General features: G+C 33.2%; 10 protein-coding genes across 14 annotated transcripts in view; 6 read left to right on the top strand and 4 right to left on the bottom strand.

The window, feature by feature from the left end:
- LOC132702010 (uncharacterized) overlaps positions 1-5,170 on the top strand; it is a 22,633-nt gene extending 17,463 nt beyond the window's left edge. The window contains exons 4-7 of one of the 2 annotated variants that reach the window (XM_060670415.1): positions 2,726-2,932; positions 3,074-3,388; positions 3,439-3,630; positions 3,704-5,170. In XM_060670415.1, coding sequence (XP_060526398.1) covers positions 2,726-2,932; positions 3,074-3,388; positions 3,439-3,630; positions 3,704-5,070 — 2,081 coding nt within the window. In that variant the 3' untranslated portion in view covers positions 5,071-5,170. Of the gene's footprint in view, positions 1-2,725; positions 2,933-3,073; positions 3,389-3,438; positions 3,646-3,703 lie in introns of both variants that reach the window. The other variant, XM_060670407.1, reaches the window with a different exon arrangement.
- Positions 5,171-12,001: 6,831 nt separating this feature from the next.
- Positions 12,002-16,717, bottom strand: LOC132701104 (uncharacterized). Its single transcript, XM_060668829.1, has 5 exons — positions 16,439-16,717; positions 15,669-15,717; positions 15,202-15,594; positions 14,016-14,215; positions 12,002-12,136 (listed from the first exon to the last, which is right to left on the bottom strand). The coding sequence occupies exons 1-5, from the start codon at positions 16,622-16,624 to the stop codon at positions 12,002-12,004; spliced, it is 963 nt and encodes a 320-aa protein (XP_060524812.1). The 5' UTR covers positions 16,625-16,717.
- Positions 16,718-19,955: 3,238 nt separating this feature from the next.
- Positions 19,956-22,512, top strand: LOC132703970 (nuclear transcription factor Y subunit gamma). Of its 2 annotated transcripts, none has more exons than XM_060673556.1 (9): positions 19,956-20,180; positions 20,226-20,405; positions 20,459-20,585; positions 20,813-20,998; positions 21,204-21,329; positions 21,510-21,662; positions 21,794-21,937; positions 22,021-22,143; positions 22,309-22,512. In XM_060673556.1, exons 2-9 carry the CDS (start codon positions 20,377-20,379, stop codon positions 22,378-22,380), a joined length of 960 nt encoding a protein of 319 aa, XP_060529539.1. In that variant the 5' UTR covers positions 19,956-20,180; positions 20,226-20,376; the 3' UTR covers positions 22,381-22,512. The 2 variants fall into 2 exon arrangements, with proteins under 2 accessions (XP_060529539.1, XP_060529530.1); XM_060673547.1 differs by having other exon boundaries at positions 19,956-20,185; positions 20,236-20,405.
- A 111-nt stretch (positions 22,513-22,623) lies between these two features.
- LOC132703958 (XK-related protein 7-like) lies at positions 22,624-27,777 on the bottom strand. Its single transcript, XM_060673538.1, has 5 exons — positions 27,189-27,777; positions 26,613-26,938; positions 26,348-26,509; positions 25,660-25,939; positions 22,624-25,527 (listed from the first exon to the last, which is right to left on the bottom strand). Exons 1-5 carry the CDS (start codon positions 27,476-27,478, stop codon positions 25,302-25,304), a joined length of 1,284 nt encoding a protein of 427 aa, XP_060529521.1. The 5' UTR covers positions 27,479-27,777; the 3' UTR covers positions 22,624-25,301.
- Positions 27,778-27,884: 107 nt separating this feature from the next.
- LOC132703285 (transmembrane protein 179) lies at positions 27,885-29,241 on the top strand. The gene is made up of 4 exons (XM_060672443.1): positions 27,885-28,379; positions 28,432-28,575; positions 28,627-28,788; positions 28,841-29,241. The coding sequence occupies exons 1-4, from the start codon at positions 28,270-28,272 to the stop codon at positions 29,127-29,129; spliced, it is 705 nt and encodes a 234-aa protein (XP_060528426.1). The 5' UTR covers positions 27,885-28,269; the 3' UTR covers positions 29,130-29,241.
- Positions 29,242-29,370: 129 nt separating this feature from the next.
- Positions 29,371-30,675, bottom strand: LOC132700753 (replication factor C subunit 3). Its single transcript, XM_060668279.1, has one exon. It carries the CDS (start codon positions 30,494-30,496, stop codon positions 29,426-29,428), a length of 1,071 nt encoding a protein of 356 aa, XP_060524262.1. The 5' UTR covers positions 30,497-30,675; the 3' UTR covers positions 29,371-29,425.
- Positions 30,676-30,909: 234 nt separating this feature from the next.
- LOC132700734 (zinc finger protein 260-like) lies at positions 30,910-39,044 on the top strand. Of its 3 annotated transcripts, XM_060668267.1 has the most exons (3): positions 30,935-31,693; positions 36,208-37,402; positions 37,801-37,931. In XM_060668267.1, the coding sequence occupies exons 1-3, from the start codon at positions 31,305-31,307 to the stop codon at positions 37,804-37,806; spliced, it is 1,590 nt and encodes a 529-aa protein (XP_060524250.1). In that variant the 5' UTR covers positions 30,935-31,304; the 3' UTR covers positions 37,807-37,931. The 3 variants fall into 3 exon arrangements, with proteins under 3 accessions (XP_060524234.1, XP_060524250.1, XP_060524242.1); XM_060668251.1 differs by lacking the exon at positions 36,208-37,402 and having other exon boundaries at positions 30,910-31,693; positions 37,801-39,044; XM_060668259.1 differs by lacking the exon at positions 37,801-37,931 and having other exon boundaries at positions 36,208-37,613.
- Positions 39,045-41,892: 2,848 nt separating this feature from the next.
- Positions 41,893-45,159, top strand: LOC132701032 (peritrophin-48-like). The gene is made up of 3 exons (XM_060668706.1): positions 41,893-41,993; positions 42,381-42,563; positions 44,684-45,159. The coding sequence occupies exons 1-3, from the start codon at positions 41,930-41,932 to the stop codon at positions 45,157-45,159; spliced, it is 723 nt and encodes a 240-aa protein (XP_060524689.1). The 5' UTR covers positions 41,893-41,929.
- Positions 45,160-49,913: 4,754 nt separating this feature from the next.
- Positions 49,914-51,152, top strand: LOC132700764 (uncharacterized). Its single transcript, XM_060668290.1, has 4 exons — positions 49,914-50,023; positions 50,459-50,512; positions 50,574-50,906; positions 51,010-51,152. The coding sequence occupies exons 1-4, from the start codon at positions 49,966-49,968 to the stop codon at positions 51,066-51,068; spliced, it is 504 nt and encodes a 167-aa protein (XP_060524273.1). The 5' UTR covers positions 49,914-49,965; the 3' UTR covers positions 51,069-51,152.
- Positions 51,153-64,269: 13,117 nt separating this feature from the next.
- LOC132706104 (microsomal glutathione S-transferase 1) lies at positions 64,270-66,308 on the bottom strand. Its single transcript, XM_060677215.1, has 3 exons — positions 66,033-66,308; positions 65,260-65,339; positions 64,270-64,573 (listed from the first exon to the last, which is right to left on the bottom strand). Exons 1-3 carry the CDS (start codon positions 66,156-66,158, stop codon positions 64,330-64,332), a joined length of 450 nt encoding a protein of 149 aa, XP_060533198.1. The 5' UTR covers positions 66,159-66,308; the 3' UTR covers positions 64,270-64,329.
- Between the last annotated feature and the right edge of the window lie 4,610 nt (positions 66,309-70,918).

Genomic DNA, 70,918 nt, shown 5'->3' with positions numbered 1-70,918 from the left:
AAAATCAAATTTTCTGGTGTTTTCCAGCCATTCAATTTGAAGTGAATCATTAAAGTGGTCGAAAAATGTTAATGTTTAATATCACGTGCATATGCCCAGACAATGTATATAGTTCATTTTTTTGTAATCGTCAAGCGATTCAATAGGTTTATTGTAAGTACCGATTATTCATGCCATTGAAGCTACGGTTCGCAATGGGTATTTACGATAACTAATGCCGCGTTCATCTCACTTCAGTTGTTGACATCGCCTCTTTAAAGGCATCCTTTTGTATAATCCGATAATAAATCTATTAGCGGGTAACTATAATCGTATATTTTATATGCCGACGTTTTTATGGTGAATTTCGAATGAATGACCAAGACTTTAATCGTTCAAAATTTCTTTGAACACTGCATATGTATAAATACGATTTAGTTGTAAGAATCTAACGGAATTTGATAGGTCCAAATTTTCCTTTTTTTTACTTAACACGACCGTGCGACACACAAAACCATTATTAGTAGGTGTATAAATTTTCTACTTTTCAACTGATACAGATGAGGTAACATCGGACCTTCTAATTTTCTTTGAACACTCCATATGTATCAATACGATGTAGTTATATAACTAACAGATAATACATAATATGTCATCATCTTCCTAAATAATGATTTCCACACACTTAACTCGTTTTTCCAGAACATTTAATGTAATCTAGGCATATTTTAAGAAAATACGTAAAATGCCGCATCTAAAAGATCCGTCAGCAGCCATGTTGGTTGTTGAAACCCGGAAGGTAATTGATAAAAACGAAATTTGAAATCTCGCTCATGCGCATTGGCATTGATATTGATATTAAAGGGGGGCGCCCTCGCGGGCGTCCAAGCACTTAGGCCACCAGATAGGCCCGTTGTGCTCCGAGGCCGCTCTAGAGGGCGTCCAGAATGAGCCCAATACCGTGCACTGAGTCCGGATCGATCAGGGCCGTTCCGAAGACTCCTAATCTTGCCCATGTCAAGGCAGGGCACTCGGTGAGCAGATGATACGGGGTCTCCTCCCCTTCCATGCACCATCTACACTCCGGGTCGTCTCCAATGCCTAGCAAGCAAAGATGCCTCCTAAGCCTGCAATGTCTTGTGTAGGCCCCTGTTAGTGCTCTACACTCCCTTCTGGTCGGTCTAAGCAGCTCCGAGGAAAGGCGGGCCCATCCATCATAAGCCTCGCCTGCCTCATTCCCGGAGCAACTCTCCAGCCCACCTCGGCCCGGTCTCTCGCCCAGGCTTCGAGAGCTCCGCGCCTCACACACGGGGCGATCCCTTAGCGGGGCTCTGGCCCTATATGCCTATGCGAGGAGCCGTCTCTGGCTAAGGCGTCCGCTGCCTCATTGCCCCGGACACCGGTGTGACCCGGGACCCAGACCAACGTGACCTTCCTCTCCTCAGTACCCCTTTGCACTCCTTTATCAACAAGGAGCGCGTACGCACTGACTTCAGCGCCATAAATGCAGCCCTACTATCCGAGCAGAAGAAGACCCTCCTGCTTCCGTGGTTGAGTCGAAGCACCTCTCTGGCCGCCATCAATAAAGCGATAATTTCCGCCTGAAACACAGTGCAGTACTGACCCAGAGGGACAAACTCGATCCCGTTGTCTCGCAGTACGTTCCAGCTCCGGCCAGATCTCCCATTCTGGACCGGTCCGTGTACCAGACAAGTCCATCCCAGGAGCCGACTCTGCCCTCTCTCCACTCTTCCCTTGATGGGAAGAGAAAGGTCACTTTGTCAAAGAAGGTCGTTTAGGGGATCATGACGTCACTCGGCATGCCCATGACCCCGCGATCCCCGCGCCAGCAGTCTAAAATGTCGTACGGACCCCGATTGAAGGTTCCCTCCCTCCAGAGCCCGCAACTCGCCAGCCTCACAGCTGTCCTGGCCGCCTCCACCTGCACCCGATCCGCCAGAGAGGGAAACCCCACCAAAGCTCTAGGGCCCTCGTTGGCGCCGTTCTCATGGCACCCGTTATGCAGAGGCAAGCCAATCTCTACAGTTTGTCAAGAACTAGCTTTGCTCCCGCTCTTTTGCTCCCCGGCCACCATGCCATGCGTGCCCCATGCGTGAGCATAGGCACCACCATGGTACCGTAGATCCACTGCATGATCTTCGGCCCCAGGCCCCAAGTGCCCCCTACCGCTCTCCGGCACGCCCACAGAGCTCCAAAGGCCGACCTGGTCCTTGATCATGCTCATGCGCATGTATTATTGTATTATATTTATATTTATTTAAAAGAATCTTACGGAATACCATGCGGCACGTAACATAACGATAACCAAATATAAGTTAAATTTAATATTTAGCAAGTGCATAAGTTTTCTACTTTCCAACTGATACAAATGAGATAACATCTGAGGGGACTTAAGCGACACCATTATAGTTTTTAACCTAAACCATCCAAATCATGTAAATTTTAAACCATCTCTCATGTAATTTATTTAAATATGACACGTCGATAAAGTGACCTAAACGATGTGTCTAAGTCTATGAATTTTTACCACTTATATATATTATAGTATATAATTATTACATTCCTTTTTAAGTTTTGCATCTTGTTCATGACTCCTACGACTAAATGTTTTGTGTTATTCTGAAAAAGACTTTTGTATCTTTTTTTGCTTAATTCAACGACAATCATAAAAATCAATAACAAACTGTTGAATACACCATACACTCTAACTGTCATATCCATGCAGTACGTCAGGGAACGCTTAGGGAATACCTACCGCCCGCCAGGACAGAGAAACCACGCCCTTTTCAACCTGGATACCCAGAAGCAGGCATAACTCCGCAACCACCGTTTAACTTTTTCACAAATCCTGCGACGGGCGGAATAACTGCACCGGACAACGAAATACTACCTCCAGAAACTCCCAGAGAACCACAGCCCTCAGTACCTACAGGTAGGTAAACGTCACTAACAAATCCTTAGTGAACACAGGTCATGTTTTAAATTAAATCTTTACTTTCTCAATAAGTATTTTTTGCAAACAACTTTAAAACATACTTGTTTTAAAATAACGTTTTGCCATTGACCTGCGCAGGACCTTTTGCAACATTTCCACCAATACAGAGTACTCCTGTGGGGCCGGGCGAGTTTCCTTCAGAGACACCAATCAATGGAATACCTCATTTTCCCACACACCCTTCGATACATCCCGATAGGACAACTGTAGTACCAGGTACAGATCTAGTGACGAGCGAACCTGGGGCACCGTCCGTAGTAACTGGAGCTCCAGAAGGTGAACCTCCGTTGGAGACTAGCCAACCGGGAGGAGTACCACCAAGCGTGCCATCAATTCCTCAACCCACTATTGGTGGAGGAGATCAAGGAGAAGTACTCACGCATCCCACAGACGGTAACTTGAAATTGAATTTCGGTGCAAAAAAACTAGCCGAACGTTTCTAGGTATTCCGGCCCAACCTGAAGTTACAAAGCCACCTGTGGAAATAAGTACTGGATACGGTGTTCCAAGTCAGCCTCCTCGACCCGGCTTCCCTACTACTAGACCAGAAAGCCCTACAAGACAACCAGATGTGTCTACCGTATCACCAGTTACTACTACAAGACCCGACGGTACTCCAGCTCCAGAAATACCTGGCGAACTTCCAATAGGTATTATATTTATTTCCGTACCTGTTTCTTTAGTAGCAGAACTTATACGTTATTTCAGGCTCCACTTTTCTACCAGGCAGAGCTACTCCAGAAGCGCCAAGTGTAACTACTGAATCGAGCTTAGGCGTAACCCCACAACAACCCGGAATACCTACCACAATAGGAGTTATACCGTCTGGCGACACTCTTCCCACAAACGCAGTGCCTCAAGGAACCAGAGGACCACCATCAGAAACGGAATCTCCCGCAGAACCACCAGGGTCGGCACCTACAAAAGGCGCCGAAGGCGAAACTACCTTATCTCCCGAAAGCAACACCATTCCAACTGGAAAAACCGTGGAGACTTTCGGGCCGGATGACGACGAGGAGCTTAAACATCCCCCTCACATCCACGCGATAGACGTGCAGTGCGGCAAAGAAATGATGACGATCAATATAGAATTCAGTAGAGAATTTAACGGAATCATATACTCCAAAGGCTACTATAATATGCCCGAGTGTAGATACGTGCAAGAAAACTCGGGCCAAACAAAATACACGTTCACCGTAAACTTGAACATGTGCGGAACAGAATTCGTCAATGCATTCGACACCGAAGGCAAATCTTATTTGGAAAACATTTTGGTACTACAGAACGAGGCCGGAATTCAAGAGGTGTGGGACACCATCAGATCCGTCAGATGTTTGTGGGAAGGCAATCTGCAGGATACATTAAGCGTTGCTTTCAGCATAGGCATGCTTAGCCAGGAGATTGTTACGTTCAGTGGTGACACGGCGATGGCAAAACTGGACGTTTTGATGGGCAGGGGACCGTTCGGTCAACCGGCGAATGGGTTAGTAAAAATCGGGGAACACATGACCTTAATAGTGTCCGTTACCGGTGATCCCGGCTTCGATCTTCAAGTTAAAGATTGTAAAGCTATAGATTCGACAAGCGCGAACTCTGTACAACTAACGGACGAGAGCGGATGCGTGCTGAAACCGAAACTGTTTGGTGCTTTCCAGAAAACTAGAGATACCGGTAATTCGGGTGCTTCGATTATAGCGTACTCGTACTTTAACGCGTTTAAATTCCCGGACGTGATGGACTTGATGATCGAGTGCAACATTGAACTGTGCAAAACGGATTGCGACATGTGCTCGAAGGATAATCAACCGTTGGAACCGACGCTGAGACGAAAACGAGAAGTTTCTGGCAACGATACGTTAGCGGACGGAGTAACTATGGGAAAACATCTGAGAGTGGTGCTACCGGAAGACTTAAACGAGGGTATCCCTTTGAAACTGCAAGTTACAGACGACGTATGCATGTCTCTTCGAAGTTTTATGTTCTCTGCGGGAGTGCTGATATCACTCTTAACCGTTACCAGCGTTACGACCACGTGCCTGTGGGTGAGAAAGGGTAACCCAAAATACTTAAACTAGCATTTTTTTAGTAGTGTTACGTATTTGCAAAAAATGTCCTGCCAATAATTTTAAATGCTAACGTGTAAATTATTTATGCAAAATACTGTTACTTTTAAGTCCCGTAAGAAAACTGTAAATAAATATGTTTAAGAATCTTACGCAAGTACTCTTATTTCTTTTGTTATTTGGCCTTATTAGTAAATTTTATTAGACATTTAAATTCTATACAACCTGACAGACGTTTTAGCATTGAATTAGAAACTGATAATAACCTCCCATTCTTAGATATTCTTATTAATAGAAAATCAGACCTAACAACCTAACATCGGGTCATTGTGTTTACAGAAAACCTACGCACACAGACTGATACCTTAATGCACATTACCACCCGGCCCAAAAATTATCGGTTACCTCTCTCTAATAATTTCCAGATTAAAAGTATTAAGCGTTCCATCACAAAATAAGCTTCACCACAACCTTCCAATAGCAATGAGCCCCAAAAGGAATCCCACACTTGCCTTCCTTACATTCGAAACATCACTGACCACATAGAAGCATGACGTCAAAACCAGATTTACCACTTGTCCAAAAATCTCTCAACATTTTCGTTCCGTCAAAGACAAAATTCCATTTGAGATGCCAGGAGTTTATAGCATTCCATGCATATGCGGCAAGGAATACATTGGAGAGACCAGACGAAAAATATCAAGTAGGCTCAAAGAACATTAAGATTAAGATAAATAAACTCATCAGCGCAACACATTCACGAAATCGGACATCAAATTTTGTGATCCATTCTTCGAAAAATCTAAGAATCTATAGAAATCTATAAGCAACCATACAATGTTAACCAAACCAATACGGGAATCGGTCATCCGAGACGATGTTCACGCACGTCCTTTAGCTTCGCCCCCTCAAACCATATATAAGCAGCTACAGAATAAAATGCGAGTCAGTTTCAGTTAAGCTCTAAAGAAGTCAACAGGATGATTGGAGAAACGTTCGATTCAGAAACAACTCACGCAAGAAGAATCCAGAAGTTTTGTAAAGAGTACCTTTATTTCAATTTCTTCAGAACTTATAATTAATGTACTTAATTAAATTAAACGCAACATTACAAAACGAAAGAACAAAGCACTGAAATTACTTGAATAAACCCTTGGAACCAAAAGAAAATCCAAAGGTGGTCATTGGTCGGGCGTCGAACGGAGCCATGTCGATAGTTTCTCCATCCTCGTCGAATTCATATTCAGGGCTCCGGTAAGCATCGCTTGCGACTAAAAATTATTGGCTACAGCGTAGACCTTATTTCATGCCAATTCGGATATTATTATTAAAAAAATTGTTTGATTTTTTTTTAAATCATTTCTTATTAATTAGACGTTAAAAGAATTGAACTATAATATTTCACAAAACGTCGTGCCCAACGAATATATTGAGTCCGAAAACAAACATATTTGACAAAAATATGCAAAGGAAACTAAGCAACCAAACGAAATCGCAAATTTTAAATTATTTTATTATTAAAAAAGCTTGAAGCAACATTATTTTAATTATTAATTAATTAAATGGAAAACTTTTTAATCTAATTAGTTAAGAGAAACTGGGATAATTTCAATAAATTTAGTGTCTATGTTACGGTTAAAATGTAAATTCGGCAAGTTATAAACCGGCTGGATGGAATACAAACTATTCAAACGTCTGGCTATTTAGATGTAAAATCATCAGTTATACAAAATATACAAATTAAACGATGTTTTTGACTAGTTTACAAACTGTCCAGACTAGCTGACTGATAGAATGTAAACCTAAAATCTTCCCTGTGGCTATGTAGTTTGTTATTTTGATTATTATTGCAACAGAAAAAGGGATATTTTTGTTTATATTTGGATTTATAGGCACTAGCAACTAGCAATACGCTGCATACGCTAATTTAACATTGGAACAAAGCCACAGTCGAATAAGAATTTGCAGCTAACATTTCAGTGATGACAGCTTTGCAAATGAGCTCGAAATCGCCTTCAGAAATTTGCAATTCCTTCTTTGAAATTAGGTGCCAGGTTTACTGATCGACTGGTACATTTATGTAATAAATATATGCAAGTTAGAAAAGACAACCAAAATAAATCTTATATTAAGGAAGATGTATGAATTTAAAATTAACACGGCAAGCGTCGGATGCCAGTCAAAATGTTCAAATTAAATAGATAGCTATAGTTGTTCATTTGTTTATCGAAAATCGAACATTTCGTACGTACTTGCGAATTATTGACATGGGCTTTCTTTTAGGGACACCTATTATGTCAATTACGATTTTAACTGGTACTTATTTCATATGACGGAAGTTTGTCAATAATTTTATATAAATATAATATAAAACAAATATAATTAGAATAAGAACAGAGCCTCAAATGTTTGACAATAGAAATTTCCTATTACTAACATTAAATTAATGGTTCAATTTTACGTTCAGCTTTTTTAATGGTTGAATTTTTCGTTCAACTTTTTGAAAAGAGTAATTAAACTTTGCGGTAGAGCATGATTACATTAAGTCTCTGTAAATATATTTAATATTTTATATATATTATTTATATATATAATATTTTATATATATATAAATATTCAATAATGGTTTTTTGTTTGTTTAAACATTTTCATTTTGAACTATGTAAAAATAAAAATACCTTCATTAAGTGCGTCATATTATTTATTTATAAATATATCATATTTTTGGAAACCCCCGCGTAAATAGATATGCGGAACATCAGAGATCCCTCGTAACTTGCCCGAACGACTGTACGTCGTGGAGAAGCGACCGCGACTCGCTTAAATCTCAACACATTAAAAGCCACATCAAAAGTCCGACAGAAAGTGCGGCAACTTATATTTTAATTCTGGTATAGGCAGGTTGATGTAACAACCGCTGAGGTGCCAATTAAATTACATTGTTTGGCAAATAAATTTATAAGCAGTCCACAGATTTCTAGTTCTAAATTAACCAATTCCCTTGACGTTATATTTACTGTTTCGTGTTGTTATTGTTTACTGTTATTGTTGTTACTTTTTGTGTCAATTTGAAAGTCTGGAAATTACGAGCAAAGGTCGCAACATTCGTAAGTTATAAAGAAAATACGCGAAACTGGTAGTTATAAGAGTTATTGTTATGTGATAAATACGTAGGATTTACGGAGAATCAAATCATCTTATGTAATATTACAAGAAAGACTTGCATCTTAATTAATTTTATGATGTCATTAAAACTGCCCCGTTTGTTGTTTTTTATTTAAATTATATTTAAGTAGTAATAGCAATGTCATGTTATCAGTTATCCAAATTCTGTGGCTGGTTTCTTAAAAAGTTGAAAACCCTTGTTAATTTGAATACTGGTTGTTAGTAAATTGTGTATATACAAATACTATTATATATAGGTATAAATTGTACAATATTGTACCCTATTTAGTATAGTATACAAACTAACCAATATAAGGAAGGAAGGAACTCCGATATAAAACCCTAGTCCTCCAGGTCCCACGGCTTTCCAGGGGGGGGGGGGGTACTCATAAAAATCATAAAAGGTTAAAAATTTCGATAAATCGTCTCGGAATAAGGACAGATCAAAATGGATACGAAAACTGCAACGAAAAAGAGTAATGAGAATGACAACATGGAACGTACAGGGACTAAGGATAAAGCAATCAGAAGTCTTTCGGGAGCTTAAAAAGATGAACATTGATAGTTGCGTATTGACGTAAGTCAAGAAAAAAGGAAAAGGGAATGAAAACATTGGAGAATACGTACACTTCTACAGCGGGGTGCGACAGGATGCTAAAGAAAAGAGAGGAGTGTCGATAGCGGTACATAAAGATATGCAGAAATGCATCAAGAGTTGGGAACAAATAGATGAACACATAATGAGAATGACATAGAGATAGAAAAAAACAGCCGGCATATTGTAGTTATTGGAATCTATGCTACTAGCGATGACGCATTGTCGCAAGTTAAAGATGAATTTTTTGACAAGCTTGTACAGGTAGTGTCGAACATTAAAAGAGATAAGGAGATAGTCATCTTAGCAGCTTTAAAGGCAAGAACAGGGACCGAAAAAAACAGTAAAAAAATAGGTGAACCGGTTGTAAATGACAACGGAATGCGGCTAAGGGAGATGTGTGAAATCACAACAATGAAATTAATGGAAGGGTTTTTCTCCATAAGAATATTCATAAGTTTAGTTGAGGTCAATAATAGTCCATATAATTACACCAACAGTACTGTCAATTAAAGATTACAGATATCAGAGTGCTCCGCGGACTAGAATGCGGGTCAGACCACTATGTAGTAATGGCAAAGGTAATAGTAAACTATAGGAGAAAAGAACAGAAAATAAAATCACAAGACCAACAAGACAAAATAATCGAATTAAAATACAACCTTGAAAGTTTGAACCCTGAATCAACCCAATTCCTGTATAAATTAAGACTAGCTACCAAGCTACAGAACCTGGAACCAAAAAATATGAATGCAGAACACTCATATGAACATATAAAAAAATATATACAGGAAGCGGCAAAAAAGCGCTGGGATACCAAGACACCAAGAACACTAAAAAACCAGAATGGTACTCAGAAGAAATAAACGACCTAGTACACAAGAAAAAAAAAGCATATAATATGTACCTAAACTCACATAAAGCAGAAGACAGAAAAAAATATATGTATTGGAATAGAAAAGTAAAAAAATAAATCATAAAAAGTAATATTATATATGCGAAATGCGAAGAGATTGATAGGTATATGGGAGGAACGAAGGTGGCAATGGCTTGAAAAACTATAAGAAATATGAGAAATGAAGAAAATCAACAAAATAAGTTCAATTTAATAGACAAAAACGAATGGGAAAAGCACTACAAAGAATTATTAACGAAAAAGAGATCACAATTCAAGTTACAATAAAAGGAGATTCAAATTAAAAATCAAGAAATAGACGAGATAATAATAGACGAAATTCGAAAAGCTTTACAAGATTCAAAAAATGGAAAAGCATCAGGGCCTGGAAACAACATTCCTATTGAACTAGTGAAAAATGGGCCAGTGATCCTACACTAAACAATAACCATCCTATTTAATGAATGCTTAATAAATGGGGTCACAATCCCAGAAAATTGAAATATGACATATATTTTACCGATATACAAAAAAGGGGATAAGAAAAACTGTAATAATTATCGTGGCATTAGTGTAACTAGCGCAATGGGAAGGTTGTATGGCAAAATAATAAAAAATAGAATCTAAAAAAATATAATAGAAATAGAACAGAACAGATTTCGCGCAGGTCGAAGATAGAAAAAATAGACTGCAACAAGGAAAAAAAGCTACAAGAATTTTAAATTCATTGCTTTGGTCAGAAAGAAATAGGTTAAATACAAAATTGTCAATCTACAAAGTTATAGTGTGGATGTGAGTGCTGGCAATTGACGGACAGGCACGAAAAACAAATTGATGCTATTGAAATGGACTACCTGCAGGATATCTAGAACACAACATATACGAAATGAAAACATACGACGAAGAACAGGGCGAGTAAACACGACTGCAGAGAGAATACAGAGAAAACAGTTACTGGCTATGTATATATTATATATATATATATATATATATATATATATATATATATATATATATATATATATATATATATATATATATATATATATATATATATATATATATATATATATATATATATATATATATATATATATATATATATATATATATATATATATATATATATATATATATATATATATATATATATATATATATATATATATATATATATATATATATATGTATATATATATATATATATATATATATATATATATATATATATATATATATATATATATATATATATATATATATATATATATATGTATATATATATATATATATATATATATATATATATATATATATATATATATATATATATATATATATATATATATATATATATATATATATATATATATATATATATATATATATATATATATATATATGTACATATATACAATTAGCGTTTCTATCTGTTTTAGTTAAAAAAAGTAACCAGACCTTTATATATAGTCTATACACTTTCCAACTAATCTCTAAACTAGGCGAGTTAACATTTTAATCGTAACATATGCAAAATAAAAAGTCGATCATATTAAATAAATTCTTTTTCTTGCCATTTCCAGCCAGTAAACCAATAAAAAGGAATTTCCACATATATTTTTAAAAAAAGGGTAAAAAAAACAAAAAGTCTAAAATTTTGTCTACTCAAAAACTATACAAAAAGTGAACAGTTTATATAAATTTGATCGTACAGAGTAGACTCGGAGCTGAAAAATTAAAAATGTCAAAAAGTAGCAAGTATAGCAAATATAGAAAACAAGATTTATCAAATCGATAATCCTATTCATTGGTAAAAGTAAAACCCATATTTTTAGTTAAAATTACCAAACCCATTAACTTCAATAGCTGTGGTAAGCACAAACCCTACTATTGCGAAATTTTTCACTTTTACCGGTAATCTTAAATAGTTAATAATTTTTAAACGATTTTGATAGAAATTCTATTTTTAACGCTTTAAAGAAGTGCAATAAAAATCACCAAATAAGCCATATAATAAGAATAATTTAAATAGCCGTTGAATTTCATAGGTTTAATATGCTAAAGCAAAAAGTCATCATGATACCTTACCTGAGAGTCGAGTACAATTTCCGAAAACGGAGGAAGAATCAAAAATGCTCGCGTCTGGCGGCTCGTTCTGATCCTGATTCTAGCAAAACAATGATTGAATTACGCAGTAACAATACCAACACAAAACGACACTTACGTTTGTTCCTTCCAAGTGCTGCGGAATGGAAGGCTTCTTGAAAAATGAACTAAACGTTCCCGTATCAAACAAAGAAAGGCCTCCTTTTGGTTTCTTTCGTCGAGTTTAATGGTTTATCCAAATTAAATCTAACTGATTTTTGCGGCTCGTTTGCGGGTGTGTTTGCGGTATTTTTAGAACTTGCCAGAACTTGCGCGTCCTGTAAATTATTTCATGCGGCCTATCCGTTTATGCTATACAAGGTGATTCACGTTGAGTGAAAGTAACAATGACGAATATAGTATACGCCACGTAGGTAAAATATAAAGGATAACCAACGGCAACTTTTGAATTTTAATTCAAGTCACTATATTTGAATACAATTGAACATTTAATTTGAAGTTTTAAATAAAAGAAATTACTTTTTAAGGACATCGCCACATAAACAATGTTGAATAGGGATTTACGTCAACGAGTGACTCAGAAATCCCATCTCATCAGAAGCTCCACATGTTACAATACCAATTTATTGTGGTTCAAAAATGGCAGCGTCGCGATGGCGCTCCTTTTGACAGTTTTTTATTTATTATATTGCACTCTAACTATCTTCGATCGCATCTTTTTTTATATAAATATCGTGGTTATTATTTTCTTTATATTTCTAAGTATCAAACAATATTTACCAAATAAAAAACATTATAGTTGGCGTTGGATGCTCTGTGAATCTATTACTAAATATTGTTTAGGTTTTTATTGTTATCGTGGGCACAATCTAATGAAGTTAAGGATGGAATAAAAAAAATTGGTCTTGGTACCATTTAAATAAAGGATACCATCTATTTACTGACAACTTCTATACCAGTATAGAGTTACCTAAGTCAATTTTCGAGAAAGGAACATACATAACTGGCACTATAGGGCGCAACAGAAAGCTTATACCCAAGGAAGCAACAACAGTTGGCGAGGCTAAATATTTAGTATTGGAAATGTAACAGTAAAAAAGAAACGTGGAAATTGTGAAACAGAAAAATCGAGCCAGCTATGATACGTGTCTGCAATGGGTGGTGTGGATGAATCTGATGTGTGGATGATCACACTTAGATGAAAGGACAGTAAAGTTTTGTTTAATATTTTTGAAAGAAACGGCTCTAAGCTCATGTATAATTTATCAGCAATACTCCGATAGTGAGAAAATGACCAGGCTGAAATTTACTTCCAGTGTTATAAGTGCACTAGAGAAAAAATAAAGCTGAATCACATACGTTTGTAAATATATCTTGTTAATTTTCCACATAATTTCTGTAATTTTCTCATCAATGAATATGTAGTACCCAATTTCAGTGTTTTTATTATCATAATATAAAATCTTCTGAAAAGAATATTGAAAAAATTATGAATAATGGTGTAATGTAATGGTGAATATGTGTATTGTGCATAAAAATTATCTTATTATCTTATCTTTTTTTCACTGGAATTTTTAGTATATATTCGCAAAACATGTGTGGCACTAAAAGGTGTCTTCCTGTGTATGACCACTTCCATTTTTGTGAGTTCATTCACAGCCTTTTCCCACAAATAAGGTAAAAAATTCAGCAGCCGAAAAGTTTACCTTCAACCAAGCATGCCATATGTGTTTTTTTTTAAGATCTCTTGAAGGTATTTTGGAGACTTGGTTCTTAAGAGATCCTCAAATAAAAACAAACCAAAACGGGTTAAGCGTGACGATTATGGTGGCCATATTATAGTCCCTACCGAGAAAAAGTAAACTTTTCGGCAACATATTTAAAAAAATAAAGGTCGACGATATACAACATTATATACAGAAAAAAAAACCTTATCCAATGTCGTTTAAACCCCAGCAACCAATTTTGCGTTGTATTAGTATAGGCGCAGTGCGAGAAGTTTGAATCATTCGGTACATACAGGGTGTCCCAAAAATGCATTTTTCGCGAAATACAATTATGGAAATAGCGAACACAACAACCTAATTAATTCCTAAATTTCAATTGGAAATATGGAAAAGTCTTCTTATTGTTACTTTGCGGAACTTTTGATAGAATCAACGCGAATCGTCTTGAATAAAGTTTAGTCATAATAACCTCAGTGACTGGTTCAACATGTCCATTTGGCACATCAAATGTGACGTTCTCAGAATTGGTCCCCACTTCTTCAACTTGGACGATATCTCTACGTTGATAAGCATCCTTGCTGGAGTTCTCAACTCCGCTTTCATTCAAAAGCAGAGGGTGATCGTCCGCGGAGACCTCTCTAAATTTGCTTGATGCCTCAGCTTGTTCATCTTTGCAAAGAGAACGCGAAATGTAAAACAAGATCAAGGACATATTTTTAAAAAAATTACTATTATTAATTTATTAATTTCAAATTAACTAAAACTAACCGAAACTAAGCAATACGCTATACACAGCTACTTATCTATACCTATCCCGACCATACTTCAACACAAGAAAATGTTAAGTAGAGCGTTCAACTTTATTATTTATTAATTCCTAAGCTCGATTTCTGGCTGACTGTAGCATTTTTTCGGTGATATTTTGTCACAATATGCCCAGATCCCATTCAAATTTTGGAGAAAGCGAATTAAGTTTGTTGCTGTTAAAAAAAATTATATTGTCATCGTCATCAACCTTTAACAAATACAAAGCTCGTATCCAAAATACAAAAACATAAAAATGGCGTTCGACAGTTGTTTTAGAACTAGAATTATTATTAAAAAAATAAACTCTCTGTTTTGTGGTAAAAAAAAGTAAAGAGGACAGCAACAAAAATTGAAAAGCTAATGTTTATGAGGACTTTACGGTTATTTATTATTATATTATTATTTTTATATTATATTGATGACAGGCGGTTTTACCTGCGGAAAGTTACAACCTACAGATTTTCTCTCACAGTTCCACCTGGCAGTTTTAACTTGGTGTGTTGCTATTATCTAATGTAGGTATAAGTATGAAATAAAAAAACTCAAAATACAACGCTGTCAAAGATTTTCATTTTTTGAATATATCAATAATTAAAATATAATTAACAATTAATTTACAAATTATCTCAAAAGTACGAAAACTGTCATGGTGGTATTTGTTGTTTGGAATGGAATGGACTCCTCTGTCTGTCAGAAAAATTTAGACTAAAATGCGTCATTAAAACGCAAAAGTTATTTTGCTAAAAGACGACAAGTTGAATTTTAAAGGAAATTGGATCCAAAATTTCCTACACATATCTCTAAAAACGCATAAATTACGACAAAAACGATTGCGTCAATAGATTTACCTTTGCGAGAATGGCAATCGTCCAGTTTCTCTTGCGATCTCGGACTTAGCTGAGATACCTGAGATAACGACTTTTGACTACTTTCCGATTTCTGGCTCTGTTGGGATGGTTGACTGCGTCTATCGGACTGTTGAGACGAAAAACTGCTATTCATTTTTTTCCATGTGGCATAGACATCCACTACAGGCCTCTTCCTCTTCACGGGAGCAAATGAAGGTGTTACTGGCAAAGGAGGCAATATTTGCTCGTCCGTTATAACAATTTTGGGATTTATATGTACGTCCGACGGTACCGGTAAACTATGAGTAACGTTTTGGGATGTAGCAAAAAGTTTATCCAATTCGTCGAAATGGGAATCAATCTTTTTCGATGCTTCACTCGAAACTTTGGATTCTGAAAAGATATTAGGTAACGTTTGAACCTCTCGAAAACGACCCAAAATGAAATATATGAATTTTATGACGTACCACTTCCAATTTTTAAAGGCTGTGGTGTAGGAGTCTTCCCATCCGCAATCTATAATAATAACATTTTACATAAACGTGCCGAATAACCTATTTGCCGCAAAGCAAGCAGTCACTCAAAAAAGGCATGTATTGCCAAAGCAGGACATACTACATTCAGTGGTTTCCGCACCAGATGAGCTAAGTAAGTATGAGATATGTTTGGAGTTGCACGACCATCCTAATATTTTTCGAAAAAAAAATCTTTTTAGAAAATAATTTTAGAAAGCTAAAATTGGTGTCATAGAGTCACATATTTCAAGGATGATTTAAGAGATTCAAATGTAAGAAGTCAAATAGATAAGTGATGAAAAAGTATGTTAGAAAAGTTGTGTTTTTAAGGCAAAAGGTTCTTATAAATATACGAAAGCTTATTAAAATCTGACAATGGCAGTCAAGCTATCCAATATTTTGAACGCTGCTGACTTTTTTCCAGTTTTTATGTTTTTATTAAGCTAACCCAAACTATAATTACAACGCTGTTAAGAAGGTATAGTCTCTCCCGTCAGAAAAAAATTAAAAAATTTGAAAATTCGTTTCTAATGTAATTTATTTTTATTTTTGCATTCAAATTTCCTCCAAAAAATAAAGGCAAATAATTGTGTCCTTTATCTTAGCTTAAGTTTGTTGGTTTTGAAATTGCGGTTTCGGTTGGAGAATTACAATAAAAAAAAACGGCTACAGGATTTGTGGTTTTCAAAAACACTCTGCATATTCAAAACTCAAAAAAATACCTTTTGTATGCTATGGTAAGATATGCCTATTTTCTTTTTCATCTTCAATTGCTCCTGCAACTCGTGCAACTTCATAATCTCTTTGGTTTTGTCGTGTTTCAGTACATCCAACTTAATCTCTGCTTGAGCAATAAAATAACTTTCTGCCAATTTAACACAATCTGCATAAAACAATTTCTTCTGCATATCGATTTTCTCGCTGTTAATTTTTTTCCTTTGGCGAATATTCCGTTCCAATATTTTGATTGCGATTTTGTTTTTTAAACATTCAGTTTTCTTGACTTGAAGTTGAAGGTAGAGCGGGTTACGCTCTTTTAATTGGCTTTCGATGCCAGCGCAATTTTTTGCAAGCTCTTGAAGAAGGCAGCTCCGTTTATTTTCTTGTTCTTCTATTTTGTACTTCAAATTTTTTTCCATAATTTGTTGATTTAATAAGGCTTGCATTATTACTTTTTGACTTTTCTCGATACTAGAAGCAAATATATTTTCTTTGTTTTTAAGAGACGACATGAGGATAATTTCAATTGATCAATCTATAAATTATAAATTTATTTCGTTACTTCACATATTACTAAATTACATTGTAAATTCAATTCAATTTCCCCCATAATGTTCGTTATATATAAAAAGAATTATTTAATATTGGTAATGTGACGGATGGCAACATATATGTTTAGGTTAATTAATATGCAGGAACGATAGCACATGAAAAAAATTCACATCTCTTACAAATCTTTTTTTTTTCTATATCTGGCGAAGATATAAAGGACATTACGTTTGAAGGTCGTCTCACGGTCGATGCAACATTTTTGGGAAAATATTTTCAGTGTCACAGTGTTGCCGCTTGTATTAAAAAGTACTAACAACATTGATTTTTTATATATCTATTGTTCCTTTTTTCTATCACTTTCTGATCATTATTATAAAATATTTCGCTATATTTTTCGATTGAAATAGACCCCAATTTAAATTCTTATTACTGGGATACTTGCCTATTTAGAAAGCTAGAAATTTGCTGACAGCCTGGGCACTAGCCACCACACAGCAATGCCTTCTGTTATATAAGGTGTGTTTAAGGAATCATATTTTTTCCGCCTTATTCAAAATTGGCAAAAAGTCAAAGATTTTCGATTGATTTATCATGTTTCTATACCTAAATGGTAATGTTTTCGAAGTATAAGTAATGTTTGTATAGCTATAAAATAAAAATTTCTTTTTATTAATCACTAGTCAAAAAGTGAAGAAAAATAATGGAATAATGGACAATGCAAGCAATTATTCAAATTGAGTTCCGAGGAACTTTCTTATTAGTTGTATAGAGTGTAGCCGACTTAAAATGCAGAAAGTTCAACGAGGTGTATCCTAACTTGCCACCCATGAATCTGAGAAAGTAAATACAAATTGACAATAATTACATTAATTATGGGTCGAAGCTCATCACTTGACAGGAAAACAATAAGGCTTTTTTTACGCTTAGCTACAAGTTTCCATACGATATGCAGAAAGGGCTTAACTCATGCTTCTATTCAAATAATTCTTAAGGACAATTGCATAGATTAATAAAAGGACTAAATTTTTAAAGAAAGTTATTTAGACTGATGAAGCTAGGTTATCACGAGAATACATCTTCAATCGAAGAACATTTTTGGGCACACCAAAATCAAAAAGTTACAATAGGAATGAGAAATTTAATTTTAACGACAAATTTACAATTTACAACGAAACGTGAAATTCGTAAAAATATCTCCAAATTCTAAGCACAACTATGAGTGATTTTTTGGACAACGTTCAATAGGAAGGATACCAGAACTCTTGGTATCAGGTTGATAAAGCACCATCTTACTATTCTGAGAATGTAACAGAAAATTTTGATTTTTCGCCAATTTTGTATAAGGCTGTAAAAATATGATTGTTTTAAAGACCCTGTAAGCCGCAGACGGCATTACCCTATAGATAAAGAGTGCCCAGGAAGTTGGTGAGCTGCAGCCGTAATTTCAGCTTTCTAAATAAATAGTCAATCGACAGGGATACACTCGGTATACATATGACTGATTTTTTACCCTTTTCGAAATCAAAAATAATTTCCGTAATTGTTAAGAAACTTAAATCGTTTAACAATCTTTCATTTAACACCGAAAACCGTATTTTTGGCGTTAAATTTTAGATTTATTTTTATTTTACGACAAAACTATGCTTAAGTTTTCCCATATGCAAAGCTTTCTGATGGATTGACAGTCTTTACCGCTGATATCACATAAAAATTATATAAATACTTTTTTTATGTCATAGAAAATATTTTATTATAAATTTCCCAGGATAAAAATTTCCATTTTACTGTCTCGAATGGATGCAAACAAAAAAATAACTAATAGATTCACTTTAATCTTTAAAAATTAAAAAATCCCATTAAAAAAACAAAAGTATTTCGATAGCTGCTTTTATGGAGTTTTAACGATGTTTTCAAATTTAGCAGTACCACTTGTATCCAAAGCGATTGTTATTCATGTAGATCTACATAAACTATAAAACTGTTTTGCTTGAAAAACTACAACTATTATGACCTATAAACAAGGGAAAGAAAATCTGAATAAAGTCAGAATCTTAATTTAAACAATAGTGGTACTGGACCCAAATCAATCAAAATATAGGTGTTAGAACAGATATGCTCTTTCTTACCTACGGGAGTAGGTATAACTTAGAATAAATAAAACCGTTGGTCCATTCATCGAATACGTTATTTCTAATGTCCACCATATGCCCTCTGAGATAAAAGTAGTTTTAGTACGTATAAAATAGTAACTAATAAAATAATATTTTATATTTAACTACCGATTTACTTACCATTCTTTTATAGCCACGATTTGTTGAATTTGCACTGAAATAAGTTTTTGATCTTCACAGATGTCATTTTTGGATTTTTCCAACTGTTTAAAATCATGTTTTAAATTTTCTAATGAATTGGTATAATCTAATAAAAAACATAGTGGTTTTACAACTTGACAATTTTAACTTTAGAGTCTTACATTGTATTCTAGCATCTCTTTCGGTGATTAACGTATCCCTCTCTTCTACAGTTTCTCCAATTTTTCGTGCCTTTTCTGACACAAAATTGCAATCTGCTTCTGAGTTCATTTAACACGATGAAATTTAAATATATATTAATAAAACAAAACAATTTCAAGGTATTTGAGGATATTTTTCAGTTTAGCAAGAAATAAATTGTTCTGTAAAATGGCGTTTAAGCATATCTTTCATGGATATAGTGATTATGTTCATAGAAAACAATATAGAAAAAATGGTGATTATCTACAAAGATTTGTTCATAGAACAATATTTTAAAATGTTGATTATTACAATTGTCAATGTATATAATTCGCATTTATATAATATACATTAAAGTACATATATAAATAATATAAGGTGTGGGATTCGCCACGGGAGATAGATATCAATGTTAGATACCTGGCATAGTACTCTGCAATAAACTCATTTGTACTCTGTGGCACAGAAAAACTGATGCTTTTTTTGTATATTTTTTGGATCTAGTTGTGTTGTCATGTTAGATTCCAAATTTATGCTTTTCGGACATGAGTATAAAATTTAAGCTTTGCCAAGACAAAAATGTTGTAGAAGACATTCACATGGAAGCTTTTGATGTACAAAATATAACTGAATATCGAAAAAACTTAAAAAGTCTTCAACAAAACGTTAATAACATTTTAACTGAACTCGTAAAGAACGAGTTAGGTTAGTAGTTTGTGTACAATACAATTTGGCCGTCAAGTAGTTGTTTGTAGAAAATTCGCGAGAAAATATTTCGGGTACCGATTCTGAAGAAGAAAGAAGTCCAAAACGGAACACCAGTGTAGAGAGAAATCCACAGAAAAACAAACTTAAAAAGATATAAATTGTCAAAACTCATTTGCATTATTTTTGCAATGTCTGCCTCAGTGTTTTTTGTAAATGCGTAAGTTGTCCTAGTTGCAATTACTTATTATCATGCAATATCATATATTTTAGTGATTCCAGTGAAGACAAAACTGAGGTCCAATGTGTTGATGACCAATCCCAAACCCAAAGTGAAGCGCAGGTTTCATTAAATCGCTTTTGGCCTAAGGTTATGGAAGAAATTAGGGGAATAAAAAATGTTTGTCTCCATATTTTTTCAACTTTCGTTTCACACCAGTGTTTTCAAACCGCATTTAAATCAAACCCAAGTAAAAGCAGCCGGTCACATAAAATAATGTCACCTATGTGATGGCTACTGAAAGCATTTATTATTTTTGAATGAATCAACTGGTGTTAAAATATCTGTTTTTAGTTTTAATAATTTATGTTAATGTGTTTCTTTCAATTTCTCATAATTTTTTTCAGCTGGATTTAAAGCAGCAGGTTCTCCCTTTGGCACGCATAAAAAAAATTATGAAACTGGATGAAGATGTTAAAATGATAAGCGCTGAAGCACCTTTGCTTTTTGCAAAAGCTGCAGAAATATTCATACATGAACTTACCTTACGTGCTTGGATACATACAGAAGACAATAAAAGAAGAACCTTGCAGGTAACAATTTTTACATTTAGCTGTATGCCTAAAATCCATGACTGCTCTTTTCAAAATATCAATGAGCCTTATAAGTTTGAATAATTAGAACACTCTTATGAGCAACACTATGGTTGCCTAAAAGAAAGTCACATAACAATGTAAATTGTGTCTATGAATGTATTAGTATTTATGATAAATAGATTATTATATTATATATTTACAGAGGAACGATATAGCAATGGCAATTACCAAATACGATCAGTTTGATTTTTTGATTGACATTGTTCCACGGGAAGATATAAAACCTTCAAGAAGGGAGGATGGAACTCGCCCAGCGAATTCTGACCAGGTGCAGATATTTAAAAAAATAAAATAAAATAAATAAGAACTGAATGTTCGGATTTTCACAAAATTATATATATTCACATGACAATTGTTTCGACAACACCGTGTCTTTATCAAATATAAAGAATTTTTTCAACTTGATTTCCCCTTTCCTCATTATAGGGTGCTTTATTGTGTTTTTTAGGTGCATTATTACTTCCAACTTGCTCAACAACATCATGCAAACTTGCAACAAAACAGTACATCTCCCACAACTACTGCATCAACAACAGTTGCACAGCCTCAGGGTGCAATCCAGATAGTCCAACCACAAGTTCAAACTGTCCAATTGGAACAGGTAGCTGTATTGATATTATATTTAACCTAATTGTTTTGAACTGCCTTAAATCCCGTTGGTGGTTGGTCATTTTTTTTCCTTTCTAGACCTATTAACTTGGTACTTCATTTATACACTTCTTTTTCTTTCAGACAACACCCAGCTCTTCACCAGAAACAGCAACTCAAACACCAATCATACTGCAACCAGCTCAAACAGTTGCCCAGAGTCAGCCAGGAAATGTACAAATTATACAGCAAATTGTTACTCCAAGTGGTGAAATTCAACAAATTCCAGTAAGTTTTTCACTCCATTATTTAAAAATAATCATGAAATGAAAGATTTGCTATAATTAAAATTTTCTACAATTTTTTTTTAGATTCAGCTAACACCACAACAATTGCAAATGATAAAGATGCAACTACAAGGTAATTCGTCGCAACCTGTTATCATTCAGGCAGCACCTCTTGCAACAACTGGAACACAACCCCAAATTATTCAGGTAGGAAAAGATTTATAATGTTATAAATCATACACCATGGAGAATTTTTTTTTCCAAACTCCCAGTTCAAATTTATTTGCATTTAAATGATTTGTGCTCTAGTAAAAGTTAAATATAGCCAACTGGAAAAATACAGTTTTTAATTGAGTAACATGTTCCTTTCAGGTAGCTCAGCAAAATGGTAGTACCCAACAGGTATTTCTTGCGCAGACCAGCAGTAATGGTGATAATGAATAAGTTTTTAAAAACAATAATGATACTAATGTATTTTATGCTGGAGTACAATTTTAAAAATAAAAGTAGGTATGTTATTTTCTTTTTCTTTATTGATGAATTTAATGATTCAAGAAACTGTCGCCAATCCGTCAACAGTCAAATGACAAATTACTATGTAAGAAATACTATGTATGTACAACATTTTCTCTTTCTAGAACATAATAGAACAGTGAATCACAATAAAAAGAAACTTTAAATTAAATAATTTTATTTCAAAATCAACAGTTATAAAATATTTACAATTAAAAGTTTGGAGCATGAATACATAAATAGTTCATCATATTGGCAAAACAATTCAAAACATAGGTATCATGATTTTACCATAAAAAAATAGAATCTAAAGAGATTTGTAACACTGCTCAAAATACTATTCTATACCATAAATGCAAATTCCCATAAAATAAAAACTATGATGCAGAACAGTACCATCATGGGTCTTTACTTATAGACTTACGATAGGGCTAGCGTACAACCCTGATAGTACTGAAGAAGTTATTTATTTTTTGCCAATAATTTAAATGCAATACATTTTTTTTAATTGATTACATTATATTTCATAGAATGTTATAAAAAAATTATAGAATATTTCTAATACTTCATATTTTTTCACCATTGTGTTGAGAGTTCACAATACAATTATGACATCGAAATTATCATTTATGACATTAACATGTCATGTTGCTGATTTGTTTAATTTGTTAAGGTGCTCCGTATCTGATAATTGGAAACTGAACTCCCAAAACAGTAGCATCTTCTTAGCAACAAGTTTCAATAAGGCAATATATAGGTCCATTAATGTTATTCACAGCATTGTCAAACGTCAATTTCATACTGCACAAGCACTAAAATTTGTTGAAAATAAATTATTAACAAAATGCGTTTAGAGAAGCTCCAAATGTCAAACCTTGAAACCTTGCTGCACGGCCATCAGACGCTTGAGCATATTTCCAAATTCAAAATCCAGAAGAGTTTTTAGTGAAGAATTGTTTTGGTAGGATTTAATGTCTGTATGTCGAACATTAATTACAAAACATTTCATTCGTGTCACGCCTTTTTACTATAGTGTTGTATGAAATTTAAATTAATATAACCATTTATTTTGAACCGTCATTTTCGCCGTCACTACCACAGAAAAGTACAGCAAGGATCAAATAATTTTTTTCTGTCTAGCATTAGTTAACAGTTAACGAAATCTTACTGTACAGAAAGTACTGAAAATGCTTCAGAATCAACCATCAAATTTTAGTTCAGGGGCGCTTAAACTTATGGAACGCAAGCTGAATACGAGAGAGGAGAACTGCGAAATGCAGACAAAAATAAGAATAGAAATACAGTTTTGTGAATTCAATCACAGAGCGCAACACAAATAATAGGGGCAAACACCAACCAAAACCGCATCAAGACTTCTCTGACAATTTTGTCTTTGGAAAAATAACAGGTTACCAAAATAAAATCTTTTTCTAAACTTTGTATAAATTTAGAAAAGCTACAGATCTAAAGTGTTGAACCCTGTCTAAATGTTCTCATTGAATTATTTAAAAATACTGATTCTTTTTTATTAAAAATTGGCACTTATGCAGGTCTTGGCTATACTATACTATATACATGTATACTTTTATCACTACCGCGATTCTACAGTGGAGACGTGATGACATAATACAACACCGAATACAAGGAAAACCGGTAAAAACCCAGCGCAGACTAATAGAGGCTGCATAAGGTGCAATTGTAGCAAGATTCTTGGTGCTGCATGTACATTACCACATTAATGGGTGAGATGAAATCAGAATAAGATCATGGTTGAAGTGAAGCGCGATAAATCTTCACCAGTAATCCTTGGAATACTTTATAGGATGCTTTATCTTAACTAGGGAGGGCTAATAATTCAAAAGTCCCTCATTTTATAAGTGATGACGATAAATACGCACTAAACTTGTAAAATTCAGACCTGAAATCTCTTAACAAACGATTGACGCTCCACCTACATTGTGAACTTAAACTACTATAAAAGTAGGGATAAAAATTTTAAGATGCTGCGTTAACAATATATATGTTTCCAGTTTTCCACAATTGCGGCCCTCTAATTATTATTACACTAATTTGAACACACATTTACCAAATATTAAACTGTTCTAATATAATTTCATTAATTTATATGACCATTTGTTACACTAGTTATTTAAAAATATATACAACCACTAGTGCAGGTGCAAAATACTAGAACCACAATCCTTCTCTAAATGAGAAACTAGGATTAGAATATGTTGAAATACATTGAATGCACTCACATTTAGTTTTTACAATGGGTAATTCAAAGACATTAAGTAGCACAGCAAGTCACAAGACAAGAGTTAAATCGAAAGCACCATATGAAGGCATCTTAGTTTAAGGAATTAAAAGCGCAAATACGATGGTCATTGTTTTCTTACCGAAAACCCTGATTCTAAATACTTCTTAATTAACTGATCTGGATTATCTTTATTGTAACTCAGCATTGCCAATCAGCTTAAGTTTTCCTGCTTTATTTACAAAACTAAATCTAATATTATCTCATCTAAACTTTTTCTTGACAAAATCATAAAAATAATTTCTTGCAAAGAATAATACTGATTTATTAATATTCGCAAACAAAAAACAAATTTGAGTATCAGATGGCAAAATACTTAAATCAAACAAAATGCTTTTCTATACACAATACTTAGAAATATCACACTCAAGGCCTTGTACACCACAGCTCTTGATCCGGAAATAGTTTAACAAATTTTGTTTAATAAAAATTTACCTCTGAAACTAGTGTACATAAAATATATATCAAACAAAACAAGTTTTTAATTGTATCAAAAGTTGGAAAATATTTGTCTAAATTAGACATAAGCAATGGATCAGGAACTATTTCTTAAATTATATGAAGTTTTGCTGTAACACGGTTTGTCATTTTCCAAACATCCGCTTTCGCTTTGAGGAATTTTCGTCTTACGAGAAAGCGATGGGTGACAGTATTTGTAATAAATTATAAGAAATATTATTGCTAATGTAAAGGCAATGACTTGACTACCTGCAGCACCGTAGTACAAAAACGGTTTGTTTGATGAGTTGTTGGTTACACACCTGAAAGCAGATTAAAGTACATTTATACTAATCTTAAGGACTACATCATTTCATTTAACTGCTTTAGCAATTCATAAAATATCAAATATCAATATTTTTTCTCATTTCTGTTAAATCAAAAGTGGTACATACCATACAACTAGACATCCTGTGTTCTCCATAAAACACACTAAATAATAAACTAGATAAACATATCTAGTTGGTCCATCTCTGGGTGAAATAAAGGCCAGAGCGTAGGCCAGTCCCAATGCAATGGAGAGGAGGAGTTCCTCACAACGACTGCTGCAGGCTGCTGTTTGATGCTGGCCAAGAGCCAACCATATGGACATTACCCCCCAATGAAGCCCGCAAATTACCGCCATCCAGGTCGGGAAAATGGCAGCCAATAGACTTAATGCTAATATTCTCGAAACTGTAAAGATACTTAAAAAAAAAAGTAAATTTTACAATAAAAATTAAAAGTGCAAATAAAGTATATTTATCACTACCAGATTATCAGATTTCTAGTTTTCCATTTTAGCTTTAAATTATAAAAAAGGCTTTTATAAAATCAACAATAAATCAAAAATTGTGGAAATTTTGCATAACATGAGCAACAAAAAAAATTGTCAACTTATAAAAATAATAAACCCTTAACATTCATTTAAAGTATTAACAACTTGTACAAACAAATGAGTCATTAACTGGAGTCAAATATATTTTTATCTATCTAAATCATCTACAGTCAATTTATTACCCCATAAAACCTTACCAGTAAATATTCATTTTAAATTAATTAAAAATAAAGGGGATTTGAAGAATTAAATTTAATTTTACTCACGCGCACTCATCAGTTGCCAACAAAATACAACCAACAATCCAACCCACCGCATTTTGCGTTTGTCATCCCGTGCATATCTTACTGAACGATGATATGACGTTAATGCCCAAGCAATTGAAATTACAGATCCAACAATAGACCAAGCTTGTATTAGTGCAACATCTGAAAAAGAAAATTTTTATGGGAATCATGAACAAAATATATTCATTAATTCACATTACTCTAAATACTTGAAATATTTAACTAAGCTAACTAACTTACTAACCCTCAGTTAAAGAATACTTGTCGGGATTTATAATAAAACTTAACAAAAACACAAGCTGAATTACAGCCTGAGGTGCACAATAAAGGAAACAGTGAAATAGTCTCAGTAATGAGCTATTGCTGTCTTCATCCAACATTTTCCTATACAATACAGTCTGTTGACTATCCCCTTCAATGGAACCTGCAATTTTGCTCTTAATTCCATAGACAAGGGTGTCAATATACCTCAGTAGAGGTGATAACTGCAGCAACAACAGTATTATTCTTATTATCCAACGGCATGATGAAGCTCGACCAACTGATGGGTCATCATGGTCTATAATATACCTAAAAAATTTAGAGAATGTTTGTTTTACAGAACATTATAAACCAGAAGTTATTTAAAAGAAAAAGCTGGCAAACAACATTTTGTGATTTTAGTAAACCCCACTCTGACCAAAGTTATTTATAATGAATTATTTTGTATGTCTAATTTAGTGGATCATCAAGTCATGCCATTTTGCGCCATGTTTAAACAAATGCAGATATGTTTCTAAACGATATCAGATTTCAGACTGAAGCATTACAGTTAACTTACCATCTAAAACTCACTGTGGTGATACAAATGGCTGGCAGTAACACAAACGTTAAAGTCAATGCAAAATAAACTCCATGGCCTTGTATACTGTAAAAATATAACAATATTATGGTCAAGGCCAAGTCTGCGATGTATGTAATTATTGATAATAAGACACAAGATACATAAAATGGTCCGAAAATATGACTATTTTCAGTTATCTTGTCTGGAGAGTCATTTATTTTTAGATTGTCTATCCTAGCTAGTGAAGGTTCCCGGGAGAAACGCACTACCGTGCAGTCATCTGCCATAACTGAGAGTTCACATTAACATGAAACTGAGGATGGAGTTGAATCACTAAAATATTCTTATATCCTGATAAGCCAAGATAAATTCCCACATGAGCATGGTTGCTACATTTGGCTTCTATTTCAAGCTGTAAAGAGACAAGCAAGTAAACAAATCACATCACAAAGAAACTGCGGCTTTATAAACCAAAATTCGCTAAATCCTACTCAAAGGCCCAAATGGTTTAGAATTTTTGCATAAGAACGAAAATTCACTCAAAAACATCCACAAGTTGGTGAAAAATGACGCCATAGAAAAAATAAATAAGCGCAAGGAATAAACGCATATTACCTTGATACATTCTTTAACTTTGGTTATTCGGTTATTCGATGCATTCTTTGGTTCGGGTAAGACAGATAGCATAAAAATTGAATGACGATCGTCAATGATTATCTTATAAAATAAAAGTCGCAAATTGAAAACGACATCCTTTCTGTACGAAATTTAGCTTTCTAGATGCTGGATGGTTTTGACAGTGACCTAGCACAATTGCGCTAGTTTTTGTATTTTAAAGCTGTTGCGGATAAATATAGCGGGTATTTGGCTGCTTATAGTTACAATGTTGATCAGCTTATTGTAGCCAAACAGCTTTTAAGTATTTGCGCTATGTGGTTATTAAATTTAACCGGAAAACATTGATTTTTTTATCTATGGTCCATAGATGACAGAACTTAGATGTTGATGGCATTTGTATATAAATAAAGTGAATTTAAGAGATCCGAGTGTAATTAAATGATCGCTACTATTATTTAAAATGGCCTTAACAAATATATTACTCCTCAGTCAGATAGCTGGATATGTAATTGCACTCATATTGTCTTTATGTATTATAGTTCCCATGAGTCTCCAACAAGATGATTTCAAGTGTGTTCAGCAACAGTAAACTTTTCGTTACTCTAATTTTTGTTGTTTTTAGAGGTCATTGTTTATTATTTTCTACTGGCGAATGGCAAGAAACTGATGGTCAGTTAGCGATACATTGGTCTTCCCAGGGGTACTGCAATTACACTATATTTGTTGGTGTTGCTTTGTTTCTTGTTTCTGCTGTACAAATATATAGGTATTTGAATATATTTTTTACAAAGACACATAATTAGTACTTATGTTTTAGATTATCAATTTTTATGTACAAGGGTACAGATAGTAGCTTCCTATCTACTTTTATTGATGTTATTACAGGAATTTGGATATGTGGTATGACTTTTATAGCAGCATGTATGATAACTTTTGGATTTATGGCATGGTGTGAAAATATGACTGAGCGTTTCCCATCGTAAGTATAAAAGCACTTCATTGAATTGCTATTTTATTAACAAATTTCTTAGATGTGAATTGGCAGCTGGGCAAGACATTGATCACAAAGATGGAATTAATACAAAAAATTTCTACATAGAGCTAGGAACTGCTCAATTTGGAATATGGGGATCATTTGCTACATGGGTTGGCCTTTCAGTGTGTGCACTTCTCAAGCTCTGTCGATATCATCAACTGGAAAATATAAGAGTGTCAATGTACCGAGAACGACAAAGATTAATTAATGAAAATGCTGATTCTCCGGGTAATTCATTGGGAAGGGAATCAAACAGCACAGAATCCACAGCTACTGCAGAGTGATTAGCTTATGCTGTATTGCATTATCCATATTTATTAGTTTATGCTATAATACACATATCATTATTCCTTCATCATACTGTATATAGATTAGTAGGTATGTTCTAAATAAAAATTTGTGATTAAAATTAATTATATTAATTGATAGATAAATATTGCAAATTAGATGGTCAGTTGGAACACCCTTATGACAGAAGGATGGTGGATTTATATAAGTTGAAAAACTCATAACCTATAGTAGAGAAACATTTTATTCAAAATTTTTAAAACATAAACAGTTTACAAAAAGAGTTACTAGTTTACAAGCCTTCCATAAGGTGCTTTAATTGATTGCGATATAGACACATAAATTTCACCACAAATGCCTCAAGATGAACAATGTGTTTATTACCTTGTGACATTCTGTGCTCGTAGATTGCTGCCTCATGTAGAACTGCTGGAATAATTTGTTGATCACATTTAAGCACTAGTTCTTGGACTAAATATTTAAAAATAATTTCCGGAGGAATTCCATTAGTTAATAACTCATACAAGTTTTCTCGAACTTTCATTAAATTATTTAGAGATTGTTGGTGCACTATGGCATTTGCAGTCTTTTTTATAAAAATCCTCCAGTCAGGCTCTGCAATAGTTTGATGTTGATTAAATGGATATTGTTCAACTTTGCAAGCTTCACAGATTAATAAAGCACGACGGAGGTTACCATCTGCAGCTTCAGCTATTTTTTTTGCCAATAATTCTGGCAAGTGAAGATCTTCTTTTTTGCAGGTATTTATTAAAATATTTGAAATTTCTGCAATACTAGGAGCAGGAATTCGGAGTGGTAGACATCTAGACTGAATAGCAGGTATTATAGGAGATAATGATGTAGCACAGAGAATTAATCTACAGTTACTTGAATACTTTTCCATTGTACGTCTTAAAGCATGTTGTGCATCTTTGGTTAAATTATCAACTTCTGTCAAAATTACTACTTTAAAATCCTTTTGAACATTACTAGTGACAATTTGTTGTGTTTGAGCAATATTTTTAATGAGATCCATAACCACAACCCTGTCGTAGATGCCAACGTCTGATGGATTGATTTCTATATGATAATTACTGCTTACAGTCATAATTTCTAATTTTTTGTTGGAAGGTGTTGTAACAGTCATTGTTTCCAACTTTAATCTTTCCACTCCAGCTCCAAATAGTTCCTTTAATATGCACATGATCCTAGTTTTTTTTCCGGCTCCTGAGGGACCATATATTAGTAAATGGGGAAAGTCACTGTGTTCGACTAAATTTTTCAATTCACGAGCTTGCTGAATGTGAAAATCTAACAACGATAAATCCTTTGGGCGATACTTATCAACCCAAAGCACACTCATTTTGTTTAATTTTGTTCCGTTTGTATCTTATAAAGAAATCCGCGGGAACCTATTACTATGGTGTGGTTATGTTGATAGACATATTCCACTTTTTTAAATTTGATTAGCCATAATGGTTAAGATCATGCGGCTAATTTCTAAGCGATAGAACTTTATTAACTTTGTGGACATCTATTGCTTCCAGGCGTGGAAATTCTTAGAAAATAAAATCAACTGGAAAACCGTCAAAACTGACATAACTTATGCTAATAGTAATAAAAATATAACAAATAAACATAAACATATGTAGTACGTAACGTACATCCGTTATCAGTGACGATCGTTGTTCAACTTGTCCGGCAAAAAAGGATAGTGATATTGTATGAGTCCCATAATTAAAACTTTTTTATAAACAAATATCAAAATGTTGGTATCGCTTGTTGGTTTGAATGATATGTAATATTTGGTACCTATATAGAGAATGTGGACTGTCCCATGTATATTTGTAACATAGTTAAGTTTCTTGTTAGTTATAAGAAGCCATGTTTATTTCTATTCTTTAATATTATGCCTTATTGTGATGTGTGTTTTTCATACCAGACAAATTTACACCGGAAAATTAATTTGCCGCTAAAATGAAACAGTTCAAAATGAACGTTTAGGATCACAAATACCATCATCGATTATATTGATGATGTTATTACGGGTTCGGAAAGTAAATATTCAAGTAAAGTACTTTCTGCTTGCTCCATTATTTGGGAACCTAATAAAACATAAGAAAAATAGTCATGCAAATATATGATCTGAATGGCTAATAAAACCCTGAAATATGGATATGAAAGGAATTCAAGAAACAGATATTTCACGAGAAATTTCTGAACAAGCAGTTACTAAATTGGTAAATTGTGGGATCATATGTCGAGTCTGCGCCAAAGAGAGCGATAAACTCATTGCAATATTTGGTGAAGATGGCACATCTAATGAATTGGCAATGAAAATGAACCTTTATTTGCCAATAAAGGTACTTGAAACAGATGAGATGCCCCTTCAATGCTGCTGGCCTTGTGCATCAACTATATTAGCTTGGCACGATTTGGTTCTCTCCTGTGTAGATGCAGACAGAAGGTTGAGATCTTATAATTTTATTGTTTCTGAGAAACAATTGCCGGAACCTACATTTACGGACGAGAGGGTCTTAAGCAGTGGCGTTGTTGATATGTAAGTTTTTGCCTTTTTGCATCTTTTAATTGTCATCTGATTAACAATTTAGTGTTGTGTAAATGCTGAGATCGATATTTTGTAGCACTGGACAGCATGTTTTTTACCCTCATATCATAAAATTATGTAAGTAAAATATTAAACATTCTTCAACTTAAAATAATAGAAAAATAAAATTATTTACAAATTTTCTGGATTCCTCCTCTGTCGGTTGGCGATGAATTGAACTTGCTGGCATTTCTCCAATCATCCTGTTGGCTTCTGCATAGCTTAACTGAAACTGGTTTGCATTCTACTCTGTACCTGCTTATATACTGTTTGATTGGGGCTAAGCTAACGAAGGGAAATGAACATTGGTGCATACAAGAATTTTAGTTTGGTCAAATAAAATTTAATGTCCTATTTAATGATTGTGTTCTGCAGCTAATTATAATTTCGTTTGTTGTAGTTTCACAAAACTTTTGAATTAGAGAATAAATATGAGGATTGAGTCATAAATTACTTTCTATAAGCAAATCAAGATTTTTTACAGTACTCCTTAGGCTTCAGAACAACCTTACTTAAGGTAATGTAATTTTCTGCAGAAATGCAGGGCTTATCTTTGGCAAAAACAATATAAGAGCAGCTTCAATTTCCATGTACAGTGTCAAAGTAACAATATTTACAATTTTCTTATCTTGCTGCAAAATGATTCCATAGTGTTCCATTTTGACTAGAACATTAAAAATTTCTATCTTAAGATTTTAACAGTTTTAATTTCGTGTATCCATTCCGGAAGGTTGTTGAATATTTTTATGCACTGGTAATAAGGTCCCTTTTCAGTCCCGGTGAATTGATGGTGATAAAAACTAAAATTCTGCGTGCGTGTTCATGTAATGTTTTCAGTATATCCACAATGTAACTAACGTGGAATTGCCAAGTTAACATATTGTCCAAGAAATCCCCAAGAATATAATCTTTTTGCTTAGGTCTACTTCACATCGATTGATGTTTATCGTTTTTGGTTCAACTACTTTGCTCTTGTTCTTCTTAAATAGTACTATATTTATTTTGTTATTATTAACAACTAATTTATTTTAATTAAACCAATGTTCAGCTGTTTTTATAAAGCTCGTGGCTGTGTTCTTTAGGATATTTATATCAATAATTACTAATAGGAAACTTGTATTGTCAGCAGAGTTGGTTGTTTTACAATATACTACTACTCTAATAATGACACAGGAGCAGGGCTAGATACAATTCTATCCACGCCCGTACATATGGCTGCTTGTTGCATGGTACCGGTTAGATATGATTTGATCCATTCCAGAGTCACCTCTCGGATATCATATTGTTACATTTTCTCAAATAAAATTTCGTAATCTAAGGTATCGTATGCTTTTGTCAAGTCAGAAATAAACCTAAAGAAAGATTTACCCTCTCCTGCTCATTCAGAACACAAGTTACAAAATTAAAGACCTCAGCCGTTGTGGATTTTCCCTGTAGATACCCATGCTGACATTCATTGAATAAATTATTTTCATCATAAATTCGACAATAATCTTACATATAACATGTTCAAATATTTTCGAGAATGTTGAAAATGAACTGATAGGCCGGTAGTTTTCTAATTTACTCGCATCCCCTTTTTTAAAGACAGGTATCACTACAGCAATATTTAGTTGTTCTGGAAAAAACTCATACCTTAACGAATTATTAATTATGTAAATCAGTGGTCGTGCAATTGCAACAATTACAAATTTTAATAGATTACTGAACAGTTCATCAAACCCGCTACAATGTTTATTTTTTTGATATCCGCTATTAGATCAGGTCCTGCTTTTATTAAAAAATCGTTAAAATAATTTCTTTCCCAATATATTTGCGTTGAATTTCGTTAACAATTGCCCAAGCACTTTTACTATTATTGTCTGAATTTTCTCTGCATCTGAATGAAATCTAAAGCGTAGATAACCGAATCTTACTGCGGTGTTAACGAAGTTTCGTATTTATTAGTCATAGGAAGAATGTTCAGTTTTGAGTATTTTGTACATAATTAATGCTTAACCTTTTGATATTATCATTAATCATTGGTTAGGTCTGAAACAAGGCGTTGACTTTCCACTTACCACCTCAGCAGAAGTACTAATGATCAAATCTGGAATGGTACTAGAGGTTCTAGTGACCCTGCTTGGCCTTTGAATATGTCGAATAAATCTAAAAAAGCACATACTATTCACAAATCTTCTGGATTCCTCCTGCATCGGTTATTTGTCAATCAAACTTGCTGCCGATTTTGACTGGAATATGTTTGAATAATGGAAGAAAAACCTACTATCAACTAAAGAAAGTGGGTTTTTAAATAGTTATGTGCAGTTTTAAAGGGGATTTCAGTCCGCAAAATTATGAAAATGCTGGTTTTGTCTATAATCTGCTTGAAATCAAGAGCGAAAACCAATTGTTTGTCCCAAAAACAGGGGTTTTAAGTACATATCTGCTTTTTAAAGGTAGATTTGGATACAATAAGACGCGAAAAAGCAGTTCTGACTGATATCTTATCGAAATCGGCAACTATTTGACTCAGAAAGTTGGTTTTACACCAATAAATAATGGTTTGACTATAATGCTTAAAGACGCCACTTTCTGACTAGCATTTGAAAGATATTGACTGCTTTTTCGCCCCTTAGTGCACCCAAATCTACCTTAGAAACGCAGATATCTACTTAAAACCCCTTTTTTTGGGACAAATTTTCGCTCTTGATTTCGATAGTCCAAAGAAACAGGCGGAGCTAAAGAAGGACCATGAACATTGTCTTTGATGACTGATTCCCATATTGAAAGGTAGATTAGCTCCGCCACCTTCAAACAATACATAAGCAGGGACCGACTAGAACGCGAGCCGGTTTCAGGTGTCAGTCAAGCTCTAAAAAAACGAATAGAATGATTGGCGAAACATCAGCAATTTTGAATTTATAAACAATCGACGCAGGAGTAATCCATAAGATTTGTAAATAGTTTTATACTATAATATAAATATAATATATATATATATATATATATATATATATATATATATATATATATATATATATATATATATATATATATATTTATATTTATATTTATATATATATATATATATATATATATATATATATATATATATATATATATATATATATATATATATATATATATATATATATATATATATATATATATATATATATATATATATATATATATATATATATATATATATATATATAATATAATATATAATATACTACATACTGGATCATTGGCCATCTGCGTACCATAAAATGGATGTAAAAAATTACATCTTGCCTTGTATTTGGTATTTTTACCAAGTACATTACCTGGGCTAAAGTCGGCGCTTAAATTGCCACCATAACATAATCGTATTCGGCGATCAAATTAATTAAACTAATATCGAGCTCATTTAGACCGTCGCTTAAATTTCGTAGCGGATTTTTTAGCCGAAGCTCGTAAATGCTCAAGAACCCCATCTTTCTGACAGACCTATAATACTCCGAGTTAAATCTTGCATAGTTCTTTAAAAACAGATGAAATACCGAACATTAAAGTAAGTAATATTTTTTATTAAATAATAATAACATTTTAAGCGTAATGCAAAATTAAATTGAATGAATTACAAAAGCGCGTCTGTGGAAGTGGTTAATACCACCATCTGCTATTTTTTTCTGTCATGAACTGTATTGGCAATATCTTGATTTTCTTTAATTTTTCCTAGAAGGATGAGCTGGCTGTGCATTATGTTCATTGTCCCTATCCCTTTCCTTTGAGTCGTATTTCAGGCTCTTTTCATGTTCCGTTAGGATATTCTGTTGATTCCCTGTCCCTTGAGACATATTTTTTCGGAATGGCTGATGTAAAATAGATTTAATACACTTTATAGACAACTTCTGTTTGCATTTCATTCTTGCTGATCTTGTATTTACGAGAACATTTTTTAGACGGCCCAGGATACTTAAACTTTAATACCCGATAAAGCTAAGAATGGGTTTGAAATATATATCTTTCTAAACTAGTTTCTTAACATTCGTACCTATCAATCCAATGTTTCAAACCTCACATTCAAGACTTGCAGGTGCCGCCACTAAACATATACTTATAAGAGCGATTGATAACGAAATTATTAATTTCTTTTCTCTATTGAAGGTTTTTTTTTTTATTTTATAATTATATACCTATCCATTTATTTGCTGGCATACTTTCCAGTCGCACAAAAAATCTTAAGCCGTTTTAGCAAGCTTTTTACTTTTTTTTTTCTAAAAAAATGTTTTTCAAATATGTTTACCAACTGTGTTTGCGCCAATTTTTATATATAGTACCTATCAATCGGACAATATTGTTGAATATCCTTTAAGCCACTTCGCCGCGTGATATAGCTATTATGAAAAGATGTTAAGATATCCGAATATTTATATTTTTATATTCGTAAAACAGATACCGATACTCTGGTTAATGGCTTATAGAATCTTCTTTTACAGGGTGGTGACATCCGGTAATGAAAATCAAAACGCATTTAATGGATCTCATCTGTCTCACGAAGCTTTAGTCGATTCTAACGTAATAGAAAGCTTTAATTTGGCTCTGCAAAGTAATAACGCAAAATCAATAGTAGACTGCTCCCAAGCTTTGACATTAGACACTTCCCAGAATAACTACGATATTGTTGAAGAAAGAGATGCGTTAGGCGAACTGCTGTCCCCAAACTCTTCGGTTTCTTTCAAAGACGAATCTCACCAAGGCACGAATTGCGATGAGAAAGGAGCAATTAGCGACGACAGTGAAGACGAGAGCATGTACAGATATGCGTGTTCCTTTTGTTCAAATTTATTTATTTCCGAATGTGATATAAGAATTCATTTAAAGGAATACCACCCAGACGCCGATACTACCGATATTTCTTTTGATGTGTCCGAAGTACCCAGGAGTTTAGAGAGAACATGCGGTTCGTCACCAGCGATACCGATCCTTAAACAAAGGAATAGAAAAAACAATAAAATAGACCAGGAGGTAGTAAACGCTGCTAAAATGGTGGTAGAGGGTAAGATTTATTATAACTGTAAGGAGTGCGGAAAAAGTTTACATTCACCTTATACGTACGTGTGGCATATGAGGATTCACACCGGCGAAAGACCATATGTGTGCGATCTCTGTGGAAAACAATTTAGAGTCTCTCAAGGATTGGTTAGGCATCTGAAAGAAACCCACGCGAGGATCAAAAATTTTGCGTGCGACATTTGCAACAGGTATTTCGCCACGAGAAGGAATGTGGAAGAACACCGGAGAATACACACAAACGAGAGGCCGTACGTTTGCGACTTATGCGGTAAATCGTTTAAACAGAAGGCTTCTTTGTTTGTTCATAATCGGTCTCACACGAACCATTTCCCCTTCAAGTGTAATCATTGCCCACAAGCTTTTAGAACCAAACCGTTGTTAATGTTGCACGTTACTAGACACACCGGCGAAAAACCTTATCCCTGCGATATATGCGGACGGCGTTTCAGGATTAAATACGAGTTGAAACGTCATAAACTCATCCATTCCGACGAAAAACCATTTACCTGCAACATGTGTGCCCTGGGATTTAGGCAGAAAAGGTACTTGCGAAATCACTTAAAACTAAACCATCAAATTGAAGAGCCGATAGATGTCGAGTTGCATTCGTCAGATGCAGTAAGTTGATATTCTCGTGACGTTTGCCCGTAACATAGAGACTGAATGATGATATTATTGATTAGTTTTGTACGGTAACCCAGAAGGTTAGAGTGTATATAAGAATTGTATAAGTAATGAATGTTTCCTTGGAATATTGTTTATACCTACTCAAAGAGTTTCCACTTCCTAAGCCATGTCATAATTCTTGTTGATTTCTGAATTTATCAGAGTCGGTTAATTTGTATTAAATCATTTGAAAATGAATATAGAGTTTTATTTATGACTCAACTGCCTAGTGTAAATGAAGTATTTAGAATTCCGATTTTTTTAAAATTGTTCGTAAATGGCTTAAAGGGTAGACTGCAGTATTGCCGCTAATAGGTATGCAGAAATCCATATTTGTGTCATATTTTTAGAATTAAGGACGAATCAATTGAATCCGAAGCTGAAACATGGAAGAAAAACTTGATAAAGGACGAATTGAACATCGTTGACGTCAAAAGTATTGGGGAGTCAGATAACAGCAATTTGAACGACTGTGTCCTTTTGGTAACCTACAGCGATCCAGATTCGTCATTGGATAGAGAAATCACCCTATCCAATAACGATTCAGATAGAGATAGTGCAAAAGGCTTGGCAACGGGGGCGCGTGCAAGAAAAGGGATTAAAACAAGGCGAAGACAGGAGAGGAAAAGAAATACTCTCGGTAAACCATATTGCAGTAACCTGCAGGAGTATTTAAAATATATCAATTTTGAAAAAAAGTCTTGCAATATTTGTCACACCAGCTACAATACATATATCTCTCTTAAAAAACACTTAAAAGATACTCACGATCTCAAAGAGCCCAGAAGAAGAAGGCGAAAGGAGGAGATAGAATCATTGTTCCAGTGTTTCCATTGCGATAAAAGTTATAACAGGAAATATGACATGGAAAAGCACGTAAAGAAGAAACATCCTGATGTAAAGTTAGAATCTAAACAAAAAGTCAAAAAAGACGTTGAACATTGCAAAATAGAAACGCCCGATGGCGTTGTCTACAAGTGCGAATCTTGCGATCAGTGTTTTAAGTGTTCATACACGTTAACACGTCACCAGACGATACATACAGACGCGAGGACTCATTTTTGTCACATCTGCGGCAAAAATTTTAGGGTATCAAGCGCGTTAAGTAGACATATAAACGAACATCATCATGGGATCAAACGTTTTAACTGTTCGATTTGTAATAAAATGTTTAGAACGAAAGCAGGTAGAGATGAACACTTGAATATACACAACGACCTTCGGCCGTTTGTATGCGACACATGCGGTAAATCATTTAAGCAGCGTGCTTCGTTGCACGTACATAAAATGTTTCATACGAATAATTTTCGATTTAGTTGTGACGTTTGTGATAAAAAGTTTTTACGAAAGAACGATTTGAAACAGCACGGTTTAATTCATACCGGTGAAAAACCATTTAAGTGTAGTGTGTGCGATTTAGCTTTTAGATTAAAATACGACTTGAAAAGGCATATGGGAGTGCACTTGAAAGCGGCATGCAATAAATGTGGGGTGGAATTTAATCAAGAAAGACATATGAAGAAACATCGCAAAGATTGTCGGCCAGAAGCTGAAATCAATGTACCGACTAGTTCTTAAGTTTCATAAATTGGTGCATAATTTTATGTTTTTTTTTTTGTTGTTAATTATTTATTTTCTTTGGGTAAACTTTAAATAAATCATTATTATATTAATTTCTTTTAATTGGTTGTTTGCATTTGTTGGTATACACTGGCCGAGCAAAAAATTTAGATCACGCAAGAAATTTTAAGTAATTTGGAAATAAAAAGTTTATCACCGAACCCTCAGTGTAGCAGGCAGTGAATTATTTGCTTTCCTACAAATGTGGATGGAGATACTTATCTGTCAGTTATTGTCAGCATAGTTTCGACTTTTTATGAAATAACGTAAGTTCGACCTAATTAAAAATTCTAGCGTTAGATACTTTATATTTATTATATTTTTTATATTTATCTCTATAAAATTTACGATTGTTTGGTGTTGTAGATCTAAGGTGTATATTTAACTGGTCATTATGCCTTTAGATCCTATAGTTGTGGCTAGAATTGTAGCATTAATACAAGATGGTCGAGGATAACGGGAAACTGCAAGAATTGTTAGTAGAAGTCTATGTGCTGTATAAACGGTATACCAACGCTACAAGAAGACTGGCTTGATCAGAAGACCAGGATTCGATTAAAGAGACGATTGATTTTTGGCGTCCGCAAGTTTGGCTTCGAAATCAACTTCAAGAAGTTAAAAATGTTAATGTTAGCGAATGTAGTGTTAGAAGAAGGCTTCGTGTTAATGAATTGTTTTGTCGAAGGATGACTAGAGGGCCGCCATTGCACCGACGGCATCGAATAGCAAGATTAGCTTTTGCCCGAAACCAATTAGGTACTGTGTTCCGATGAATCCCGTTTTTCCCTCATTGGGTCAGATGGACGTCGCACAGTATGGAGGAGATCCGGAGAAAGATATGCCCCAGGTTATATTGATGAAAGAAATCCTCATTGTAGTGGTTCGGTTCGGAAGTACGCACAGAATTGGTCTCTGACAGCTCACAGTTACATTACGGAAATCCCGGATAATCATGCTATGGCTTTAATGATCACTATGGGCGAAGATGACATTTGTATGCATGTTAATGCCAGACCCCACACCGCCGTCAGTCAACATCTGGATGAGGTGGCTATTAAGCCAGCACTCAGGCCAGACATGAATCCCATCGAATAGGATGAGATGAGACGACGTATTCCAAGACATACACTAGCTCCAAGAAGAGTCCAAGAGCTGAGAGAGTTGCCAATTCAGAAATGGAACAACATCGATCAGAACGTAATGATGTAATAAACGTACATATGAATGAATTGGGCTTTGTTTATAAAAGACATCTACCAGACCGAGGTGATATTTTTTTTGCTCGCCAGTGTATTTTATTTGAGTATCAATGTCATCGAGATAGGTGAATATTGTATATATGATCTGGTCCCATGTTGTAAAATCTTATTCCTGCATTAAGACCTGTCTCACCCATTATGCTCACACATCTTTTCTTCGCCGTTTGGAATATCCCTGTACTTAATATCTAGCTCTTTCATTTGAAGTTGAATAATTCTTAGGGACTAATTATTTGAGGTTCCAGCTCTTAGATGCTGGTTAGGAAATGAATAGGAGTTTCTTCCTATACGTTCTTTCCTTCTCTACATGTACTTTTGATGACAACGCACATTATATGGTTTCCAAGATGTCCTCTAGATGGCAGGTTCCTGCCAAGATTCTTGCCAGTTTTCGTAGTCGTATGCGATTATTATCCAAATGTTCCGCTGCTAGCAGTAAACAAACGTGGCCATTGAAAGTAGATGTTTGGAAGTTACCTTTGAACAGCTCCTTCACCCTGGATAAGCGACAATAAAGTATTATGTGTGGTTCTGTTATCAGTTTATTTGGCCTATGGTTTGTGGAAAACGCCGCAAGAAATGTAATCTGGAAGCCAAAGTTTTTCGTCTGCCTTCAAATTAGTGGAAATTAACTCTATTCCTATGAAATTAAGGGTCAATTGTATATTATGATAGTATATTATGAGTTTTTGGATTACATTCTCTTTCAAGAAATGCTGATACTATTTATTAATTTATTCATCGAATAAAAATAAAAATGACATATGTACACTTAATGCGATGAAATTTCGATGAAATGTTATCAGTAATCAGATCATGTATCAATCCAAAACTGTCGGAAATTTGAAGATAATTGTATTTTAATGGACGGCAAATAGATTACTGGCAAATGTAATTATCAAATCGCCAAAAGCAGGAGAGTTTGTGAAAAAATATATGAAAGGGATATTTAGAATAGTTGTTCAGGATATTGTTATCTAAAATTTTGCAACCTGTTATAGATATTTCAATCATTGTGTTCCAAATCACATATGCAAGGTGTTCCCAAATTTGACGTGATTATTTTAACCATACGCTCAAAAATTGAGATACTAGATATACTTCGTTTTTAGATACGGTTTTGGTAACTGATTACTAACCTTTTTACACTTTTTACTCGAACAAAAATTGTATCAGTTTTATGAGTTTTTAAAATCTACAATTTACAGTTCTGGTATATGCACCTCCTTCCAATCCACTATTTGCGGTTACACATAAGTACGTCTCATCCTCTATAAAATAAATGATTCTAGAGAAAATATATGTGCTGTATATATATTTTTTGGTTTCGCTTAAAATAAGTATAATTATTTTAGATAATTATATAGGTATGGTAAGTCCGCCATGATCTAGAGTTTAAGTACTTATCTAGTCCATTATACATCAATAAACTTTAATCGTAAAATAATCTGAAAAAAGTGACATCGAAAATATAATTTTTTCAATATTATTTGTCACGATTTAAATCGTAAAACCTCAGCTACTCGTGTTGATTAGTTTTGAAAAGCAATGGAAGTAGTATTTTAACTAAATATAATAGGAAAAATAAAATTAGGCCTAGATGTACATGAATTACGTTGTGTTGTTTCTCAGGACCTTGCTGATTTGGGATTTTGTGGAAAGTGGTGAGTGGATTTCTTTTTATCGATGATTAAAATTACTAAAATGCCCCGTCTTGCTGAGTCAGTTTAGTCAGATTCCAAAATTAAAGTGAAATTAATAAAGTAATCAATAGATTTAGTTACTTTTTTGTTATTAAAAATACCAAATTGACATTTTTAACTAAGAAACAATTTTTGCTTTCTCAACGTTAAATCAAAAATAATAATTTTGGATAAATATTTTTCTCACTTTTTCGGTAATATAACGCCATCAAACTGGATATAAATAAAAAACGATATGTGAAGGTTTTAAATAAGTAGATATTTAGTAATATGAAAAACTAATAGCTTTTATTTTTTCATGATTTACTTAAACTTGATTATTTATAGCCGTTTATGAAATAATTTTAGGAGACATTTGTGTAGATGGAGATTTTTATCCAGATGCAACCGATTGTGCCAGATATTATCAGTGTTCTAACGGTAGATTAGTATCTATGAAATGTCCCGACAGATTGTATTTTAGCGTCGCTTTAAAGCAATGTACCCACCCCGAAGATTCCGGTTGCATAACAGATAGTTCAGACGAATCTGGTAGGTATGTTGTAGACTTATATAAAAAAAAAATAATCAGCTGAGCACTCGCATTAAAATTTGTGAAGTGTTTTCAGAAGTACATCCCTGCAAAATTTAGTTTTAGGAGCACATAATATATACATCTTACAATTTTTTTTGATTTTGGTTTTAGGATATATTTTTTTAAATTTTCGTATTCCCCTTAAACCACCACACGAGATTAAAACTGGCCTATTATTTTTGCCAAATAATTAATCGCCAATAAATCAATATTGCTAACAAATTTTTAAAATGCTTCAAAAGTTTTCAGAAAATGGTAAATACAAAAGTTGTAAAGATTGTTGGGATGCATATTTTAAAATTATTTTAAAGTATACAGGGTGGCTCAAAAATGCGTGACGAATAAAACATACATTTTTTAGAATGGAACACCTTATTTTCAAAATTTGTTTTGGATTCGTTTTTAAATTCTTCAACTTTTTTGTTTATAATAATACACATCTACACCTAATAGTTTTTCCAATATTTTAAAAATAGTAGTATTTACACTTGCAAAAAACTACAGCCAATCGAAGATGACGTAAAAGATATATGCAACGAATTTGAATTATTTTAAATTGAAAAATCTCGATTTTCTTGAATGGCAGACCATATATATTATTATTTTTTCTCCAAGATCTTACAAAAACCTACAACTATTATTGAGTATGTCATAATTTGAGATTTGTTTTAATTTTTCCAATATTTATCCTTCTTTCTGTCTATAACATTAGTTAGCCATGACAACATGAATGAATAGGCGTATACGAACTAGACAATCTCTTCAGTGTTTAATGGATCGGTTTGATGCTAGTGTTAGTATTGACTATGGGACTACACCAAGAACTTCTAGACTGTGATTTTGAACAAAGAGTCAACTTCTGCACCGCAATAGAAGCAATAGACGCGAATCCAAAATTTTTGTCTAAAAAACTACTTTTCGCAATAATGGTGCAGTTAATCGTCATAACATGCATTATTATTCAACAGTTAATCTATTTTGTTTAAGGAAACGCAGTGTGCAATAAAACACTTTAAAATTATTGGACCTTTTTTTTTTTAACCGGCATAGATATATTAACTTTTTTTACCTCAACTTCTCGAAGAAGTTGATAACATTGAGATCCAACAAATGTGGTTTCAGCAAGATGGAGCTCCTCCGCATTACTATTAAGAATTTCGAGATTTTTTAAATAATCATGACCCACAGAATTGGATCGGTAGAGGTGGATTCATTGGATGGTCCCCTCGATCATATTACTTAACACTGCTAGATTTCTTTTTGTGGAGATATCTTAAAGATCGTGTTTATGTGAATCCCCCTACAACACCAGAAGATATGGAAAATAGGTTTCGCAACGTGTGCAGGAGAATAATAGCGTATACGCTTATGGAAGTCCAAGAAAATATACAAGAGCATATTTTTGAACATTTATTTGGTCATAATAATATTAAAAAATTTTCTGTGAATTTAATTTTTTTCGTCATTTTCACCAAAATTACTAATGACTGTGTTTTCCTTTTACCACGGCTTCAAAACAGAAAAAACAGAAGTATTAATAAGAAGAGTTGAATATATCCAAATCAAATTCAAAAACAAAATTTGAAAATAAGATGTTTATTCGTCACGCTTTTTTGAGCCACCTTGTATACTTTAAAATCATTTTAAATTAAAAAAATAACGTTTGAAAGCAATGAGATAATGACTCGTTGATTCACCCAGCAAGGTTTAGACTAAAAAGCTTTACATTTATTTTCTTAGAATTTCAGGAATTACTATTTTAGGTTCATTTTAATTAACTAACAATAATAATTGTCAGTTTAGTTAGTAATCAAAATTTCTACGATGCACGTAACGACTTGTATAAAAGTTAAGTTTAAGTATAAAATAATTTTAGTGTCTTTTGTGAGAAGTTTTTTTTTAATTTTTGCCAGTATTTTTATATCTGTTAGTGTGTTTTACTACTGAAAATACAGTTTATTAGTAGTAGCAAGAAGTAAATAATGCAAATGAACTATTTAAGGTTTTTTGTTTGCAAACTTTGAAACATTTTTTTTTTTGGACAACAGAAATGTTTGAAGTGTGAATATTTTTCTAGGAAATTTTTGTTTAAATGGAGAGTATTATCCTGACAACACAGACTGTACGAAGTACTATCAATGCTCGAACGGAATGTTAATCTCTATGGTCTGTGCTCCCGGACTGCATTTTAGTCCCTCATTCAAAGTCTGTACTTACACTGAAGAGGCAAACTGCACGATAACTACGCTATCTATTGATATGCCATCCTCGACGTTCGAGATAAGGACTCAGACATCTACCAAATCAGGATCTGGGATTACGAAACTTACTACCCAAACTGTCGACGAAATTGAAATATCCTCGGAGTCTCGTACGACGGAGATATCGAATATCACCGAAGACATTATACGATCGCCGATATTTGAAATAAGTTTAATACTGTTCGCTTGTACAATTTTACTGGTTATTTTAAGTTTGTTTCTTTACAATAAAATTTGTGCTGGCAACTTTTTTTCCATTAAGCGATACAAGTCTTATAAAATAACTCTTTAAATATTTGTTTTTAATTTGAACATACTTTTATTATAAATGATTTGTTATACAATTTTGTGTTTTTATCATTTAAATTAATTTTAATATCGCTACTACCGCGCAAGATCGTCTTAGTGATTGTTTGAGTTTTATAAGATGTAAGTTTCGTTTGTATGATATTTACATGAAATTATCAATATTTTTAAAACGTGTAATTCACATCCTTACATTGCCAAAGTCAAACTTTAGTAATAATATACATATATCAACAAAGATATATCTGCTCAACTCGCTTTATTATTGGCTACATATTTAAAATCGATTTCGATGTTCGTTTGAAAGCTATTACTAATTGGATTCTGAGATGTTTTCGGTTTTAAATAATATTAACGGTCCAGAATAGATAAGTATGTGTGGTACTGCAGTTCATAGTACACACATTCTTGTCTTTTGATTGACGCAAGAGTAAATATTATTCACGATTTATCGCCTAACGATCTCGCAAAATAACACTTGCGATAATGCGGTATTTCAGCAAATCTGAAATTTATGAAGGACCTGTCAGAAAAAAATTCGCCAATTTATCAAACAGATGTCGCTATGGAAACTAACCAAATCGAACGAGGGAAACATTACACCCACCAAGCAATTGAGACAAAGAAATTCCTAAACAGAGTAGCACAAACGCGGTACTTAATGCCAATTTTTTTAAAAATATTTTTTCTAGTTTCTTAAATAATATTTAATCTAAAATAGCCATTTAGGCCGCTACTTAGTATAGTTTCAATTTATTTTTTTTCTGCCAGGTCGATCAAAAGATCTCTGTAATAAATACTTTGTATACGAACTTTTAGGTTAATACGTATTAGAGTATACTGTGTGGTAGATAATAATTTGTCGAAAAGCTCGATTTATCCTATTATATGCATCTTCAGTATCATTTGTACAGCTTCATATTTTTTAAAAGGTTGAACTTTTACTTTTTTCCCTGTTTGTTTTTGCTTTTACTAATCATTAAAGTGCTGGTTAGGACTACTACTATAGAAACCTTTTCTGCTTAAAAACCAAATGAGATAAGCAGATTAAAATTGACCTTGACCCGTATAATAATTGCTATGATCAATCCTATTTTCTGAAAAAAAAAAAAGAGTTGCATATATAAAGTTCGTTTTGTTTATGTGCTAATCAGATTTTCTTTTTTGGAAACTACCACGTAAGTCCATCATATATTATTCTCTCATGAACTAGACTTTTCAAAAATAAATACAGTAATATACAAATAATTTGTTTTTATGAAATAATTGTGACTTTTGCTTTGTCACGTAGGTCACATGATGCATACTTTATTAAAAGCAGTGTGGTTAAATTTTGCTTTGCTTCAACTTCAATCAACTTCTGACTCGAATGCCATTAAAATCGTGTTTTGTGGTTCCAAAAAATTACCGCAAAATTGTTTACTGATGGATTAGAAAACATTTTATCATTCAAAACACGCCATCAAACGGTTGACATATCATATGATTTATTTTATTTTTTATCTCAAATAACATTTGCGCATTTTTCTGTCCGACTGATAATAAAAAAAACGTTTTTTTTACCTACACAGGGTCTATTAATCGGAATAACACGTACATCTGTGGATATTCGAAGACTAAAATGGTTTGTTTATTACGCCCACAGTTCAGTTTCTATATAAGAAGCGGTAGAAGGATACTTTTTTCTTTCAGTTTTAACTTATAATTATCAGCATCATTTTATTTTGTGTGCTTTAATACCTTTAATTATTTATAGGTTCAGCGGACCAGATTCTTGCTAACCCTAACGATAGGAGAACACTTATCAATAAAAGTTCATTTTGCCAAGTTCATAAAATTTGCGATATAATTTCAAACAGGGTTTATAATTGTAATTGGAGTAATATAATTCAAACGACGGATCTCAATTAACCAAATCATGCTTGTGTGTTGTGTTGCCTAGTCGGCAGAAATTTGGCCATTTAAGGATTGACTCCACGACTTTCCCTTGGTAAGAACCTCGGAAGGCTGGTATGGTCTGCTCATAGATATAAGAAAGTGACCAATTGCTTTTGATTGGGATTATCCAAGGGTAGTCATTAACATACAATACAACAAGTTTCGGAATTTAAATTCAGGTAAAATTGTGGTCCGTAATAGAAAATGATTTTATATCTACCTGTGTTTAATATTCGTTAGTTTAAGTTTATTAGTAATCATTCTTATTTCGTGTGTAATACAGCGCCTGTTGAATCGTGTGCGAATTATGCAAAATATGTGCGAGTCTAGTGTATCTCAGGAGATGCTCCCGCCCAAATGTAGAAAACACTATTCTATTGAGACTAAGGAAGTTATAAACAATGTTTATTTGAATCTCATTGAACGTGCATGTGATAATTATGCAAAAAAATCTAGGGCATACAGTTTTAAGGCTTCCACCTTACCACTGTATATTTAATCAGATTGAACATGTTTGGCATCAACTGAAATCTGCCATTCGTCGTAACAATGTTTTCCCCGTGATAATTCCAATGTCTATAAACTTATAGAAACCGAAGTTTTTATCATCCCTCCACAAAGTTGGACAAATTCTGTTAAACATATAGAAAAAGCAGAACAATCGTATATCCATATTGCAAATAATATAGGACAAATAATAATTAGAACAGGCGATAATAGCAATAGGGATACTGATATATTATGTGAGTAATTTTAAGTAATTTAAGTAGGTAATAAAAATAATTGATAATTTTATTTTCGATTTAAACGTAAATACATACATAAATAAATAAATATTGTTAAGTATCTTTCCTAAGAAAACGCCAAATAATTAAATTCTATGCAAAGTACGGACCTGTTCGGGCATATTTCATTCTTACAGCTTGTCCGAGTCTTTCCTTAATTCGTATCAGATCGTCACTTTCTTATATCTATGAACAGACTTTACTCTCTGGTCTGATCGGATTGACGGCTTATCCTAGAACACCCGTCGAAGAGCCAATGAAGTTAATATTTTATAATGCGAGTGTTTTTTTTATCGATAGCTGTACCTCCGACACTTTTGTTCAAAATTATATACCGTTCTTTCAAAAAATAATCTGGTGATTTGTAAATAGATTATTAAAAAATAACTTTTGTTTGGTTAATAAACATGTGTCCTTATTCAGAACAGGTCCCCTTTTTTTTAATTTCTGAAGATTGAATTTAGACCCCAAATACACACACACTACAACTGACAAAATTTAAGCTCAAATAACTTACAAAATTTGTACTTCATAAAATTACCTTTTTAAAATAATGTAATAACTAATTCACTATTATTTGTTAAAACTCCAATAACCTAAAAAAATCAATCAAGACCAAGAAATTAAAAATATTACCAAAAAATAAGTTCGGCGCAAAATAAGTGGTAGCAGTAACTCTAGGTGTCCAATCAAAGGTATTTGTGGTCTAAATGTCATTAAATATTCTATTCTTAAATTACCTGTATAATATATTTTTGTTTTAAATTGCCTTTTCCTATTAAAATGGCCCCACATGGAATAAGATCTCTTATACAAACAAGAAACACAGCTAATAACTGAAAATACCATAACAGGATAGGCGAGAAAGATAAGTTAAAATGGGATAGCAAGTGAAAAATGAAATAAAAAAGTGCAAATCTTAAATAAAATTTTCAATCTTCATATCACAGTAAACCACCCATGGTTAAAACAGAATTTTTAGCACATTAGCACATTTCGCCAATCATCCTGTTGGCTTCAACAGAATGATTGGCGAAACGTCAGTATGTTCGACTCAGCAAAAATCGACGCAGGATGAATCCAGAAGTTTTGTAAAAAGTATTGTAATAGCCTGTGGAAGTTTCTTTGAAAAATTAGAATTTGTAGCATTTGCAATCTGATATATTTCAGAGTAGCCCCTATACTTACCTTCATATTTCACCGTTTTCACCCTAAACGGTGCCATTTTGATAATTGAACAACATTCACTTCGTAAAAAATTACCTACTAAATAATTAAGGCTTGGCCTGCAGAGTAAGTAATGCAATATTGATGGTTGAGCTGACAAAATTTTTATTTGATAATTTGAGTATTATTGAAGGTAATAGAAGTGCTCGTTTAGCAAATACCAAGTATTTGCATTTTAAAAATCCACTTGTTATTTTAAAAACCATCGTTGATCCTTATGAGTGTTAGAATATGCAGTGTTTCTTTTAAAACAAGTGAGACGAATAAGATCTCTTATGATTAATTATTTGCGGCGGTTAACATGTTCGTTATTATTTATTATATTAAAATAAACCAAAAAACATTTCTTCCGGTGAAATTATGGGCAGATCAAACTTCCTATTTTATTATTTCTACTTCCTCATTTCTTTCCATTCGATAGTTATGAACAGACTGATGAAGATAAGTCTTTTGCGTGTCCCTAGATCCCTGTTAACTAACCCCAAAAAATTGCTTTTGTTAACGTTCGATGACTATATATAAAAAAGTGATTTTATTGCCAGAACTTAGATAACAATACCAAACTCTAGAAACCAAAAAAAAAGAACTTTAAACCTACACTACATTAATAAAAAAAATCGCGTTTAGTTGTTTCCGATGATCAAAATCAATTTGCTTTCTATTTGTTTTTGGTCGTTAACCCAGCGGCAACAATTTTTTTATCGATCAAAGTAAACCCCCCAGAGGATTCTGATTCGCTCCTTAATGATTCAAAAATGTGATAATGATCATGCATTCGCGCATAAAAGTCGAGAGCATTTTTGAAATTTATCAGTCATTAGGCAGAGATTTGCATTTCGAAAATGGTTATCGCCAAGTTATTGATAATTTGTGTGGTCGCCTTGGTTTCAGTTTCCGCTGGTAAGTATTTGCAATAAATATTGGTCAAACCATTAAGTAAAGCTTTCCCTCATACGAAATCAGTTGACAATATTGAACACAATTTTCCGAAAATGTTAAAAAATAAATCTTGACTAGACTAGCAAAAATTTACTTTTAAATATAATAAATAATATAATAAACTTGCAACTTGTCATTTTATAACCGACCGTCACTAATTTAATATAAATTACATTTATTATTCCAACAAAATTCAAAATGTCTAAATTAATCCGGACTAGGATTCGACTTTCCGTATTTTCAGATTTGTTGAATATAGCAATATCTACCACACACAGATGCAGTAGAAGTTAATATTTTAACTTTACGAAATCGAATCTTTATTCAATAAATCTTAGGCGCAATACCTAATATTTTTTGAGTTAAAATTTAACTAAATTTTGTTGTTTTCTGCAGAAATTGAATACCGTAGACTGTCTAGACCTTCCAAACCCACACGAGCACCATCAAGTACGTTTTTCTATTGTCCTATATTTAAGAATATTTTTAATAACAATTAATTCAATTTTAGCGGAATGTCGTAGACAGTACCTTCCGAACAATAGAGACTGCACCAAGTTTTATCAGTGTTCAAATGGCATCCTCTACAGCTTCGATTGTCCCCCCGGTCTTTATTTTAGCCCTAAATTAAACGTGTGCACGTATCCCGAGGATTCTGGCTGTAGGGTCAGACCCACGAGGCCTCCACGACCTACGAGACCCACAACAACAACCACAACAACTACAACAACTACCACAACTAGGAGACCGAAACCAACACGCCCAACGCTACCACCAAAACCCACAAAAACAACCAGGCGGCCAAGACCTACTCTTCCGCCAAGACCCACGAGACGCCCGCGAGGTGATTTTTAATTCCACAATTTTTATCTTTTTGACAGGAGTGTGGATGACCTTCAATTTTCGTTTTAGTTGGCTGTTTTAGTAAACTGCGTTTGTTTTTGTAGGACCCCCGAAAGGACCCCAACCTACGGCGTTCTTGAATCTATTTCGCCAGTTCCCCTGAATGATATTGAGAAACCAGATTGACGGAACGACGCAGTTATTCTTGTTATAATGTTTGTGTTAAATATAAATTAGTTATTGCAAATGCGATATTTTATTTGCGATAAAAAAAAAGATTCGTTTTGGATTAAATCTGGATCGGGATATTCCGATATCGGGAAATAATATCTCAATCGATACCACTTTGACAAGCTGCACTGTGATTATGCAAAGAACATCCTCGAAAGATAAAATTTAATTAATTACTTGTTTATAACGCGCATTGTAGAATTTTTATAAAAGTTGTTTGGCTCTGAACTGCCGTTTTTTCAAATCCAGTTTCTCGACCTATGGGGTTGACGTATCTGAAATATCCTTTTATTACTATAGGAAAAAAATAAATACAGTGGAGAGTAAAAGTTGTTTAAAATAGTAATTTATAGTAATTTAGTTTCATATTTTAGTTTAATATTTAAATAAGACATAGGAAAGCATGATCACACTCAACTGAACAACACTTTAGTAGGCTGTCTATATACTATTATCATTAGACATTGTTTGTTCTAGTGTAGGGATAAATGATTATTAACTAGAAAACAAGGATTCGTATTGCTTAACTGAAAAAAGTTTCAGCTCCGAAGAAGCCAACAGGAATTGGCGAAACGTTAGCAAATTCAACTCATCAACAACCGGCGCAGGAGGAATCCGGAAGTTTTGTAAATAGTATTTCAGTAGCCTCTGGAAGTTGTTGAAAACTCTAAATTTCAATGGAAAAAATTGAAGTTATCTTCTCGTAAAATTATGATACGTAAACTGAAATGATCTGTTGTAATTAGATTAAATTAGCCTCCTAGCAAAAATTCTGCTTCACAGAAAAACATCTGGCTTTATTAGCAATCGTTGATATTGATGTTTGGAAATAGTAGGCCAAGTAGTTGAAACAGTTACATTAATTAATATACAATTACTAATTGAGAACGAGTCAACTTCGCAGTTTTTGGCTATAGAATATGTTTAACATTTGCAGAGGGGCTCCTAGCCAAATTTAAGGTTTTTAACCACAATTGAATTGGAAAGAAAAGCATCTGAGTCCTCATCACTGCCCCCTTCAGCAGTTGGAGCATTTGAATTAACTTGTGTAACGATCACGGACCATTGATAGTCGTATTCAGAAGTTAGATATGTTGGACGAGATGGTCTCAAAGTTGATCTCGACAACATTGCCGCCATTACCAACCTTGCCACTCCAAAAAATCCCAAACAAGTAAACAGCTTTCTTCAGTTCGTGGTTTCAGAGGTTTATTCCGTAATTTGCAAACGCCTCTAAATCACTTAGTAATTTGATAAAGAGTTTAGTAAAACTAGACTCTTTCGAGAGGCTTAAAGTTTTATTAACTTCCACGCCTATCTTACTCCAAACTGATCCTAACAAGCCATACATTATTAAGACTGATGCCAGTCCAGACGACAGGCCGGTCGAATAGGCTAGTCGTTTACTTACAGTTGTGTTGTACTGATCGAGAAGCCCTCGCACTGGTTTATGCAGTTAATAAATTTCACCAGTTTATGTGAAGACCGATCACCAACCTCTTCGATGGCTTATGACGTTGAGGCCGCCAACTGGTAGATTGGCCCGGTGGGCTTTACACCTTCAAGCCTTCGACTTGCTTGCTGCTGAACCAGAACTCAACAATTAGAACATCGAATGTTTTTAGTGGTTACATTGTAGTCCAGGAGTTTTACATCGCTACGCCAGTGACTCTGATTTTGACGAAGCCCAATTAGCTGTTCCTCAGGTATAAACTTCATGAGCTCCATGATTCCCCACTAGCAGGACACAATGGTGCCGATAAGACTTTGAAGCGAATATCTCAAAGGTTTTACTGGTCCACTATGAGGAGAGACATTACCAACCATATGCATAGGATATCACAGATATAAACCAACCAGTCTTAGGTCTGCTGGTTTGTTACAGACTCTCGTTCTAGCTCAGCGGTTTGAAACTTTAACCATGGATTTGGTTGGACCATTTCCAGAAGCGGAAACTAGTAAAAAGTGGATTTTTGCTATAGAGGGTACCACTATATGAATCGAGATGTTTGCACTCAAAAATATAACAGCTGAAGTCTGCGACGAAGTCATTCATAGAACGCAGTTCGTAACTAATGTAATACAGCAGTAGCGCAATGTCTTTATTTTTCCCAAAGTCTTTGTGCCACCCAGTTTCTAATCTAGAAGAAAGAAGAAATAGGGACCTCAAAACGTAATTATCAATTCTTGTGGAAAGGGATCACATAAAATGGAAAGAAGCGTTACCCTCGATCAGATTCTCAATGAACTCTGCTGACAACCTATCTACCGGCAACAGTTCTGCTAATTTGACTTAAGTCCGCGAACTGTGAGCACCTTGTAATATCGGACGCCATTTTCGAGCTATCGTTGACAACGAAGGATTGTTGCTGAAGTACTGTCCGACGTTAGAGAGACGAACGCACTTAAGAAGGCTGCTCCAAGGTAGACGCTGATAAACGCCGACGAACAGAACAAGTCAGGGTAGGAGAAAAAGTGTTGGTTGATCGATGTTCGTCCCCAGAGGAGATGGTCCTTCCGTAATCCTGAAGATAATATCTATCTCCAATCTCTTTCCAGATTGCCTCCACTCAACCCCCAATGGTACCTATTGGTACTATTTATCAGCCCTTACTAAGTTTCTAGGTGATGAAAATCCCGAACCTGTAAGACGCATTCATCCCCGAGGACGTCCACCCAGTATGAGAGTTCGTCGACTCGCAAACTTTTTTGACGAAGACTAACTTTGTTAAAACTTTAGCGGGATGCTGCAAGTTTCAAAGGGGGAGTATGTAATGATCACTGACCATGGATTGTCGTGACTCGGACGTTTTTTTGACAACTGTCATTCGTCAGACATGCAAGCTTAGTTGCTTCTCTTTGTGTTATTGATTCTTTATTATGTAACTTTTTATTTTCTTTTCCGACATAAATTTGATTGTGTAGTGTGATTTCCATGAAACCCCGCTATACTTTCTATTGTTATTTTATTGCAAGAATTTCTCTATTGTCATTTCATTAGTTTTGAAATTATTAGTGGTAAATAAATATGATCTCAAAAAAATAATGTTTTCCGTTGAAGATTTTTGTACGAGATAATATCGAAACTGTTTAAAGTAAATAACCCACTTGAGAAATACTATATCTAAAAGTCTGAGTCATGAAACAACTTTTAGTAAACAACGTTCTCCTAGGAACGGATGCCTGTTTATCACTTTCATATATTTTCTTATTAAGGTGACAGAGATAGAGCAATCGTTCTCTTGGGAAAGCGTTCCCCAGGTTCAAGAATAAGAGGCCAGGACTCTGACTGCATTGTTTCGACGTTTTGTATCTTTTATTTTAACAATTAACTTCGGAAGTGACTCTTGCATCAAAACGTAGTAAGCTGTATCTGGGAAAACAAAAAAATGTTTTTAATTATAAATACATTTGCTAAATATTATTCTTTTTTGGGTTGCTTGATATACCGGGTTAGTTAAACGTACCGGAACACTTATTAACAGCCATGTTGTCAGATTTACCACTTTTGCGTACCACACGTCATAATTTTGTTATTTTTAATGGTGTGGCCTATTTATTTTTGTTGCAATGAATTGCGCATGTCGAATTTAGTAAGGTGTCATAATTTCAAAATTTAGTTTCGTATGTTCAGAAACCTTCAAAATTCTGAGATGGTAACAATTTTTTTATTAACTGTGGTAAATCTGACGACACCGCTCTTAGCATTTTTGAATTCCGCATGTATTGAAAATCTACAGGTATTGAATTTTATCGCTTCAGCTTTGAGATATTTAAGCATTCCGTTAAAATTTTGAAATTATAAGACCTTACTAAATTCGACATGCGCAATACATTGCAATAAAAATCAATAGGGCATTCCGTTGAAAACAACACAATTATTACGTGTGACGTAAAAGGGGTATGGTCTGTTCATAGATATAAGAAAGTGACCAATTGCTTTTGAATGGGATTATCCAAGGGTGGTCATTAATATACAATGCAACCAGATTATTACCTAAAGTTTCGGAATTTAGATTCAGGTAAAATTTTGGTCCGTAATAGAAAATAAATTTAAACCTAGCGATAGTGATACTGATATATTATGTGAATAATTTGAAGTAATTTAAGTAATTAATAAAAATAATTTGTAATTTTATTTTAGATTTAAACATAAATACATACATAAATAAATAAATATTGTTTAGTATCTTTCCTAACAAAACCCCAAATAATTAAATTTTAAGCAAAGTACGGACCTGTTCGGCCATAACTGCTTGCCCGGGTCTTTCCTTAATTCGTACCAGTTAGTCACTTTCTTATATCTATGAACAGACTTTACATCTGACAACATTACTGTTAGGATTTTAGAACTTTGTATATTCAAAAACTGCAGAATTTTATAGTTTGAGCTTAGACAGTTTTTGGAGATATTTAAGGGTTCCGGTATTTTTTATTAACCCGGTATATGTATATAACAGTAATAACTAATAAAGTACTCGAGACACAAACAGTTGAATTAGAGTCACAACGAAAGTGAAAATTTTGTTTTTTTAAATCAAGCAGGTTATCCAACTTTAAATATAACAAACATTTTTTAAATAGATATTCTTTGGGTCTCTAATGTTTATTTATATTTACATTATGTTCGAAGCGATAAACATAATAAGAAAAATAATAGCAATAATATGCTGATATGTGTTTAAAGACGAAGATGGTGGTATCTTATCTTAGAAACTACTAATTTTCAAAAAAGAGTAAATTATCAAAATTTCTAGAAACAAAAATCTTTAATTTACTATATTTTTATATTATTTAAGGTATTGTATTGACTTAGTTATTTTTAACATAGCGCTGTATGGGTTGGTGGAAAAACATTTTGGGTTTGTTGTATATTCAGTTTTTCACTCATCTTTCATTTAACGTCATTAAACATTATTAAAAATCTGTTTGAGTAAAACAAAAGCAATATCTTATTTTATCTGCCCATATTATGACTTTTTTTCTTTAATTATGGAACAAGTCTTATAAAAGATACTTTGTTTGGGCACTAGAAGAACGAGTGTAGGTGAAGATATTTATGAACGTGTTTAATAATATACTTTTTCTACGACCGTCGTATTTTTACAAAAGAGCACGAATACGTCAACGACAGACGAAGCTGACCTTACAGCGCACGCTTGATCAGTGCATAACTTTAGAGTAGGGAGTAGAAAAAATTACATACGAAAAAGTTTGATAAACGCTATTTTAGTAACAAGTGATTTTTTTCTATTGCATAATATACTATTAATCCATAGAGTCGACACATTTTTGGTTGTCAATCCATGGACAATGTTTTATCATCCAAAGTAAACCCCTACTGGTTTCTGATTGGCCACTTAATAATTAAAAATTGCGATAGTGATCATTCGTTATTACATAAAAGAGGAGAATTTTTTTTTTAATTTAATCAAGCACGTATTCTAAATTCAAAAATGCTTATCGCAAAATTGTCAACAGTTTTACTCGTTGCTGTGGTTGCAGCTTCCGCTAGTAAGTTTCTACAATTTTATTTATAATATTTAAAAAATATTTTTATAATAAATTTAGTATTTTATTCAGTAGCACGTTGTGTATTTCATATTACATATCAAAAAGATCCTGCAGGCAAAGTAGGAATTTTGAATAAATTTATGGATTTTTTATATCTGCACCAGTTCTTACAATTTATCTGTTTAAAAATGGGACATTTGTTGTGCATTAATTTGACTTTTTAAGCTTTCAACAAGCTTTTACTGTGATTAGAAATTATAAATAAACAATTATAAGCTAATTAAGAATAGCGTATAAACACAACCTTTGTTAAGGCATATTATAATCTTCTTTTTAGAGAAAATTAAAATTATTTTTCTTCAATTTTCAGTGGAAATTGATTACCGCAGAAATTCGAGCCCTACTAAGCTTTCTAGGCCTTTCAAACTTTCCGAGCCATCAAGTGCGTTTTCCTACAATACCTACAATTTATAATATATCTAATTGCAAATATATTAATTTTAGCGGAATGCCGTAGACAGTACCTCCCGAATAGGAGTGATCATACGAAATTCTACGAGTGTGCAAATGGCATACTCTACAGTTTCGATTGTCCCCTTGGTCTCCATTTTAGCCCTAAATTAAACTTATGTACATTTCCCGAGAATTCTCGCAGAGTCCGACCCACGAGGCCTCCAAAACCTTCGAGGAGGCTGGAAATTACAGTACCAACCCACAGCCCGCTAGTCGTGTTTTAGTTATTCAACTAATCAGTCAGATAAATCATTTTGATCAAGGTACAATTTTTCGTCTTGTAATGTTTGCGTTAAATACGCAGTGACTGCGATACATGATTTTTTCTTGAAAAATTAATGGGATCGGTGCATATTTTGCGAAAACACACAAAGCGACACATACTGGGTGGTAACTAAACTACTGCAAACAGCGTTATTTCAAAATAGCTTGAGATAAAAATATGCAATTTGCTAAATTGATAGCATAAAAACAATTGAATGTGGTTTTCGAATTCACCGGAAATACCCAAAAATTTGTTATTCTAAATGGAATGTATTCAACAATTCAACAATTCTTCCCCTAACATACTTTCCATATGCCACAATTCTAAAAATTTTTTATTTTATGAAAATGCGAAGTAGCCCAGAAGATAAAAATATTATGATTACTTGTGGCATGGCATATTTTCGAAAGACTTTATTTCAAAAACTATCGATTTTCTAATATATATATATATATATATATATATATATATATATATATATATATATATATATATATATATATATATATATATATATATATATATATATATATATATATATATATATATATATATATATAACAAATTTAAGTTAATTGGGGTATCGGTCCTGATGAGGACCGATACCCCAATTAACTTAAATTTGTTGTTCAACTAGCCGGTCACGACTACCGTTTTGTGTATATATATATATATATATATATATATATATATATATATATATATATATATATATATATATATATATATATATATATATATATATATATATATATATATATATATATATATATATATATATATATATATATATATATATATATATATTAAAATATTAAACTCTAACAACATACCAATATGCATATTTTTAACTCAAGTCATGTTGAAATGATCTTGTGGTCGGAAGTCTCGTTGTTAGCTATATGATTTAAATGAATCTACGACTTCCAAAAAATTTCGGTCCGTGTTATATTTTTGTATGAAACACGTGGATCCACTCTAATACATAATTAGAATAAAAAATTATTTTATCAGATTTTCAGCCACTTGTAAAAATGCGTGTTCATGTGGCGAATCTTCTGACGAACTCAGTGAAGAAAGACTGCACTCAAAATTTTTCCTTTTAAAAATTCCATTAAAAGAAAGTTTGACTCTAGAGGTAAGGGTGTTATTGACATGAGATCATATTATTTAATGAATGAATCTCAAGGTCGAAGGACAAACTTCAAATACGAAAGAAAAACTGTTACAGTGGACTTACGTTACAAGGGGTTCTTGGTTAATTTTTTAACACGAATAAATTGCTCATAAATTGAGACCCTAAAAGAATAATTTGGTTTAGATTTAATGTTTAATGTTGTTTAATATTCGTCTAAATATGAAAAATAAACTTATTACTTTTCTAACCAGAAAAATGAGTTCCCAATTCATTTTTGGTACAAACTGAGATACAAACAGTGCAAATATCATTCATTCAAGTTGCAAAGTGTAGTCTAACCTATTACTCAGCAAAAAATTTAAACACTGCTTGGAAAATTGCAAATCATTCGAGAATTCAATGTAAAAAAAAGATGCATTAAAATGTTCTACAAAAATTATTTAACAAGTATAGAACAACATACCCAGTTTAACGTTTGGTTGTGATTTTCTTAACCATATCAACTACGAAAAGTTCCAGTTCATAATAGAAAAAATCTCTAATACACAAACATTTTTATTGTTGTGACTTCCCAAACAAATTTCCTAATAAACTTTTATTTAAGACTAAAAATAACTTAAAAAATAATAATCATCTAAAAAAGTATAAATAAATAAAAGATAAATAAATAAAACTGTTCCAAAGATGGACTACCTACACGACAGTTACTCCAGACAATCTAGTCCAGCATCTGCAGGTGACTGCACCCCACAAACGTGAAAGATGTTTATAACCCTTATATATGGCCACCCAATGCCTATGATAATAGGTACCGATTTCCAAAGAAGAAGAATTTTCACAGGACAATCATCAGTAGGCCCGATAACATCGATAAGCCGGAGGAAGTAAAATTATACATTTTAATATACAGAGTATTTCAAAGAAATTGAACTATCTAGAAACTTTTCTGAATATACATGAAGCATTGCTCCTTTGTGTTACAGAGCACTGGTTGAAAAATGAAACAGTAAAAGCTGTCATACTAAGCAAATCTACCTTGCCTCCATGTTACATTTAAAACCTGCTGATTCCCTTTCAGTGCACTTTGATTTCGAGAGCTCTCTGGGCTGTATATTGCATTATACTCTTTGTGTGTGCTGACTGTTGGTCTCCCAATGGAAATGTTGGAAATATTGATACATTTTTTGCTCACCTTTGTAGGATTCTGGATGGATAGATTACTAGATTTTAATATTAATTTTTTAACTAACACTCCACAAAAAAATACCTTTTTGACATATTGGACGGTTACGATGATTTCTCAGAATGATCAAGCAACCAGAATTTCCGGTACGTGGGCGCCTGGTTTGGACTATGTGATATCAAATCTAGCCATTAACAATATTAATATTCAGAACAGCAATGCAGATTGTTCCGACCATAGCGCGCAAATAATATCGATAAAAAATAACACCTGTTCCAATGCGTATAAGAAAATATAGTACATTTTTCGAAATTTTACCGAAATCAACATAGCTCAGTTTAAAAATTTGCTAATAAACGATTTCACCATAGATTACAATTTGAACGAAAATGAAACATTTTCACAATTTTGGGATTTCTTTTGCTAGGCCTTCTCACTCTTTCATTGAATACGCGCTCCACTGCGCTCCGCTCGTGCCAAATAAACTCTTAACTCAAATGCCGTTTACCGCACTTGTTGCATAATATACTATACTGATACAAGAAAGACTTTACACTAACAAAATAATGGAATGTAGCAATAAGGTGAAGACTTTGTGGAAAGTGGTAAACGAGAGTTTAAATAGAAACAGGATTACAAAAGACGCCATTGAGCTTAGCGACAGCGGTTCCGTCGTCATAGATAACAACGAAATAGTTGAGACTTTTTTTCCATGATTGTTGCTTGATGGAGGCCTGTCCGATTCCTGTCCTGTACTACAGGGATAATTTTCGTGGAAAATTTCTACTTTGTCCCCACCAGTATTGATGAAATTGAAAAGATAAGTTGCGAATTGCCAAACAAAAAATTCATTCATTCAAAAATGTAAAATTGAATTTGCGGCAATAATTGTTTAACTTCTCAATATATCCGTTGAGGTTAGAGAGTTTCCCTCTTTTTAAAAAAACTCTTTGGTTGTACCTATTCATAGATGTCACCCGAAATCTATAGGCCCATTTCTCTCATGAGTACTATATCCAAAATTATAGAAAAATCTATAACCTCACGTTTAAATCAATTTTTAACTAAAAATAAAATCTTAGTCAATGAACAACATGGTTTTCGGCAAGGGCATTCTACTGAGACGGCTACAATTGGCTTTGTGCAACATATTAATGATTTACTGGAGAGAAGCACGTGTTGGAATTTTTCTTTAACTTGCGTTCGACTATCTAAATGTTGGATTCATTGTGTATAAGGTTCAAATAAAGGGCATGCGGGGCAAAATTGGGGACTCGATTGCGTCATATTTTAAGGACCGAAAGCTCATTGTCAGAGCCAATAATCTTTGTTCGTTTGAGAATGACGTCGATACTGGAATGCCCTAGGGCATTTCTTTGGGCCCACTCTTATTCCTCATGTTTATAAACGAAGGTGTTCTTATTTACTGATGCTACATCGATCATTATATGGGCATTGGTCGAGGAATTATGCCAAAAGGCTGGTTGTTCCAGAATTTAAATATTGGTGCTTTAGAAATAGGTTGATGCTGGATAAGTCTAAGACCATGTGTCTCTTCAAGAACGGAAATTAAAAATTTCGCAATATAGATCAGTAACAGGTTTTGTTACCCGAAAATACGGTGCAGTCCATAAACAGCAATTTAAATTGGGTTGATCCACTTGAAACAGTTTGTAAGAAACGTCGGTTATTAAACTGTTTTAAAGCACATGCTGTCGATGCGAAATGTTTTCATCTCGCGAACGAGAATCATTAGATTAATGTTTAGCTTAAATTCTCTAAAATCATGTAGACCGGATGTTGAAAAAACATAAGCCACCAACATTTATTAGCATTTACTTATTGAAGATTCTGTTTTACATAAATGAGGGTAGATATTTATATCACAAAGTAGGGGACACAAATAAATACCTGACTGGAAATACAGATTGTCTTCTCTTAAATATATTACCTTCAGAGTTGCGAGAGGCTCCTAATCTTTCCGCTTAAAAAAAATTGAAAGCGATTCTGGAAACAGAGCCATTTTATGACCTAAATGAATTTAAAGAATACTTTTCTGAGACGTAGAGTGTGCAAGCAGTTATAATATACGTTTTAAATTTTGTATCTGTCCTGTGTTTTATATAATTTTTTATATTTATTTTATTCTTTACTTCTTGACTTGTGCAACACATGCATTTGTCATTTATATAGATCAATAAAACAGCATTATCATTATAATTATATTTTTCTACTCTCTTCTCTAAAATAAAAAATGATGTACGGATCTAACGCGCGGACAGTGTTATTTTACCACGTCAATTTCTTTTTCTACGGCGGGTTTGGGAGCCATGTTATTCTGGCGGTTGTCAGTTCTGACGATCACGTCACACGTCACTTAGTGAATATATTCGTGCTGTTTTGCAAAAATCAAACATCAAACAATTAATGGTCGCAAATAAATATAGCATGCAACACATTGAATAACTTCTTCAGATACTAATTTATTGAGCATCGATCCCTTGTGCTCCGCTATTGGTTAAACAAACTCATGACTAAGGTGAAGTTTATAAAACTTATTTAATAATGTGCTATTAAGTGAGTAAATCATAAAAGTAGAGGCAATGGTATTTTCGGAGAACAAATACGCAAAAACAGCTGGCTTGAAAAAAAGGATAACAATGTATATATAATATATATAGTACATATATATATATATATATATATATATATATATATATATATATATATATATATATATATATATATATATATATATATATATATATATATATATATATATATATATATATATATATATATATATATATATATATATATATATATAATTCATCCCTCAAGGATTTTCATCTCGGTTATTTAAAAAAGTACCTACATGACATCGGTAAGTTATCACTTAATTACTTATCGCAGCGAAAAACCGACATACTCGTAAATCATAAATTTTACTTCGAACTTAAAATTCAAGGGCGCAGTAAATTTATGAAGTGGGTACTTATCTTATACTGTTCTGGGAAATCTAAAAAAGAAGATTTTTAAAAAGTATACGTCATAGATTACCGTACCAATACTTGAAAATAACAGTGGAGAATGTAGGAGTGAAGAAATCAAGTTGCAAGTGTCAACAGGCAGTAAGATTTTAATAACTGTATAATAATTAACATGAACTGGGTTGGACTGATAAGTATTTGAAAGCGCAACTGTTCGCTTCAAAAATTCTTGAACTGAGGTGGCTTTTACTTGATGAAAATCGATTTATCAAAATAAATAAGAACTAAAAGTTCAGATTTTTACGAAATTTAGTGAAAATGTGAACTTTTAGTTCTTATTTATTGTCAAAAATTCTATTTAAACAAAAACAATTATTATTTGCAGCGTCGAAAAATGAGTTTCCTAATTCGGGTAGTTTTTAATATTAAAGCAATTAATCGTAAAATACAAAAAAAAACCTGTGCCTCCTAATAAAGTAAGACAACTAATGTTGTGACAAGGTAATTGGATTTATACAAACTGATTTAGCACTTAGATTACTGTTAATCCGACATCTAGCACATGGTTACCAAATGTGTTGACTGACTACCATATCATCATCTATCGGGTCTGGTGTTGCTTAATTAGTTTAATGTAAAATTAAATTGTGGTTGGCAACTAATTCTTTAAAAATTATGTATTACCTCCAAAATAAAATTTGTTGATCTTCGAAGATTATATTAATTATCCAATTTCCGAAATTCCTCACCAAAAACACACATATTTCATAACCTATGAAATTACTGGGTGCTTCCAAAAACTTTGTGTTAATTTTTAGGGTAAATATATAGAATATTGAAAAATAAACGATAATTCGGTTTTAGACGGTGATGTGACAATGCATTAATGTATCGGTTTGTGTGCGTAGGTTTTCTGTAAACAGAATGACTCAATGTTAGGTCTGATTGATTTTCTATCAATAAGAATATAGAATAACCCCATTTTAGTTACGAGTTTGATTTGGCGCGAGCGGAACGAGTGTTGAATAAACGAGTGACTTGAGAAGTTTGTCAACGCGTTGCACACTGTATTTCGTCTAAGGCCATTAGTATTTTTTGCAAAACAGCACGAATCCATCCACAGAGTGACGTGTGGTCTGACCATTAGAATTGATAAATACCAAAATAACATGGCTAAAATGTATAGAAAATATACTATTGTTCCCAAAGCCGTGGGAATGTCCGAAGTGGCTCGCGATGTAGTTAACAAAGTAATGATATTCTAATAAATAATAGCATAGCAACGGATAGAAAAAATTGTAACATAACATATTAGCTTAGTAAAAGAAACTAGAATTATTATTTCGGTTGCAATTGTCTGCTTGCTTTACCACCATTTTTTACATGACATGTTAGTAATTTGGTGAACTGTTTTGTTAGACCTATTGTCGTTAGGCGTAATTTTTTAAAGAAACAGTTGGCTTCTCGGTTTGTGGAACGTAGGAACTTTTAGCCGATCCACATCGCGTGATCCATATTATAGCCAAAAAGTTTTACTATTACCACATTTATTAAAAACATATTGAAAAAAGGACATATTAAAATGAAAAATTACAAGTAGTATAAAATACTTGTTACTGCCATGTAGACGGTTACCAAAACGCCCACTCCGAATGCCAAAGCTCGCGATGGTTGTGGTACAACCTGAACTGCGTAAACGAAGGTGTGCACGAATCTGGCAATGGTGAAGGCCCTTATCAGATTAGTTGCGAGCCAAACCGACGGGTTGGTACTGATGTAGGCAAAACTGGCCACGAAAAAAATTGGGATATTCTCCAAATCATTCAGATGCGCCCTGAAATACAAATTAATAAACATGGTGACCATTTTTCGTAACCACTCTTAGTATAAAAATGGCCAAATTTTTATCACAATTAAGGATATTTTTTATCAATATATTAATTTCCTTTTTAATTATAATAGCTAAAACTGAAAAGGAAGGACCATCAGAATTTTAAATTATACACTGTACAGGAAGTTTATTCTACGTCTTTTTTATTTATTTTTTTTTGAAAGTTATATCTAAGTATATATTTTTATTATGCCTTTAATATACCTCTGGCTCGAATACTTATATAAAGTTTTCCATACAATAAACCAGCTTTTGATTATTACGAATGAATTTACCTTGCGAAAATTAGCTTGATATTGTTAAGTTAAGTTGAAGTCATGCCCTTACTGCATTGAAATATCGACATGTTATTGTTTTCGTTTTTTCTTGAATGAATATGCTAAAGCTTATCGTATCTTTTTCTATAAAGTCCCAACAGTTAGCCGTTTTTACGTAATGATAATTATTTTTTATTTTTTAAACTAAAAATTGACTGTATAAAATTCATAACTTAGAAAAGACAAGATGTCGGATGCAGTCCATAAGGGTGTTTTTTGTTTATATTTTCCTGGTTCCCTGTTTCACTGTGATCAAATAAATACCCCCACATCGCGGAACACGCGGAAGTTCATTGCTCAAATATACAATACCTTCTGACTCGTTCGACATTTTCATCAACCTTAACTTTGGCATTAGGCAAAGTTTTGGTATCTTCGGGATTGGCAAAAGCCTGAAAAACAAATATAATTTTATAGATAAAACTAATTTGTTAAATTGCGTAACTACAAAATTTTTAAAAAGTCATTCGTTTTTATAATATATAAATTATGTACCGAATTACCAAATTTCAAAAAATCAAAAATTGTTGTTACCAGAAATCTGTGGCAAACTCAGTGCCCAAAAATATTCTCCGGGTCGCTTGAAGATGAAGAATATAAAAAAATATATAATGCTTTTTTAGTTTTTTTTTTAAGATTTTGAAGCTATGGTTTTTGGTTGGGAAAGCCTCCACAAACCTTTACTTAATATAATGATTCGGATTTGAAATGTTTGAGTGAAATCTTGCAGCACTTTTAGGGTAAGAATTCCTTGTGCGCCGCCTATGCGTTCGAGTAGATATGCGGAATCCATATGTTGTGGAAGTACAACTTAATCTATCGAAACAGAAAGTAGGCAACTGGTTACGCATTTCCTTCGCCCCTTTCCATTTTGTAAATATGTGCGCTCTATCGATAATAATAAGCAGATTAATTATAATACATACATTTTTGCCAGTTGTACCAATATAGGCATGCAGCAGTTGATTATTGCCGTAAAATAAAAAATTAACAAACAAGTTATATAGGATGTTGGTAAAAAGATGATTACGTAACGTGATCATAACCATAATATAATATAATGACAGGACAGGAAATTCGCTTACCTTTGCTTTAAATCTTTGCCTTGCGGTCAGAAACGACATGGCTATTACTTTTAAGACAAGAATAGATCCATAAAAAAAATATGTTTGAATTAAGGGATTATTTACATCAAACACTGATGGTGCCATTTTACAATATTAAAACTGCTTCTTTTGCTTTCACTTCACTTCAATGTTGTCGTAAAACTGATTTCCACCTCAATAAAGAAAAAAATGAAAAATGACAACGAAACGTTACCGTCGAATGCTGCTATCAATAATTAAGGAACCTTGAGCCGCGTAAGCAACTTAAATTAGACATAGGCAGTGGTGGCGATGGAAATGGAAATTATTTAGTTGATGCCGGAAAGATGAAAAATTGGAACCTATGTGTATGTATAGGTTTTTTTTTTCTACTCCCGTCTGTAAAATATCTAATTATACACCGATCTAGCATGCGGGAAGCGTCACTTTACCACGTCAGTTTCGTTTCCCACGAATCCGAGCCACTTCGGACATTTCCGGGATTTTACCGCACGGGTTTGGGAGCAATCGGATATTTTCGGAGATATTTCCCACGCTTTGAATTTTGACATTTGTCAATTCTGACAGTCATGTTAGAGAATGTATTCGTGTTTTGAGAAAATGTATCCAAAAACCAACGGTCGTAGAAAAAGTATAGTATGCAACACGTTCGGTATACTTTTTAACTCACTCGTTTAGTAAACACTCGCTCCGCTCGTGTCAAATAAACTCGTGAGTCAAATGCCGTTTACCGCACTTGTTGCATAATATACTATTAGCAATTAGAATAGCAATAACTGCGATTAAATAACCATTCTGGTATTGTTTATTATGTTTCTTTTTTTTGGTCAATGAATGACGTTTTTAAACAAAAGATTTGGCTCGGAAAGTATGGAAACCGTGAAAGTACACACTGTGAAAATGGTGGAATATATTGGCTTTAAATACTGAATAAAAAAACTGGCGGGCGTACCAACTTTGAAATAATAAATTTAAGAATGTAAGAATGTAGACTCCGAATCTGTAATAAAAATAGGGGTTTCTATTTAAAATTTCAAAGCTGCTTTTATATTTTTTGGACACCCGATATGTACTGTAAAATACAGGTGGTCTGTAAACAAGAAGGCACGTTTTTCGAAATTTTATTTTTAAGTTTCATGAAAGTAACAAAATATCTGATCAGATATTTATACAACATACCTACTCATGCGACCCAGCATGTGTATGCTATTTTTTAAGTTTAACAATAAAAGTAGTGTTGTGACTTGCAACCGAGTACATTTTAATAAATGTGGCGTTAATATTTTTTAAATTTTTATCTTTATTATTAGGCAAATATTATATTAGTCAACTTAAAAATGTTTTTAATAATTTTTCAAAGCTGTTCACCCAAGTTTCGTTTTGTCTCATTTCGCGTGCAAAATGTATTATATATCTTAACCCACTTCGAATTATACCACTAAGATCCTGAAATACATTTTCATTTAAGGAGACAAAACAAAGGGTATCATTATTCTCAGTCAGTCTATTGACTCATTTTGGCCATTACCTTTTAGGATATATTAATTATTCACTTGAGCAAAGCGCCTTAGGTTAAATAATATTCACGCAAAACCCCTCGTCTTCCGACTTTTTTGACAGTTGTATTTCTTTACTTACTTAACTTACTGAACAACTGAAAACCATTGTTCTGATTGGTTGGGTAGTGGTTTACAAAAAATGACTATTTAATAAGAACAAAATCATTACTCTGCACGTAATACCGATACTGAAAGGTATGCGTGTTTCTTCGTACCTAAGTGATATTTTAAAGCTAACACGCTTTACACATAACGGATACTTCGTATCTCCTTTTAAGATTTTGATGACGATATTGTCCTTTTCGGTTCAAATCTCCAACGCAATAATGCTATCATAATTGTAATTAATTAGTGTAATTTTTTATAATTTTATAATATTTTAACAATTAGTTTAATTTCTTTTTATTATAATGATTTCAAACCCAGAGAGCATTAAAACTACAATTGATTGTAGCTAATTAATTCCTATTTATTATTATTGTTTTAATAATTATTTTAATTTTAATTACTGTCGTGTGGTTGATAGTATAGCAAAAAAGAGAAAGTATAAGGCACATCATTCATATATCAAATATATATATCACGCGCTTCCAAAGTTTAAACCACTAAAAAAATTCTTATGGCTGCATAACGACACCAAGTTGAAAGAAACGTTTCCAATTATAATCAAAGATGTGCATATTGTTTCAACACGTTTAATTTATTTAGGCAAGCTTTTAAGCCGCCAAACGGCTTTTACAAAAAAAAGAATTTGACGGATTCTCTTTATATTATTAAGGCGGGGGCGTTACGCTATAGTAATGAATTGCTGTCGGCACCTCTGTAGTCCTGATTTTGACTGATGCGATGTAGGAGGACCAATCTATTTTAACCCGGCATGCTAATCACGTGACTTCTTTGTCGACTGTTTGTTCTATGGGGCGGGCTTATAGTTTTGTCACCACATGGTGTCATTTTTGGTGATTTTTTTTTGTTTACGCGGCGACCTAATATCAATCCCCTTCGAAAAGTCTGTTAAATTTTGAATCGCAAAGCATTTCCTCAAAAGCATGTCATGTAATTTGAGTTACTGGTGACGAAGACAAAAATTTCTCTACAAATAACTTTTTCTTGAGGGAGATTTTTGTTCCCAGATATTAATTTTTTGACAAACCAAAATTGTAGTTTTATTACATGCAGGATTGCTCAGAAAGTTACTTTTTATTCTCCTTCTTGCAATGAACTATTGTCTTTCCCGACAGAAAATATCAACTGGAAAGACTTGGAAACACATTTCACTAAATTTGTAGAGTAAATAGAATAAAATAAAATAGTAAAGTTTCAAAGGGGACTCCAAAAAACCGTTTTTAAACATTCTTTATTAATTAATTAATATTGGATCATAAAAGTTGCTTCTAACAAACATTTTATTTGAAAATAAAAAATATTTTTACTACTTGTTGTTTCTGAAATATTCATTATTCCCTAAGTTAGTTCGTAACTCAATCAAAAGTATGTGTGGTCTAAATTTTATTTGGGTATCGTAAACCGTTTCAAGATTAATAAAAAAAAAAATTGGGGCTTCTTTTACAGAGCTCTTTCTTTTGAAGGATGCGTTTTTGGATTACGTTTATTAACCAAACTAACCTTATTTTTTAACTTTACAAGAATTCTTACAGGAACATTTTTTGAAACACCATGTATATGTCAAGTATAGCATTTTTAAAAATAACTAAGGAAAACTTATTTGAAAATGTAAACGTGACTGCGCCACTGTAACAAATTTGCCTTTTGGGGTATCATTTTCTCAAAGATCAAGCCGCGGTTGTAATTGAGCCACATGTGAAAGAGAGCCGCAAAGGCCAGTGTCGCATGTTTGGATTTTTAGGGTTTAACTTAAGTACCTGGGTTTCAAGTGTCAGACTTCATTTGTTTTGCTATTTTTGAATGTTCTCGCTACTTGCTAGTAACAACGCGATTTTGAAATGTTGATATATCACGTTTTTACGACACAGTTTTGAGTAAATTGTGAAATGCTGGTAAAAATAATCGCATTCATATCCATTTGTTTTAATTTAATTTATAACGAAAAACGAATTGTAGGCTTGCGTTTTGCCGTATTATTATAAAATGCCCAAGAAGTTTATAAAAAGCCGAAATTTGCATTGTGCCTGCGATATATCTGTCTGAAAATTCGTACGTAGATGACCGCTTTGTAGGCTAGGATATGTAATGAGACCGATAATCACTCTACTCTGCCGACTAAAGTCTTTGTAACTTACCTACTACTATTTCAAACTTTCCTATTTATGGCAACACTACTCTTACAAAGTTTCTCCGCTATACATTATCAACATGCTTCCATGTCATTATTATTTGGTGAATTATTGAATATTTGTATAAAATAAAAATTGTAATAATCTAATTATTAAAAACCTTCTCAAAAAGATCATTGAAATTAATATGCTCCGAAATCATAATTATTTAAGTTTCTATTACGTTTAAAAAAATTATCGCCAGAATCATGATCCAGAAATATTATTTCAAGGAAAATATAAAATACACACACACACACACACACACACACACACACACACACACACACAACACACACACACACACCCAGTATTTACTTACATTAACCAACATTTTTTATTTTTCGAAAAAAATCATTTAGATTTATATAGATATAGATTATGTATATTTATGTATATTTATTTTTAGATATAGATATATAGAATTATTTTTTGTTTCTTATACATACATCTTATATATACATTATAATACCATTACAAATAATTCAAATGAATTATTTGCGTTATTTATTTATTAATAATTTATAAAACACAATCAATGTATCTAATGCTTAACTTACCCAAAAAATATTAAACCATCAAAAATGAAAACAAAAAACATTTTCACTTCATTGATTTTTCCGAATAATTTTTTACATATTTTTCCTTTTAATTCTAATATAACATCGTCGCGATCGTTTTTCAACATTCCTTATCCTTGTCCTCTCTTCATCATCAAAGGATCGGTGCATCTCGAGTTCCAGACGCAATTGAATTATGTTTTGGATGCAACATGTTCCTAATTAAATGTCGGAAAACTAAAATTCGGAATCGGTAGAAGCGGCTCGACTCTTGAGGCATTCGACTTGCCGCGCGTCGCACGTGATGGACAAAAGGAAATGGGCGTGACACGGTACGCCCAGGACATGCTTGGTTTCGAACCCTCGCATCCGTGAAACAGTCAAGTTCGTTACTATTCATCTTCGTTTTTAATATTCGGTTAGATAAAGCTTATTATTTGAATAAAAAAAAT

Source organism: Cylas formicarius, unplaced genomic scaffold (genome assembly GCF_029955315.1).
Source record: "Cylas formicarius isolate icCylForm1 unplaced genomic scaffold, icCylForm1.1 PGA_scaffold_10__41_contigs__length_53128322, whole genome shotgun sequence".
Classification (NCBI taxonomy): Eukaryota; Metazoa; Arthropoda; class Insecta; order Coleoptera; family Brentidae; genus Cylas; species Cylas formicarius.
Note: the sequence above shows the minus strand (reverse complement) of the source record. Positions and strands in the feature narration are given on the sequence as shown.

Bases quoted from the DNA above. Each gene is read 5' to 3' on its own strand.
- LOC132701104 (XM_060668829.1), bottom strand. From the start codon at position 16,624: ATGCAGAAGAAATTGTTTTATGCAGATTGTGTTAAATTGGCAGAAAGT. The intron at 15,595-15,668 runs GTACGTCATAAA...ATATCTTTTCAG, and splicing joins GCCTTTAAAAATTGGAAGTG to AATCCAAAGTTTCGAGTGAA. The intron at 12,137-14,015 runs GTTATTATGACT...AATAATTTACAG, and splicing joins ATGTTGAACCAGTCACTGAG to GACGCGCAAGTTCTGGCAAG.
- LOC132703970 (XM_060673556.1), top strand. From the start codon at position 20,377: ATGTCTGCCTCAGTGTTTTTTGTAAATGC. The intron at 20,999-21,203 runs GTAACAATTTTT...ATATATTTACAG, and splicing joins ATAAAAGAAGAACCTTGCAG to AGGAACGATATAGCAATGGC. The intron at 21,663-21,793 runs GTAGCTGTATTG...TTTTTCTTTCAG, and splicing joins AAACTGTCCAATTGGAACAG to ACAACACCCAGCTCTTCACC.
- LOC132703958 (XM_060673538.1), bottom strand. From the start codon at position 27,478: ATGGCAGATGACTGCACGGTAGTGCGTTTCTCCCGGGAACCTTCACTA. The intron at 25,940-26,347 runs GTGAGTAAAATT...GTATCTTTACAG, and splicing joins TTGGCAACTGATGAGTGCGC to TTTCGAGAATATTAGCATTA. The intron at 25,528-25,659 runs GTATGTACCACT...ATCTGCTTTCAG, and splicing joins ACAGGATGTCTAGTTGTATG to GTGTGTAACCAACAACTCAT.
- LOC132703285 (XM_060672443.1), top strand. From the start codon at position 28,270: ATGGCCTTAACAAATATATTACTCCTCAGTCAGATAGCTGGATATGTA. The intron at 28,380-28,431 runs GTGTGTTCAGCA...TGTTGTTTTTAG, and splicing joins CTCCAACAAGATGATTTCAA to AGGTCATTGTTTATTATTTT. The intron at 28,789-28,840 runs GTAAGTATAAAA...CAAATTTCTTAG, and splicing joins ATGACTGAGCGTTTCCCATC to ATGTGAATTGGCAGCTGGGC.
- LOC132700753 (XM_060668279.1), bottom strand. From the start codon at position 30,496: ATGAGTGTGCTTTGGGTTGATAAGTATCGCCCAAAGGATTTATCGTTG.
- LOC132700734 (XM_060668251.1), top strand. From the start codon at position 31,305: ATGGATATGAAAGGAATTCAAGAAACAGATATTTCACGAGAAATTTCT. The intron at 31,694-37,800 runs GTAAGTTTTTGC...TCATATTTTTAG, and splicing joins AGCAGTGGCGTTGTTGATAT to AATTAAGGACGAATCAATTG.
- LOC132701032 (XM_060668706.1), top strand. From the start codon at position 41,930: ATGTACATGAATTACGTTGTGTTGTTTCTCAGGACCTTGCTGATTTGG. The intron at 41,994-42,380 runs GTGAGTGGATTT...AAATAATTTTAG, and splicing joins TTGGGATTTTGTGGAAAGTG to GAGACATTTGTGTAGATGGA. The intron at 42,564-44,683 runs GTAGGTATGTTG...ATATTTTTCTAG, and splicing joins AGATAGTTCAGACGAATCTG to GAAATTTTTGTTTAAATGGA.
- LOC132700764 (XM_060668290.1), top strand. From the start codon at position 49,966: ATGGTTATCGCCAAGTTATTGATAATTTGTGTGGTCGCCTTGGTTTCA. The intron at 50,024-50,458 runs GTAAGTATTTGC...TGTTTTCTGCAG, and splicing joins CTTGGTTTCAGTTTCCGCTG to AAATTGAATACCGTAGACTG. The intron at 50,907-51,009 runs GTGATTTTTAAT...TTGTTTTTGTAG, and splicing joins ACCCACGAGACGCCCGCGAG to GACCCCCGAAAGGACCCCAA.
- LOC132706104 (XM_060677215.1), bottom strand. From the start codon at position 66,158: ATGGCACCATCAGTGTTTGATGTAAATAATCCCTTAATTCAAACATAT. The intron at 65,340-66,032 runs GTAAGCGAATTT...TTTGTTTTTCAG, and splicing joins GGCAAAGATTTAAAGCAAAG to GCTTTTGCCAATCCCGAAGA. The intron at 64,574-65,259 runs GTATTGTATATT...TTTGTATTTCAG, and splicing joins AATGTCGAACGAGTCAGAAG to GGCGCATCTGAATGATTTGG.